At 40.4% G+C, this 54,894-nt stretch overlaps 1 protein-coding gene across 1 annotated transcript; it reads right to left on the reverse strand.

Annotated features, from left to right (window-relative positions):
* Nucleotides 1-2,964: 2,964 nt before the first annotated feature.
* Nucleotides 2,965-54,495, reverse strand: PPP1R14C (protein phosphatase 1 regulatory inhibitor subunit 14C). Its single transcript, XM_021540621.2, has 4 exons — nucleotides 54,085-54,495; nucleotides 14,819-14,902; nucleotides 13,428-13,460; nucleotides 2,965-4,280 (listed from the first exon to the last, which is right to left on the reverse strand). The coding sequence occupies exons 1-4, from the start codon at nucleotides 54,367-54,369 to the stop codon at nucleotides 4,206-4,208; spliced, it is 477 nt and encodes a 158-aa protein (XP_021396296.1). The 5' UTR covers nucleotides 54,370-54,495; the 3' UTR covers nucleotides 2,965-4,205.
* Nucleotides 54,496-54,894: the final 399 nt, after the last annotated feature.

Here is a 54,894-nt window from a genome sequence, read left to right on the forward strand (position 1 = left end):
GAATTTGGTCATTACTTCCAGAAAAAAAAACCCCACAAAACAAATAAAACCCCATCAGCTCTAGGTTTGATTATTACAAATAGCAATTTTAAAACTTCAGAAACACTCTATTTACTCACTGATGACGGAATCTGCCAGTGGCAAAAATAAAATTTACTGCACTAAGCACTTACTACATTTTTTCTTCTTCACTTTCTCTCTAGCTTTCAACAGCAACTTTAATTACATTTACAATTCCTAATTGCTTACTTCCATAAATAAATAAAAGTAGTACCATGAAATCCAAGTAAAAAGTACTTGAGTTATATATAAAATGTGTAGTTAGTATTAGTGATCTGATTTGATCACTACATAAGCATGTCGTTACATCACCATAACGCATAGAAATAATTTTCCTATTAGTTTCCTGTGCTTCAACAAAAATCTAGAACCAATCAAAAAATAAAACAAAAAACCCAAAACAGAACCAAAAACAATCATAGAAAAAAAAATAACACCAAAAAAACAAAACCCCATGAAGCAGAAGCCTAGAATTTTAAGGCCTTTGATTATCTTGAGTGAAACTGAATTACTGATCCAATGACAACTTATCTAGAAAAGCATCCAATTTCAGTTTGGAGAAACTAATAGATGTCAATCTCACCTATTCCCACAGCAGCAAGCTCAAAGGGCTCATCACCATCAGGATGCTCTATTTTCTTCAACACTTCAAGTTTCAGTCCTTTATCTTCCAGGTATTTCTCTTCTTCATGCTTTTCCCCCATACATGAAAGCATTGACATCTCTCATTTTTTTCCATACAGAAATATATGCAGTAACACAAAGCTCTTCTGTTTTCCTAACAAGAAATTTTCTTATTGATGTTTTTTCCTGGATTTCCTGACATCCAATTTCTTTTCTGGCTTCCTCCCTAAATCTCAACACCTTTTGAAAAGTATTGCATGTAGTTACTCAGTACCTGTATACAATCTGTGCATGATGTTAGCAAAGACAAATCTTATGCAGCTAAGAAGCAATTTTTATTTTTGTTACACCACTTCACCAGAGTTTTAAGTTCAGCTGTTTGTACTGAATAAGACCTGCATCTGCTTCTAGCTTCCACTATAATAAGTTTTCTGTTGACGTGGCTGGCAATAATTTTTTTTTGCCCTGAAGCTGCATGTTTACCTTAAGACTGTCTTGAATCTGAAAAACCATTTAGAAACAAATTTCACATACGCTATTTTACCTATCAGCAGAAAGTACTAAAAATTCTAAGACTCTGTGTCAAAGAGTTTCAAGTGCACAAACAGGGCAGATATTTTGCTCCTGCTCTTCTTGGCCATATTCTATGAGAATAGAGAAACTCTCCCCACACATTCTGCATGAATGGCAACTTCAGGAGTAAACCCCGTTGTTGGGGGGAAGGAACAAAAATAAGGCTGGCAGGCAAATGGCTCATGTCCTTTCTTCTGTGCCACAGGAATACACCGCCCTGCCACTGCAGCCTCCTGAAGCACACTACGTATGGTTACACAAGCACTTTGCTTTTCTTTCTAAGCCAACTGTCAGGTCCTGCTGTAAAACACGCAAAAGCTAATTATGTCATGAAGAAGATCCCAGAAACACATGCTCTTGCAGGCAAGTTTTTAACACTGCAAAGGCACTTCAATTCCAAAACAAAATCTCAGGTTCACTACATATTTATAAGAAGGAACTTCAGTTTTTTTCATTAGCCCCTTAAAAAGCCCAGAGGAAGCTCTCATTGCAGCATCTTGGCCCTTCTCACGAAAGCTGTTCAGCCAAGACAGTGAAGAGACTGGGCTGTAAGATTTAATTTCAAGTTGTTTCAGTAACAGTGTGCTATTTATATGCTCCTTGAATATTGCCCTGAGCCAAGAACACCCACACAGTACAAAGACATAAAGCACAATTAAATCTTTAGTGAATGGGCCAATTTCCCCCTCACCAACACCAAGGCCAAGAGTAGCTCCATTAAGTAAAAATTAGCAAGAATGAGACCCCGAAAGTGCCCAGGAAAATCAGGCCAGCTGCAAACAAAAGCTATATAGAGCTTGGTTTTTTGCTCACTGACACTTCTAAGACAGCAAAACCTGTGGTGCTGGAGGAAACTCTTCTCAGAGTGACTTAGCCCCATCTCCATGAGGCAACCTATTGGTTTTAGAAGGGGTTCACTGCTACTTTGCACAGCTACTTCAGTGCAAGATGAAAAGGATAAAAGACACAAATATGTCATGAGTACAGTTAGGTGGGCAGCCTTTAGTAAAAAAAAAAACATTTAAAAAAAATTTGTGGATACTATTTTTTTGCCATAGGTAATGAGAGAACTGGTACAGTTGCCATTAATTGACATCTGATTTGGCACACCATTAGGAAAAAAGTGATATTTGAAACTGTCAATGAGGTCACAAAATGCATCTGTGAATGTGAAAATTATTAGAATCCTTATTGTTCAAACTGTGGGCTGTTTCAGACTTCATCTCAAAACCCTGAACATGAGAATTGCCAGCGAGTCCAAACCAGAGATAAAGTGCAACTTCAGCAAGATAAAAGATTTAAAGTGCTGCAGGTGAGTCTTTTCTCAGGGGTGCTGCCACACCTTCACCAGGAAACCGAGAGCCACCCAGTGTAAGCCTTCCCCTACAGTCCATCTCTGGTGGACAAAAATAATCTGAATTTATCAGCATTTATCTGCAAGAATTTCTAAGCTTTTTTCCCCCACCCCTTTTTAAATTCCCTAGGGCACAGGGAAGGAAGGCCTCATCTGGAGGAGACTTTCAAAAGTGAAGCTGTGCCCCAGTTCATGTGAGGGATACTGGGCAAGGGCTTATGATATTGAGTACATTAAAAGCCAGTTAGGGTCTATACAGCTGAGTTCCCATGTACTTACCACCTTACAGGCTTCTCTTTTTGACAAGCAATTCCATTTACAAACCTACTCAGCAACAGTACTCTTGTAAAGTGTACATGTAACAAGTCACAAGTTGTACCATTTATTTGAGTAAATATCTGGTAAATAAAATCATCAGTAAACATTACAAAATTAAATACATTAAAAAAGCTTGCCAGTATACATAAAATTCACAAACATGTACTTTTTTTGAAAAATAAAATATGTTCAGAGCACCCTTGATATAAAATGCCTGACTAATGTCACCTACCAGTAAATGGTAGCTTATCAAACATTCTAGTTAGGACATTTTCCAGAAGGGAGCAGGGATCTCTGCTCTTGCTCTTACAAGTAAGAGAGCCCAAGTTAAGAAGTCTCCCACTTCTCAGGGCAGAGCCATAAACAAAGGCTGTATTACTCCTTGCTTACCTTAATAGGAGAGGAATCTGCATTTGATTAAGACCATGTCATTAAATGAAATACAGTACTTGCAATTCATTTTGGTATCACTGCCTTTCCTCCAGCATGAACCAGCTTTTAAATGGTCACGAACATTTCTCTAGATATCACTGCAGGCCCAAATTCAGTATAGGTTAGCACAGCTCCAAGACACCATGATGTGGAGAGGAAGTGATCCTGGCAAAGCATCAAAGTCAATCAAATAACTTTTAAGTCTACAAATTAAGCCCTTAAAATTCCCAATTTTCATATGCTGTGAGACAAAGAGATAAGATGAGATTCTTCACTGGGCTGCTTTAAGGGTATTTAGAAAAATGGCAGCATTCATTTTAGTAATCTAAATTGGTACCTTTTGATAGCAATTTTTCAATAACCACCATTTAAATAATTTACAAATTTCTCCTTCTATCCATGTGAAACAGTATTCACAACCCACTTTAAAATTTATGTACAGACAAGCACAAGAAACTTGACATCCATGAGTTAAATGTACAACCAACTTAAGAAACGTTATCCAACTAGTTGCAAGGAGAAGTCTCCTAGCTCTGTAAATTTACAAGATCTTCTGGTTCACCACATAGGCTCGCTGCCCCTCATCTCTAACTCTTGGATTCTTCACTTGCTTCAGTAATCCTCAGGTGAAAGTTGAGCAGCATCCAAATTGTTGATATTTTTGATAAAAAATAATTGACACTTAAAAAAGAACCCTTAAAACACACAAAAAAAATTCCTTGAGTCAAAACTGAATAAAATCAAAAAAGTTGTGGAGAAAGACAATTATTTTAATAAAGGTCTTGTATTCAAAGTCCCATTTCCCTTGCCATGTCTCTTACAGAGTGCTATTACTTTGAGTTATTTATATACTCTTCTTTTGAGGGGGACTTAGTTTCCTCATTCCTCTTATCCGAGTTAGCAGCTCTTTGATAAATTCCTAGGAAAAAAAAAAAGAGAATATTAGTAATTTGAATGATCCCATAATACTATAATCAAGTTTGTTTTTTGTTTTTGTTTTGTTTTTTTTTTGTTTTTTTGTTGTTTTTTTTTTTTTTATGTGAATGATACATTTTTATTTAAGCTTTTACTACTAAGCTGGAATTTCCCTGACCTGATCGCCAGGAACCTTATACACATCCTTCCCATCCAGCAGAAGTGTGAACAATGAGCTTTTCCTTGTGACTGTGCTGGCTCAGTTATAACCCATCTTTCAGGCTTTTACTGCACAGGTCCTTATACCAACTACTGGATGAAGCAAAAACTAGGGCTGGATACAATGCAAACAGTCAAAGCAGACTTCCACAGTTTAAGTCTCCACAGAAATCAGCATTCTTGCCAAAAGAGGTGTTTCTCCTGCCACTCTCCATGCTGGAACCAGTATTTTGGTTGGCTGCATACTGAGCTGTACAAGAAAGCTGATCTGGCTAAAAGACTCAGCTGTTTTTCCTCTTGCCCTGCTACTTTCCATGCTGGCTCAGCTCTCTGACCAGGCCCACCACTCAGCCCACACTAATGCTTGGGCAAGTCCAAGGAAGGAACAAGGAGCCAGAGGTAGCACCACTGGTTTATCATGGGTTAAGCTGGTTGCAGAACTGAGTGAATGACACTATTTCGAAAACAAACAAACACACACAAACTAATCCTCCTCAAAAAAAAAACCCCAAAAAAACCAAAAACAAAACCCCAAGAAACCCAGAAAACAATAAATCAATTCATGGACCAACCCTTTATTCTGTGATATTAACAGTGATATTTTCCCCATTTCAGCAGATTTCCTCTTTTTTAAACTATATGAGAGCAGAAGCTTATAGATTTGCATCTCTGAAACACTTTTAGTATACAATTTCTTGCAGTTGCATTAAAAGATAAATGACTTCTTTAATGTCACATTGGGAAAATAATGTTTATCCATAGTACTGTGTATACGCCTATGAAATGGTTCTTATGAAATCAGCTAGCTGCAAACATGGAATGTAATTATTCAGTTAGATTGATGTGAAAGGCCAGGTTGGACAGGGCTTTGAGCCTCGCAGATGTTGTCCTGGCCCTTGACAGTCAAACTAGATGATCTTTAAGGTCCCTTCTGACCCAAAACATTCTATGATTCTATGAACCAACTAAAAACATGATTTCCTGGATGAATGCTTGAAGTTAAAAATTCCAGTGAACAAAGTCACTATTTAAATGACAACACAATACCTTTCAAAAAAAGTCAGGCTGAAACACGTATTGCAAGGTGCTACACTTTGAGTAAGGAAAGTCTATGTAAATGTGTATTTTAACCTGAGAAATATGTCAGGATTTTCTGGTGGAACCATCGTCCCAGCAAATCAATTTCCTTTCCTGACAGATTATGCACCTCTATAGTGAACTGCATATACTGTTGCACCATGGTTATTGTTGCATCCATACTACCTGTGGCTGCAAAGAACAGCAGCAAAGGCAGAGCAGCTACACAACAGTGGGGTTTGAACTTGAACTAGGTGAAGGCCACTTCAGGAATACATCTATGCATATCAGTATTATGCTTCTCATCTGGACAGAGAGCCTCATAAGATGATCAGAAAAACAGGTGTCTTAAGACCCCCAGATCCTCTCCCTCCATCCTCTTGAAGTTGTCTTACTTGACAAAGGCACAAACCACTGCAACAATTTCACTTTAAACTTGTCACAGTCCAGTACTTCTCCACCAAAAAATCAGAGGAGGAAGACATGCTTACTCTAAAAATTCATATCTTTCAACAAACTTTGCATTAATTCTGTGTTATCATATCATCACTGTAAGGATCTGATAGATAATGCAAAATTATATGACATGGTGCTGCTTGAAACACAAACACACTTTAGGATTTTTTACTATCAAATTTATATAAAGCCCTACAGTACAATCATTAGAGAAATAAAGCCATCTTAGGATTTTTACTTGGGATTAGTATCATTTGTATTGCCTCTCAGCAAATCTTTCCATTTAAAAAACTAACAAACTATAATCCCACCAGATTAAGACAATTTTGGAGAAGAATGGGCTGAAGTGCAGTTATTTTAGAAAAACTTTTTAAATTGTTCAAGCCACAAATACTCTACAAGAAGACACTGCATCTGGAAACTCCAGCAGTTTCACAGAAGTAAGAGCCTTATGGGAAGGGACATCTGTAGAGTGGACAGGAACAGCTATGGTACTCTGTAGTCATTAGGGATATCCCACCCTGCCATTCCTCTGCCCATTCTCCCACAGCTCAGTAGAGTCTGGAGCAAGTTTCCCTTAGATATGAAATGTAGCCAAGGGTCAGTTACTTTTTAATATGACATTATAGCAAAAGAGAGGAATTAATCCCCTTAATTTAGAGGAGTTATCAAAAACACCATCTTTTGTTTGCTTGAAGTTTTCAGGCAAGTTTAACACTACCTGGAAACTTCCTAATGCTGCCAAAATAAACAAAATTATAGGGTTAACCTCCTAAAGGAGATCTGAAGCAACTGTAACTATTAAGGCAGAGAAGGAATTAATGTGAAGAAGTACATATAATAATTTTAAAGGCTTTATCCCCAAGGAACTTTTTTATTTCTTGAAATAAGGGTCTGTGGTGCCCAACAAGAGCATGTGGCAGACCTTTTGCATAATGCAGTAGTGCTGTTGTGCACTTCCTGTAGACACCCAAACCACAGCACTGGTTCAGCAAATTTCTGATTTAAGTATCACTTTGCATCTGACACTCACATGGCGCTGGCTGTCATCAACACAGTTGTGCTCTGGTGCGTGTGCCTTTCTTGCTTTGCTTTTCCTTCCCCATGAAGGAAAATTAACATTCTAGAAAAGATGTATACTTTCCCTCACACAGGCAGGAAAAGTGACCTCACAGTATTTCAGTAAACCTTCACTTTATAACTAAGCAACTCAGGTTTATGTCACCAATAACCATTTTGTTTTCTTAAGCCATTGCTCAAAAATTTCAGCGTTGCTCCTTGTGGGCATTTGAGTCAAGACTTAATATCCACATCTATCTCTACCTTGTACACAAAAATCATTTTACACAGAGCATTTTACTGAATTCCCCCTTAACAAGATACGCTGAAATTTAGCATCAGACGTTTGAAAGCTGATCATATACAAATCTATATTAAAAACACTTCTGTAATACAGGTTGAATAATCTACCTATACCCACTAATTTAATTCATGGAGTTAAAAAACAAGAATAATTCAGCTAAGGATTCAAGAACTTGTTCATTATTCCTTGAAGAGTTATAGCCACGAATACACAGGCTACATGCACTTCTAATACAATAAAAATCTCACACCAGCACTTTGCCTTGGTAAATAAAATAAAAAATAAAGTTTTTAGAAAGTGAAAAAATGCATGCAAACTTAGTTAAAACTCTTTTTTACAGATTTTCTGCAAGAAGGCACCCTTATTACAAATATTGAGGATCTTGTTAATTTGTAATACTAAATCTTTGTTTCTAGAAGACATCTTTCTAATTCTAAAGGCAAATTTTAATGAGAGACAGACTAAATCCACAGTTCATTTGAACTCATCAATATTCAGCCTTTGGCAAAAAAAAAAAAAAATAAAGGCAAAAAACAAAGGTGAAATGATAATTCAGGAAAGGGGAGGAAATCACCTCTCTGCTTTGGTGATGTGACTCATTGTTTTAATGAGGTCATTTGACAGACAATGAATTCCAGGCTTCCTATTCAAGTCTTCCAATTAATCTGGAGACTAATTAGACTGCCTCTCCAGATTTCTTTTCCTCAAACAGTACATATGTAGTAGGACTAGTTTTTAAACTAAAATTTAGAGTTTCTAGTCTTCCTGCTTCACTAGAGCGTGAAATGAATCCTAAGTCAGCTTTCCTTCACAGCTTTACTTCCCTATAGCCAGGTCAAAAACCAAGATTTCCTTAACTGTTTGCCCAAGGCCATTTCTTGGAGATGGCTTTATTAGTTGGATGTAAAGACTAAAGTCAGCCTAGAGAGTGATCCCCAGCTACCTGGGAAGAACCTAAATAATAACCCAGCTTACTGCCAAACACCTTCTCAACACCTGCTGAAGCCAGTTGTACAGAGAGAAGGGAACCGCTTTGGGAGAGCAGGACCAGGAGATGCCTTCTATAAGCAAGAACCAGTGCAGCATCTCTGTAGCCTCCCTGAATGATGCCCTCAACATGCCCTCCCCAATGAGGCCCCAGCACCATCAGTGTCCAGAGCATGAAATTTTTGTAGCAATTCAGCTTCTTGGTGAGCTCTGTATAAAGCAATAGCTCCATACCACAAAGCTACAGTAAAGACTTGCAGCCCAATTATTCTTCAATTCAGCAGCATGTAAACAAGCACAGTTTATACGTGTCAAATCACCACTTGCTCTTCCCTTCTGATATTGCTGTGGGTATTTAGAAGTTTGTATTCATGAGTACTTGGAGAAATGAAAACATGCAAGCTTAATTCCCTCCAATGCTATAGTACAAAATAGGGCAGATCTCAGCAGGCACATAAATAGTTTTAGTTCACTGAATTCAGTGGTCAAATGGATAAGCAAGAAATCATGTTTTACTTGAAATTCATCTGCCTGCATTGCTTTTAAACAAGCATGTTTTCTAACCTTTTTTTCTCAGCAAATCTCCTATTTAATTTCAAGTAGTATGGACACAAAATACATTTGCTGTGTCTTAATAATTTACCACCCATCAGCTGCCCTGGCTTGCCCAGATGTAAGGCAGCACACTGCATGGAGGCTTTAGTACACATCTGCAGTGACTATTGCTTCTTGTGGGTATCCCTACATATTGCTGCTTTGCAATTACATAGAAAAAACAAATAGGAACATTAACTGGAAATAACTCATAACATATTAGGACCAAAATAAACATAAGGTCCTTAAAAAGTTATGGGTTCTGTTTCAGAAGCATTGACCTTTCTATTAATACCTGTATACTAACAACATACATTATGTCAATTATTAAAACATACATTATGTCAATACATATACAAAACAGCTTTTATCTTTAAAAACTACAGTGCCTAGACAACTCTAAAAGTTGCATGACAAGCCTGTCATTGCTCCAACTAGGAATTAAACTTGGAGAAACATGCAGTTAAGCAAATGCATCTCTACCTTTTTCAAGTGTTAGAAGCTGCTGAAATAGTCCAACCACTGAAGTAATTGAGTAGTCAGTAACTTAAATCTCTGCTCAAGTTACCCAGAAAATATGCACAATTCAACATAGTTTGTTTGCAAACCATATTAAAAATTATTACTAGAAGTTTCCAGCAATGCAACTTCCTTTAATGATGCAACTTCATCTCCTTTTCCCCATATTTTGCACTAAGTGAAGAATTATAATAACAAAATAGATTTAATCCTGCCTGAATGAGAGTGATCTCCAGCCCATTCATCTGAAGCTTTGTATATTTCTATAGGAAAATAAAGAAGTAAATAAACTGCAAATCTAATTTATTCAGTTCTCTTCAAAAACTCATTATCTGCAGACCTTGTGTTGCTCAGCTGCATCTTTTGGAGCCAGTGAGCATAAAAATTACCCACTCATTGGATTTTTCTCCCATGGCAGTTTAAGAGTTTCTTTGCCTTTTTTCCTGTTATCACTTTGATTGTCCCACTAATTCACATCAGCCACAAATATTACAAATTTTCTCCAGTGCCCAGTCTAAATAAGTGGCCTTGCTGTTACCAATAGCAGAGATAACAGCAATACAGATTTAGTCAGCCTTTTTCAAAATACAAGTCTTGAAAAAAGCCTCATGGATTTCACAATCACAACTGTCTTCCTATCCTAAATAAGACTATTGTGGAAGTATCTAAACATCATCATCAAGATTGCAGATTATATTTAAATCTGTTATATTCACTGAGAACATTAAGATTCTCCACCATTGGATGATGACAGAGAACGTCAGACAGAGCTGAGACAGCAACTCAACAAAGGCCAGAGTGGGATTTTCCACAAGCGACGTGTGAGACTGCATGAAGAACTGACTGCTCTGGCACATAGATGATGCAGGAAGAGGATGCTGCTCCCTGCTCCTCTTCAATCACAAAAGTTCAGATCCAAAATTTAATTATGGCACTGATTTAGCAGATACTAAATCCTTTGTGTACATAATAACTCTTTACATAAAGGTCCCACATTAAGCATATTTTCATACAAATTAAAACAGCCATAACTGCTACCTAAGAAAAGCTTTTCATATTTTAAAGCGCATTCAACACTCTAGCTGTATTTCCATTAGAAGAAAGGTTTTGTAACAGTTCCTCATTAGTTACTGTCAGCTACTGTATTTAGCCAAATTATTAAAGAGGTTTGGAACTCTTTCCATGTTTTAAGAGACCTTAGTTATAGTTATCTTACTTAGTTATAGATAACTCAGTTACCTGAGTTATAGATAACTCAGCTTCCTGATGAAAAATCAATCCAGGATACATAAAAACATTCCTCAGTGTCTGCTTAACCTTTAACCTAAATGGAAGATACTGAGCAAAACTGACTTCACATATACATTTGCAGGTTTAGAGGGTTTTTTTCACAGCTGAGTAAGAGCTTTGAGTTATTAAGCTTCTTGCCTGTACTATTTTTCTTTGTTGTGAATAGCAGGGACATCATATTACATAACCTTTCCCCCAGTTAGGGATTACTACCTTTTGCAAAAAAACTCTTGGTGATAAAACCCCTAGTGCACTTGACAGACTGTATTTCATTTGTCAAGAGAAATTCCATTTGCTCATATCCATTCTCCACAAATTCTCTAAACATCCTTTCACAAGCCAACTACCTCAATAGTTTTGAATGGTCTGCAAATATAAAAATATTGGAGATTTTCTAGACAAAGTGTTGATCCTTATATAGCACATTTAAGTCAACTAAAAGGCTCTTTTGTCCATACAAGTGGCCTAAGCTAGCAGTCATGCAGTATTACTGGGCTCACCATGCCATAGACGAAGATAAGTAAAACACATCCTGGGATGTGAATCATTTTGGAAACTATCCTCACAGAATCAATTAAGGTAGAAAAGGCCTCTGAGATTGAGTCCAAACTACTAACAAACACCACTTTGTCAACTAGATCATGGCAGAAAGCACCTTTCCTTGAACACCTCCACAGTAGTGACACCACTATCACTTTGGCAGCCCATTCCAATACCTACCAACACTTTTTTTGAAGAATTTCTTCCTAATGTCTAACCTAAACTCCCTTTCCATAGCTTGAGGATATGTCCTCTTCTCCTATCACTAGCTCCTGTGAGAAGAGGCCAACACCACCTGTCTACATCCTCCTTTCAGCTAGTTGTAGAGAGTGAGCGGATTTAGTACCCTCTCAGCTTGGCTATCTCTAAAGATTGTCAAGGAGGATGACAATTCTCACAGATAAGGGAGCTACCTCCATCCCATCCACAAAGGATTGAAGACATGGGTCACCAGTTCAGTATTAAAATCTCACCTTGATCCAGGTGCCTTGAGGGCAGACAACAATGTGTCCAGGATGCTGTTTCCTGCAAACTGCCACACCAACTTAATTTACCAGTATGACACAAATCTTTCCTGTAGTTCTACAACCAAGGTTTCCAGTGGAACACTCACTGACATCTGTCATGTACCCTTATTAGCTCTCTGAAATTTGTCCTTGCATTGTGTCAATCTTCACAGCTAAAAAAAAATCATTCATATAGCATGTTTAATGAAGAAGGAAAAAAAGTATTGGATCTCTGCCTTCTTCCTCTGCCTTCAGATAACACAGAGATAAGAGGTCAGCACATGACTGTCTCTTGAACCCTTGGCAAACTCTTCCTCCCACCAAGTCATGACTCCAGCTTTCTCTTACCATGCCAGGCTCCACATGCCATATCCATCTTCACACCTATCTTAAGAAGATGCACCAAGGTTCAATGGCACTTGCTTAGAGAAGGCTGGAGAAGGCTGACAAGGTCATTTCTAGTGTAGCATTACTACAGTGAGACAGCTGAAGACTTGGTATTATGGCATCTCCATAATGGAAGAGGTTTGTTACCTGCTGCAAGGCAACCAAGATACAACATACAACAAACTCTACAGGTGTTATTAGTTGAGTCTTTCTGGGTTAATTCCCCACTGTCAAAATATTTGTACCAGCAACTATAATAGCAATTCTGAAGAATCTTCCCAATTTAGCATGGAAATGAATAAAAAATGGAAAAGCCTTGAAGAAAATAGCTCATAGACCTATTCAACTGTACCAGCAGTTATTCCTGATAGTCTATCCTTAAGCCCCACCAGTTTATGTGGCTACAGCTGCAGATATTACAGAAGAACCAACCTATTTGCAACCTTATTTCAAAACCAAACACCTGGCTTCTAGTCATGCACAGCTGAAACATCTCTGACAAGAGGAATTCTGTAAGCCAACCCCTCTATTAAATATTGTGCAGCAGCCACTTCTGGGAAACAACTGACTCTATAAATGGAACTAACAAAGTGACCTATGACATAGACTTTTGATTTTTACAATGAATTGAAGGGTTTTTTTTCCAATATTTACTGTTCCTAGTAAGTACACTTTACTGTATGAAAAGCAGGCTATATTGGCACTGGACACATTAATAGATACACAAGCTGAAAGCTGAGTAACTAAATCCTGCTAGAACAGGTTAACTCACAATTTTATTCAAGTCCATTCACACATATAATTAGCTGAGCTGCATATCTGCATAAACATTCTCAGAATAAATTGTACTGTCCTAGATAAAATTAAATGATTTCACAGTGAAGAGTGTAGTCCAACATGCAAATATTTTAGCCATCTGATGATAACTATATTTAGATTTCATGTATCAAGTCAGTATAGTCAGTAAGGACATTACAGCAAACAATATTGATAGTTCAGCTGGAATGACCAGCAGTTCCTTCACAGGGTACCATCTCATTCCTATTGTAGCTAAGTGACAGGCACAAACATTTTTAGGATATAAAGGTCCAAGTCTATCAGCTACAATTAATATTCATCTAATTACTTAATCATAAGAATTAAAAGAAAGTTACTTTGCTTGAACATAACTACAGTTTCCCCAGGTAAATAGCATTTTAAAAAAGTCTTTTACCTCTGTTGGTTTGTAGCAATCTACAAGAGTTTCCTAGAAGCAAAATATGAAAGTGTCAGTATCCATACAGAGTAATAGTGAACATAAACAAGTCATGGTATGAATCATCCCCTGGCCAGGGAGGGGAGAAAGAAGCAAGAACAGGAATCACTGAATAAAGATATTGCTGAAAACCTAAAGCTATACAAGTCACCTTTGCTCCCTATGTGGATCAGAATGATTTGTACCAGGAGAGAAATAATGGCTTCTTTCTCCAGGTAAGAAGTTACAAAATCCCTGTCTTCAAGAAAAACTGAGAAGAGGAGGCGAATCCAAGAACATTTCTCCCAGGAACAGACATTTGAAAGGCAGCTTTCTGTGAGGACATGAGAGTCTTTGCAATGCAGAAATGGAGACCTTATTCCTAGCAGGGCAATCCTAGCAGGGGGCTGCTAGTTGATTGCCCAGCTAGTTTAGGCAGAAGCAGCAAAGCTATTTATGAATGCTGACTAAACAGCCTGGGGCCATGCCCCACGTCTCTGTGGCTGGCCAGCGGGCACCAGGAAAAGGGTGCTAACAGGCACTAAAATGAGATGTGCTGCAGTGAAGCACCACATTAGTCAACTCCCAGGGGCAAGCTGAGGGCAAGCCACGACTCTAGAACAACTTTTCTTTTCCTAGTGCATCTGAAAAGATTATAAATGGAGACATTTGCTGTTGGTTTTATATATTGATTTAGAGAGAGATTTATATTAAGGCAATAATATTTATTTTCCTTTCTACCTCATCCTTCCATTCATCAACTCCTACCTTACACAAGATTCAAAAGTTTAGAGAGCTGGTTTAAATTGTTTAATTTTGGCAGATAGTTTTTGAATTTCCCAGCTAATTTCTGTTTCTGAGCATCTTACCTTTCTTTGAACTTTTTGATGGGTTCCAATTTCTTTCTAGTATAGGCAGAAATAACTGCCAATAGTCTAAGCACAAGGGAAGATTTCTGGTCTGTATACACATTTCTACTGCTGAAGTGAATCACAGAAAGTATCTAGTCATCATAACTGATTCTCAGTTATATAGCTTTTCTCATATGCTGTTCTTCATTTTCCTATGTTTTCTGTTCTTTATTTTATATACTTGTAAAATTAGAATAAGGCTAATTTGGCTTAGCATATTTCCCTCTATTCTGGGTTCTTTGAACTTTTATTTACTAGTGTTATCGCCTACCTTCTAAAATTTTTTTATCTAAAATGATTGTGATTAACTTTGAACAGTCTGGTAGACTATGCTAGACTGGATCTAGGAATCTCTCCATTCTAATTCTACATTTACAGTGGATTCAATCAAACACAAGATATTGATCCAGATGCATTACTTCAGCCACCCTCTGATTTAAAATTATAAAATAATATTACCTGTAATTTGAGAGCTCTCTCCTCTTCATTGGCTGCATCAAGAAGGTCATCAATGTCAATTTCTACCTCTGGCATTTCTTCTTCCTGAAATGCAGAAATACCCACTTAGTCCATAGAGCTATCTTTTAACTGCTTTCCAAAAGCAGCCTAGTGATAGCACACAAACCCATCTTCCTGGAGCCAGCCAAGGAAATCAATAGGGGATGGTGGCTTGATTCCTTGCTCCCAGGACAGCATCAAGCCAGGCCCCAGCCCCACAGAAGTGACAGCTCATAAGAAATCTTTGCTCTCAGCCAGGACCTGTTACTAACTCATGGCCAGCAGGACAAGTCATGCTACTCTCACAATACTGGGCAAGACGATGAAGAAGAAAAAGTAGAAGGAAGAGCAAGTTTATAACAACTGCAGCAGCCACAAAAATGTTTTGAAAGCATTTTTGATTGGACTGCTTTTCTTGGTAACACTGTAGAAGATCTCCCTTGCATAAAGCTGGCTTACAAGCATGACATACATGACCCATCAGAACTCAGATTTCAGTACCTGCAGTGAAGCACAAAGTCTAAGAAATAGAGTACTTTAGAGATTTTTTCTTAAACCTCCTCCACCCACACACTTCTCTCTCTTTGCATCACCAACACATCAGATGCCTTGTTCCCTGAGTCAGAGCAGCAGTCCATACATTTTGAAGGACCTCTGAGCTCTAGAATCTCAATGAGAATTCATCATCCACAGATAGCACCACATATTGCATTTTCAGTTATGAAAAAAATATTCTGCTGGCCATTTTATACATTTCTCATAAAAATTGTTATGCAGTTCCCTGCTGCACATATGAAACTCTGGTCTCAGCCACCAAGTCCAGCCTTGACAGCAGCCTCAGTGCCATGGCACACAGCTCCTCTGTTGCCTCTCTTCCACCTGAGCCAACACATGGGCACTACAAGACTCTCCTCTCCTACAAGTACCCTGCCATCAATTGACTCGCTGATGTGGCATCACTTTGGCACCTACCTACTGAAAACAGGGACCTGAAGGCCTCCAAAGGGGAGGATGGATTTAAGAGTCAGGATGAAGCAAAAAGATCACAGCAGCAGCTGCTGCCTTCTTGTACCCCACCAACACTTCTCAAGATCCTTTAAAGAAGCATTTTAACAAAAATGCACTGATTCTAGCAAGTTGCAGAAGTTTCAACAATTGTGAAATAATTTAACAGCTCCAATAGCAACTGCCCCAGGTAATACCAAAATTATTCTTCTACTGGGTAAAAGATAGCCCAAACATTAGCAATGAAGATAAGTTAGTTCAAGTTACCCTAAGTGAAGTTAAGTACCAAAGTAGCAAACAAGTTGTATCAAACTCCGGCTAAAATGCCAACTGTTCAACATCTTTTTGAGTCTGAGGAGGAAGGACAGAATTTGGATGATTAAGTCCTCCATTCCCCATGTCTGAAGGAAAGTGTGCAGGGACACTGTAGTGCAGTCATGCAGGCAGTTATACCCAATGAACAAAAATACATAAGGCACACCCTTTGCCCAATCAACCCAGTCAAAGGAAGGGTGGACATTTGCTGAGATGAAGTAAAGATACCAATTACTGTAACACAATCTGGCAATATGGGAGTTTCTAACCAATGCAACAAATTCACTAGCAGTTTAAACAAGACGAAGATAAGTCTTCCATGGGCTATATACTCAGTAAAAGCCATCAGAATTGGAAAGGATAAAGAATAATCCATAACAGTGGTACAGTTACTTAGTAGTTTATAATCCCAACTCTATGCTAATTCGCATATCACACCAAGAACCAGAAATTCCCCACATGGTTAGTAAACCTCCTGAACATTTTATCTAAGCAGCTCAGCCTTAATACTGTTAAGACAGGGTGCCTGGAGTTACTGCTAATATTGTAAACTTATCAAACTACACATCCACTGAACTGTGTAAATTGCAATTGTGCACATGTTTGTATTCAGAAGTGCTGTTCAGCACATTGAATATTTTGTCAGATACACATTTTGAACTCTGTCCCTTGGAGTGCTATTCTAGCAAACTGAAACAACATTGAAAAGCAGCAGTGAGGGAAAATAGCCTAGAAGGTATATAATGCTTTTTTGTGATCATACTTAATTGAAGTTGAGTGCTCTGAAAGGTTAGTTTTACTCTGAATTGTACCAGTTAAATGGAAGAAATCCTTGCTTCTTCCTTCTTCTTCAAATCAACTTTCTCCTACATCTTCAAGGTTCACAGTGCCATCAATTTAGAGGGCAACTGTGCCCGCAGTTCACTGAAATTTCAGTATAAGAGGTAACAGAGCTCCTGTACATCACAAAAAGTGATAACATTAAATTAATTACAAATGTTTCTGAAACAAAGAACTATAATTGGCAATAACAATGGCATTCAATTTAGTTACATCTTCTGTAAAATATCATGTGTATCTTCTTCACAGCAGATTTGAATGCTGATACATAACATAAAGGGGAAGGGAGAAGCCCAAAAAGGTAACTCTTGTTTTTATTTTTGGTTGAATGAATAAACAATCAAAACAGCTTTTCTTCATCTGAACTACTGCACCTGCACGATCTGAAGAGTTTTATGTAAGGCAAGAAAAACATGCCCTTATGTCAGGAGCCTGACCACTCCATAACAGCTGTAATGACAGAGGGAGGAAAGACAAAGCCATAACTTCTGTTTGACAGATTTTATTAGTGAGATTAGTCTGGTTTCTCCAATTACAATTCAGCAGCTAGATACAGACTGGGCTGGGCCAAGCCTGAAAGGGTCTGTGCATAGCCAAAGGATGGTATTTTAAGGGTCTTGTTACTGTCATGAGGCTGTGCAAAAAAACAAACACTGTCACCAGTTCTGTTTCAGTAAGAGGGAGATGAAGTGATGCATATAGCAGATGCAGGGGGGGATGGGGGGGGGCAAGAAACCATTACCGGCATCTGACAGGGAACAGCCTCCAGAAAAGCTAAAATAGGGGTGTGGGGGTTCTGGGTGCAAACATCAATCAACTGAAACTCTTGGGGGAGAGGAGGATGGACACTATCAAGCACCCTCTACAGTCTGCATTGATAATGTAGGCAGGACATGAGCTGATTTGTGCTTAATCATTCAGAAGTCAGAAAATATCAAAGACGGCTTCCATGATATTGAATAAAACTTCAATTCAACCTTGCATTGAAAGACAACCCCATTACTCTTTCGATTGCATGAATTCTTTGCAGGCTACTGGCAAAAGACCTTGGGCACAGACACACATTAAGTAGTAAATAGCTGTAGCAGTTTAAGACATTACAGGCTCTCCAGCTGGCAGTGGTGAATGAAACACACAGGTGAACAACCATTAGTGAGACCAGAAAAAGGTCTTCAAAACCAGCTCCCACAACAGCTTAAGTCAAAGGGCTGGATTTTGCAGGAGCATCTTGAAGAACACTGGCACACTCCAGTCTGCTGACCCTGAGGGCAGCACCTCCAATACAGCAAAAGCTCCAGTACAGCAAAAGCAGGTCTGACATAATTCCAAGTATCTACTAATTAAATATTTATTGGAGGCTTTAAAATTTAAAGGATAATGGTTGCCCTATGGATAACTTCCCACTATAAATCCAACTGGTAAATTAACCTATTATCCCACACCTTCAAATGTCATTCACTGTGCATAATCACATTTGCGATGCTGGGAAATAATTAAATAAGCTTGCTTGATTTTTACTTTGTATTTTAAATCTGAGAAAGAAAGGAGAAGTTAAACACAGCAAGAAAAGTTAAAATCATCATTTGTATTGTGAGTTTGGAAACAGCAGGAAAGGATAACAAGAGAAAAATGAAGGAAAAGGAAAGAAAGATGACCTTACAATTCAGACATATGAAAGTTTCAGATTGTATAAATCAGGACTTTTTCTCGGAGTCCTGGAAGATTGCCAGTAAGTGATCAAAATCAAACTAGAATATAGGACCAGTTTTTCTGGAAATATCCATTTAATATATGAAAATATTTAATTGTTTTAGAACAGCTCTAAACCAGTTCATCTGCAGACATGGATGACACTGCAAGACGGGTGCAAGTCTCAGAATGATAAACAAAAAACCCCATAAATTACCAGGATTAGAAATCATTGGTTGCATATATAACCTAGTGGGTTTGTGAATGGATTGCATTTAGTCCAGGTAAATGGAATATGACCAAATAGTAATTCTTAGAAAACACAGAAGAAAAACTAATGTGTTTCTTGTTTCAAAGCATTCAGTTGTTTTGGGGGGACTTATGCATGAGGGGAAAAGTGGATAAAAGTTAAAACAAAAAAAAAAATAGTTTAAGTGGTCAAAAATTATTAATCCAGAATTAAAGAAAGCTCTTCTTTGTTTAAAGCCAATCCTAGTTAAGTGCAGAGTCAAAATACACAGCTAAAATAAAGTTATTTGCAAGACAAAAAGACTGCTCTGTCTATTGATTGATATGAGGAAAAGAAGATTAGGAAAGGATGCTGAAGACAGCAAGAAGGTACTCAAAAGTGCCAGTGTTCATGAAATTTGCGGTAAGAACAAGAATCCTCAGTGGTAAAACCCAATTACTAAATGACAGCATGTTTTCTCCAATCCTAAAATATTAAGAGCAGTAATGCCATAGCAGACATATGATCTAATGTTAGACAAGAGAAAAAAAAATTAGCTCTCATTTTTTTGGTTCAGGTAAGGCAGTTCATGCAACACTGAATATTAGTTTGTACTGCTGATAATCAGTGAGCACATTTAGGATGCTGCACCCAATACAATACAATCTTTTGCATGCAGTTACATATTATTTTCTCCCCCATCAGGCACTTACCTCATTATCAACCACTCACTGGTGAAATCTCAAAGGCAATACACAGCAAGGCCTCACACTTCTGAGCACATGCCATTCAGTCCTGGCTCCAGCTAAGAGGTAGAAAAACCCGTGTTGTACCCAATCTGTTCTAACCAGAGCAGCAGCCTCTTCTACCAACAGCAAGTCTGTCTTCCTCTCACTCTTGTTTATTGAATAAAAGTGCAGAGACATTCAAGGCAAAGTTACCAGATTTCTTCACATATTTTGAGTCAATAATCCTATTGTTTTTGAATAATCATAATTTATCTGTGGCAGTGTGGTTCTTTAACAGAAACCTTCTCTGTGCTGAGCCTGTCCTCACGTCTGACATTGTGTGGATCCAGTTAAACACACAAAAAAGGAGAGCCACAAAGTGCACATCTGTCAACAGAATGGCTTATGCAAGCTGCCCAGTATCTCACTGGTGCACCAAATGCATGTACATCGACATAACATGGTATGAAAGGTTGGATGAAAGTCAAGGACATGGTGTTTTATCTATATGGTCCAGATCTGACATACCCTCACCCAGGCGCTAGCAGTCCATAGCCTTGTGCACACACCACTAGAGGGAGGTAACAGTTTGCAAACACAAGGGCCCCTGAAGTTGCTGGTAAAGCACAGAAAGGTCTTCTGAGCCCTACATACAGCTCTTGGTCTGGAGAACAAGTCTAACTTTTATTACAGTACACATTGCCCTCTGCTCCTGTTGTTAAAAACGTGTTCCTCAGTTTTTACTTTAACATCTTGTTTCCTGCAAAATCCTATCTCTTCTCCTATAAAGATAGGATTGGGTATTTGCTTCTACATCCATCCTTTGGACCCCTTCTCTGCAAGTGAGGGCCAGATAAGGCACTGCTGGAAGCAGAAAAAGGAGCAATTCGGCTCCCAGGCGCCGTGATGAGGGCTCCCTGCCAAGATGAAACTACAAGAGCCCAGCCCCTTCTAGTTACCCACAGAGCAAGCTTGTTCACATATGCCAATCTTTGAGCTTATTGCCAAACTTTAACAAGTTCAGGCACATGACAAGAACAAGTGTAAGAGAAGGGGAGTTGCCTGATTAAACTGAGAACACTTTCATAAACTGGCCACAGGCATCTCCGACGCACAGCAAATCTGGTCCCTCCAAAATTTCCAAGATCACACATACCAGAGTTTTAACTTAGCTGTTGAAAGTCCTCAAGCAATGTGGAAAACCACTTTTTTTTTTTTCTTCCTTATTTTAATCTCAACATCAGAAATAACTGAAATCTTACCTAAAAAGCTTTTCAAGATATTCCAGCTGAGGCAGGCACATACTGTGAACCTCCTCAACTCAGATTATTTCAATTTGGACGACTTGAACATTTTAAGTGTGTTTGCCAGTTGTTAAATCAAGAGTAATGCCAAGAACAATGCTTACAGAGCTCTGCATGGAGGACTACAAACCTTGCTGTGAAGCAGAAGGGGAGCTTACTTAGGAATTTGCAGTCTAGCAATATAGAGGATGAAACAAAGCTGCAGAATAGGTGAGAAAGATGGACAGACAAACACACAGTAATAATGTTTACACAGGCAGGCACTGCTGGACCACAGCTTGCTCAGTGTGCACAAACTGCATGGTCCAGAAAACATAGCTGCATTAGGGCAGCTTTCAGACCAAGAGAACAAACCCTGTTGGCAGAGCATTTATATTCAAGTGCCATAGTTTATTAACACAGCAATTAGATTTCCAGACCAAAGCTTACCCACAACCACCTGGCTCAGAGAAGAAAGAAACTGCTTGTAAAAGTCCCATCTGCATCTGCCAACTTACCCTATGTTTGTTAGTAGATAAGTGGGAAAGAGCCTCAAGCTTATATTGGGAAGTACACATAATACTACAAGGAAATCTTGACTAGGAAATCTGTTGGAAATTCATGTCTGAACCCACAAGGAGCACTCTCAAGCTTCAAGATCTAAAACATAACCTAAGTGCATCCCAGATCCAGGTCAGTATTCATGTTAGGTGTGTGTTGCTCCCAGCCAGAAACACACTATAAGAAAAAGCATAGGATTATATGTTAAAAGGATACCACCATACTCCTGGGATAATTGAAAAAGCATGCCTATCCCACAGCCTAGTCAGCCTTCCCTGAAAGAGCACTGTTAGGAATTCTTGGCCTCCTCCATAACCATCATCATCATCTTTTCCTGTCATACTGTTAGGAGACCAGTTTAAGCAGTATGTTCCTTACAGAAAAAAGAGGGACATAGTTCTGGTTTAATCAGTCTACAATATGGCAAATTTAGAGATTTAGAGTCAAACAACAGGGACATGCTGCCTCTGTGAAATATGTTACTTGACATGACTTGTCAATCAGTACTTTTCCAAGTTGCCTAGAAAGAGTAAGTCATGATGGTCACAGATTTGTTTGAGTTTGGGTAATGAGAAGGAGGAAGGAATTCAGATCAGAGTGATCTCAAGCAAGACAAACCCTATATAAGGATATCACCCTAAGCAAACTGGAACACTAATCCTGTATGTTAATGTTACTTAACAATAGTCAAGAACAGCTCAATCTTCCTTACTTAGAAAAAATTACAAATAAAAAACATGGTGTAAGATATTTGAAAATTTCTGGGAATCCCTTATATAAAGGATAAAGGCATCTTAATGTCCATGTATATGCCAGCAGTTAGGTACAGCTGCAACTTCAGACTTCAAGTGGAAGTGAAAAATAAATTAACATAGCAATGGATATACAGTACACACAAAAAACTTACACTGTTGCTGTGAACATCATTAAAGCAATTAACAACTAAGATTTTTAATAATCAGGGGAGGCTCATCCACTCAAGCCAAATTCTTCCATCTCATTACCCAAGCGGGCTCTTTCTCTTGCCTCAGTCACTGTAAGCCATTGTTTGTCTCAAGCTGGCACTATCATAGATCAGCCTCTCCTCTTGGCTCTCAAGTGATAGTAGAGCAGAGGAAACAGACAGATGCTATTCCAATTACAAGTTCCATTCAAAGAGTCAGCAAATGCCCTCCAAAATTTTACTGTAAAATTGTACACAAGTACACAAAAATGGAAACAGCACAATCCTGGCACTTAGGTGATACAAAAGGAAACAAGTCTCTTGTGCCCTTATTCCAGGTGGGGTCCCTCTATCAGCAAGGAGAGATCAGGGTTTTGGGCAGAGATATGAACATCAATCCCTCAATGCAATTCCTGTGAAAGCTCTCTTTATGGGCAAGCCTTTGTGAAAGAGGACAGGGAAAGGACATCCACATCCAGAGTACAAGTCTCCCCACCCAGCCTCCATGAATATCTTTACCCTCCCCCAGAACACAAGCCTTCCTGCACTGACATTCAACACAGAGTCAGCTGCTGTCTTTGCAGATGCCACTGCAGTTTTGCCTTTCCTTCAATTAGAAGGTTAGAGGGCAGAAAGATGATGGCAACACACCATGATTCCCACCAGACTCCTTTCAGTTACAGGCACTAAATTTAAGTCAGCGGTTAGGTCCTAAATCATAACATGGTTAGTATAACATTTTAACCTGTATAGGGAGTGAGATTTAAAATAAGACAGCCAACTGTGTCAAAAAGTCAGCTGAAGGAGGGGTAGGAGAAGTTAAGCTAAAGCACGGTGAGACAGGTACAAGCACTGCCAAAATCCTTACTCAAGTTACTCAGGGAAGGAGAGGCAGGGCCAGTTTCTGAGAACAACTCAATATATAGAAGCTATGCAACTCTGGGTTTTCCAAATTAGAACAGTGTAAAATCTGGACCACTCCCCTGCTACTGTGTTCCACTGCATCACAGACAGATGCTACCCATCATACCTAAACTGCCTCAGTGCCACACAGTTATGCAAACACAAAGCTTCAAATAAAACATGGTACCACTTCCCAAACAACAATAGAGCAAGTAGTTGAAAAACAATTGATATATCAGCTTGAAGGTAGAGCTTTATAATATTAGCAGCTTTCAACAGATCAAGCATCATAATTTCTGCAAGCTGTTTCAATGTAGATTCAGGCCTACGTACACCCAGAAATGGTGGCAGTGGGATTTTGAGGCAGAGATCAGGGGCTCTCTTTAATCAGTACAGGCAAACTAGACATTAAAATTCACTATACATTTCTGCACCAATGTGACCACTACTGTCAGAATTGCCTTTGTGTTTATACAGAGCATATGAAAATGGTAACATGGTGACCTCAGTCAAATACTCTAGAGTACCTCTGCAGGAGACGAAATCTTAGTTCCTCTCTTTCCACAGTTCTCCAACCTGCTTGCTAGTAGGGCCACAAAGCTGCTATTGAAAGAATAATGTGTTAGGGGAAAAACTAAGTTTTATTGCACTTTGAACTCTACCAACTCAGCTGAGGCCACGCTTGCCTAGCAGACACACTGCCTACTGTTGGCCACCAGCACACCCATTAAGTTTTCTTGCTGGAAGGAAGGCTTTCTGTGCCCTTTCAGAAGGCCATGCCTCTATTTAGATGCCTGGGCTGCCTGCCACATTTCACTGGCTGCATTCTCCCATCAGCAGCAGGGAGGTAACTCATACAGTGTTGGATGCAGCCTGCAACTCCATGAACAGCATTGGAGGCTTATGCAGGTGCCTTGGCCAAGAAAGATAAATAACAGATCCTCTTACTTTAAGTAACAGTTCCTTTTGCTTTTCTTTTCCCCACTTCTGTTCAAGATTTTTTCCCTCTCAGTTTTTTTTAAATTTATTTATTCATTATTATATGGAGGCTAAGGAAGTAATTTGCAAAGAATCAACAGGAGTAATTTTTCCTCTAATTAACTGCTAAATGGAATTTTGTAAAGGTAAAACAAATACATACACACACACACTACTTACAGTTCTTTTTATCAAAACAGTTTCTTGGTATCCTGTGTTTTAACAAGTTTCAAAAGAGCCTATTAAGACTGAATATACTTATCCTGGGCCCTGGACTGGCTATTTTTAGTTTGGCATTTATCTATTGCTTGAATGGGTGACTGAAACACTAGTCAGGGGTCACACACTTGCAGTGCCAACTCTGGTCTGGCCATACACAGTAGTTCTTGTATGAGCAGCTGTTTAGGAATCACTTGCTCAGAGCCCCTGCCATAAAGCATCCAACACTGTAACCAAAATTGGCTCTGACTTGGAATGGAGCAGCTTATAGGGATCCCTACCTGGCCAAAAAACACAGTTTGGCAAGAGCTGCTTGGTGCATGGCCCCATTATTAATTTAAATACTTCCATCAGTTTATTTGGGAAATGGAAGTTAAGAATCAGATACTTATTTACTCATCTTTTTCCATGTATTTGACAATTTCAGCAAAAATTGTGACAGCTCTTAAAAATCAGATGGTTTTGATTGTGACACTGATGCAATTGCCAGTACAAAAGAAACATGGCCACTTCTCTTTAATATGCAGAATACCTCTCTTTGCTTTCCTCTCCTGGTTGGGAAATTCTTGTCTAGTATCCAAGGAAGAGTCATCATGATGCCAATGCAGATGCTTCTATTAAGTTAAAAAAAAACAGCTTTGCCCAACATTTCTCTGCAGACAAAATAGGCCAAGCCAGTAAAAAAACACACAAAGAAAGCTCCATTTCATTAGCACTTCACAATTTAATAAACATCTCATCTGAAGATTTTGTATCACTGCAAGACAGAGAAAACAAGTAAGTGCTGAAAGGTGAAGCTGAATGTGTTAAGTTCAGACTATATTCTATGTCATTGTAATGTTGTATTAATTCCTTTCAAAATAGTGATTTTCAATGGAATCATTCAGATCTCTTTCTTGCACAAGTGTTATCTTCCCAGCTGGTTTGTTAACTGGGATTTCCATCATGCAGAACAGCCCTTCCTTCACACATTTCACAACCTGACATCTGTGCTTATGGGTTCTGTGTCATTTTTATCTTGTTTTAGTCAATATCTAATTGCCAGCAAGTTTTGAACCACTCACTTTCTTTCCAAAATCCTTTTATTGTATCCAAATGTAGCATGCTTGAAAGGAATTTAAGTTTTAGTTACCATTTTAGAGTACCTCCATTTAAAAACTCTCAAGAGTCTGTCAAAATGCCTTGCCATTCATTTGGTTTCAAGTATACACATTCACACTTTACTGAGAGTCTCCAAAAATGGGTTGTAAGGAGACACTCTATTTCCACATCAAGAGCACGTCCTTGCTACCAGCACACAAATGCAAGAGAAGAAATCTAAAGCCCAAGTAAAACAAAAGCTTTCAGCAAACCCTTCTGACTCCCAGCTCCTCCCACATTCTTGCACCCATTTCACTATAAAGCCCCCTATGGGCACATTTACTTACCCCAAGAGAAGCTAACCTTTACACACTGCCAAAGAATTGATCTCTAAACAGCCAGCAAACCTTATAAATTGTGTTGCCATCTTGAAAATGCAGACTGAGCAAATGTCCCTTGGCAGAGCCTGCAGATGATCTGCAACAACTCTTTTAAGAATAGGTATCATCCTAATGGCCTTCCAAGAAAGCTTGTGCCACCAGGAATTCCCATTTCAGCTCCCTTAATCCCTAAGCAGTACACTTTTTCAACCGAACTGTCACTTTGCTGAGGTCAGCCTAAAATTTGTTCTCTTCTCCTACTTCACTTCAAGATTTATCTTTCCTAAGCAGATGTCAAACATATGTGAAAATATTTGCATCCATTTTTCAGAGAGACGCAAACATGCAACGTCAGGGATTGTCAGCAATCTCTAATCATATGCATTTTTGGAGATTGTCACAGGCTGAAGAAAAAGTGTGTTTTTCTTCCATATGGCATTCCAAAAGAAGTAAGTTATGATTATATGCATATATTAATTTTTTTAAGAAATAAAAGCTTTGTACTTCCATAACCATAGCCTGAGAAGTAATTTAAGGCATACAGAAGGAGAAACGTACAATGTAAGGCAAGATATTTGTTGTTTTGGCTTTGTATAAAAGTAGAAAACCGAAGTAATTCCTCAAGCTTCTAAGTTACTTACAGTTTTACTTTTTAAATGCTAAAGAGCCTATCATCTTCCACAACATACTCTCTTGCCAGCAGTAAACATGTGACAGACCTTTTCATATTGGATAATGAAAAATTGCAGTGGGATACATTATCATGATAGTGTTAACAAGCCCAAAACAGAATGGGGCCAAAGTACTGAGGTGTCCCTCTGCTCCTCAGATACACAAACAGGCAATATTTTCCAGCACAACCATAAAAATTCCAGATGCTCATGCAACAGCTGCTAGTCCTCACATATCACTGTAGCAGAAAGATGATGTAGGCAAACAAATAAAGTCCAGGGCTGATGAAGGCCCTTAAAATAGATGACTTTGCAGACTGGCAATAGCAAAAACAGAGAAATTGCAATTGGGCTGAAGAGAGAGCACTCCCAACACGCTGCTGAAGGGTGAGAACTTATTCCCCCCTATTTTCCCCGCCCTTTCTTCTTAGCAGTACCACTCCCATGTATGTGCTAAAGAAAACAACTGCTTAAACTGTTTCCTATGACTGAACTACAGCTCCTGGAAAATACTGCTTTTTGAAAGCTGTATCAAGCCTAGCCCTTCATTCTCAGGTTTGGAACCCTAGAAGAACTATAACCCTCACATGACCAAGTTAACAAAAGAGTCAAAGATTACTCTTAAGTATCTTAATTAACACATAGGGAAAAAAAAAAAAAGATATGTGAGGAGGAGAAAAAGATTTTAAGAGGAATATAATTTTCTCAAGTGCCAGCATTTTTTTAAATGCCGGAAGGCGCCACTTTCAATTATCAGGAATACCAAAGATTCCCAGAAAGGAGAGAACTCACATACATACTCAAGATCTCATTTCTTAAATATTTTCCTGGTTCTGTAGGGCAACACACACACCAAGACTACCTGGGTGTAGTCTTGCAACTCCTGGAAGTCCCAAACACAATCAGAGCAATGTTTCTGGTTAGCACTGAGTTTCCAGAGGCCAAAACACAGGTGTGTTATCAGCTGTGGCTGCAGCCAGCTAGACACAGCTTTTCAGACAGAACCCAAATGATTACAGCAATCTTTCAGTTTTCTCCTGAATTCTTTCCATAATATGCAAAGACTTTCCAGCAGCTTAGGGATATTAAAAATAGAGCTAAACAGTAGCTTCATTGAGACTGATGTTGCACTGAATTGTAATACTATTTCATGTTACAGCATCCAAGAGCATACTACATACACAGCACTAACACTTCAGGACCATGTTAAGAGACCAGAAATATACAACTACATCCACATATGCATGAACAGTTACCCATCGTTACAGAAAATTATCAGAAGAGAATGTACGTAAATTTCTGCAATGAAAGTGTAGCTAGCAATGCCTTGAAGAAGCATGGCTTGCCATAGCACAGCAGAACATATTAACAAGCCATCTGTTCATTATAACAAGCTCAACAGGATTCATCTTCTAGATGCAGAGATGCTACCTACAGCATGTCCCTTGATCAAACAGACAGTTGTTGGATATTGCCAAAGTCTTATCACATCCCTTTCAGAGAGCATGTTACACATCTCTGCCACCAGCACAGTCTGGATTAAAAATCTGCCTTCCCAGGGGGCTGTGCCTTTGAGCAGAATTAGTCACAGTAACAAGCAGCCCACAGTCAGGTTCCTCCAGCTAGGTACATGCAGAAGAACCAGTGCTATTTGCTTAAAGATCTCAACTTCTCCTCTCACCTTGGAGAAAGATGCATTGTATTTCCAGGAACACAAACACTGAAGAACAGGAAATCTGTTCACAGAGGAGTTACTGGCTCTCTAAAAAGAGACAAGAATGGTATTTCTCCCTAGCCTTATGCAAGCAAGATGACTGGTCTTTCAGTCTCCTCCCCCCCCACCCCCCATTGCTATGTTTCTCCCTTCAAACAGAAAAATTATGAAACAGCTGCTGCTTTGCCAGCTTTGTGAGAGGCAAAGAACAGCAGTCAGAAGTAGCAGCAGGGGAACAAGACTGTAATATACTCCGGATCCCATCTGTTGAGAGTGGGTTAACAGAAGACAGAGGACAAGGAGACAAACAGGAACTCCAACATACAGTAAAACATCTCCCTCCTCACCAACTATCCTATGGCCTTTTGCTCAATACCCAGAAGCAAGAGAAAGGACAAAACTCTTCAAGTTAAATGTACAACATCAATCAAATTAGTACCTCGATAGTGTTCACAAGAAAGTTGTTTAATTAATACACTGTCCTGCCAGAATTTTGGCTTAGCTGCTACTCTGCCATGTGGCAAACTAGACAAAGCAGATGGTCAATAAGCTCTGTTAAACTGTCAGGGCCAGCTATTATGAAGATACACAAAACAGCTCTCCGCTAGTTCCAAAATTTTTAAGCTAAATCTCAGCAACCTCAGCTCAGTATCACCTCCTAGAAGAGCTGGCATCAAAAGAGTCAAGGTTAAACTAGTAGCTTTCCCAAGGCTCCGATCTTGAAATTCAGTGCATGCCAGACACCATGCTAAGAGATGTTCAAGCTCATTAATAGCCACACAAAAAATGTGAAAACAGCCAGTATCATCTTCTCTACACCAAAAAACCTTGTGGCTTGCATATTAAAAAATTTAAAAAATAAAAAATGCGTGGCAAGTAAATCAGGAGAGTTCGGATTGAAATTGAATATTAACTCTTCAGCCTTTGAACTCCAAACAGGACAACCAACACGGCATAACTTTTATTAAAAGAAGTGCTTAACAAGTCAAATTTCAAAATACATTCTTCTCTTCACTAAAAATATTGTTGTCATATAAACTCTGAAACAATCTCAGACATTTTACCTCACATGTACCTCCAGACAGTACTTTGATCCTCACAACAAAGACAGATGCTCCAAACAAATAGCCAAACAGAGCTGAAGCCTGGTTCAGCAAAGAGCACGAGCTTTGCCACATTAGATGATGTCTTACTGGTAGTATGTACAGCTACATCTTGTTTTGTTCTGCTAAAATCCATCTGTTTGCACTACCAGTAGCCTCTGCTTACTCATCGTGTAGGGGCCTTGTTCTGAGCCATCTCCAGGGCTAAATGTTTTAACATTTTTTTAAAATTCCATCCTGTTTTGCTCACAGGGTCAAAAGGAACCCATATTATGCCTATGTGTACTGCTCCCTGGCCAGACAGTGGCTAGAAAAAACGCATATCCTGCTTTGGCACTACATCTAGCTACAGGAGCTAAAATTTGTTTAGGATTAAAAAGTTTTGAGCCCAAATCTCTGAAAATCCCTATGAGGAGAGGTTAAAAGCTTAAACATGTCTTTCAGGCCTCACAACACATGAAAGTGCATCAGAAAAATACTGTGATTGGAAGTTTAAATGCAGTTTTTTACTTAACAGACAAACTGGGAACTTTACTATACAGTCTTGAGATGATGTCCAGTAAGCTGATTCCTCTGTCTCTTCAAGCTCATAAAAGGCTAGTGTCCTTCTAGAAAGCCATCTTTGTGTTCACAAACAAAGTATTACTTGTTAAGCCACCCAGAATCTTTTCAGGGTCCAAAATGGTGCTCATCTTTAATATCCTATATTGAGGCCAGCCACCTCAGATGAGAGCTGGAGACTACCACCAGCTTTTGGATGGATTTAACACCATCTCACTTGGGTGCACTGCAATCACCATCACTGGACATTCTTCAGGCAGTACTAAATCTCATTTGCATTTGCGATTAGTGCCTATCACAGTAGGGTTCTAATAATGGTACAAAAGGACTTGTAACAACAGCCAAAGCATTTTAAATACGTTTTTTGGCATCATTCAAAGGCTGCTGGCAAGAGCAACTAAGAGTAAAGAGAAGGCCAACTTTGTTTTTCTAAACTGCCTCATGATTTCTGTAATATGGCCTCAAAATTTCTAGTTCTTGAACTCAGCCAATACAATATATTTACAGCAAGGAGCCAAAATAGCTTGAGCAAGCCATCAGGTGAGACTAACATGTGTTTTGTCCTTCTGGACAATACTAGCTAGTTTCTAACCTCTGGCACACTCAAGGAACCATTTAAGGAACTTACCTGGATTCACACTTCACTTGCTCATTCCTGAGTCTCACTTTCCTTTAACTGTCTTGCTTCTTGGAAACACTTTGAGATTAGTTATCTTCCTACATTCTTCACCTTCCCTGCTATCAAACACATACATTCATCACATAACAACTAAAACTCATATATACAAAGCCATTTAACATGTAAAGAGTCATGCCTAACTCAGGAGCAGACATCTTCCAGAATGAGAACTTCATCTGGTCAAAATAATTTTTGCTGGGCAATATTTTAAAGCTAAGCTATAAGTTTTTTGTTTTGTTTTGTTTTGTTTTAAACCAAGGCCTATGGCTCACAAGTTGGAATTTCTCTCATCTGGCTTTCTATGTCTACCATAGAAATAGTATCATGCCCCATTCCTAGAGTATTCAAGGTTAGGCTGGATGGCACTTTGAGCAACTCAGTCTAATGTCTAATGGATGGTGCCCCTGCCCACAGCAGGGGGGTTAGAACTGGATGGTCTCCAATGTCCCTTCCAACCCATTCAATGATCCTATGATTGCTCAATCATCGATCTGCAGCAAACAAAAAGAGACTGGTAAGGGAGCATCAAGCACTACAGCACAGAGGACTGTCTCCCAGCAGACGAATCTTAGCAATGGTGTACACCTCTCATATAACTACATGGAAGACCTACATCCTCCTGTTACAGGAGTACCTGAAGTTCATTGCTGCTATTTATGATTCTGAAGGCAATATACAGCATCATCGTAGTCCAGAAAATCTGGACACAGTGCTTTCCTTCAGACCTTGATAAAGTTCACCCATGTACCATGATAAAGGTTGGGTCAGGACATAGGACTAAGGACAGTCTGTCTTAAAGGCTGTCTGATTATGTTGCTCATAATGCATGAGCAGAAGACACATATTGCAAATCACAACTAATGTAATTAAATTTTTCCATCTGTTACACTGTATTTTAAGACTAATTCTTTTACTACCACATCAAAAGTTCTGAAGATGGGTACTACCAGCTGGTTACCTTGAGCAACTGAAAAATGTTCATTTCAGTGACCAAAAAAACCACACACAAAAAACCCCAAACAAACATAAAACCAAATTACAACCCTAACCTTTCTCAAGTCAAACATTCAACTTGGACAGATTTTAATTAATTTACTCAATATAGTGTAGTAATCTTTTCTGTTGAAAATTATTTTCTACTTCTAGATACCAAGGAAAGGAAGTAATACAATATGAGCTTCCTTTCTACTCCAGTTCTTAAACATAGTTCAGCTTTTTATCACTGGTACATCTCAGACAAAGAGCTAACTTTGCATTCTTTTCACATTACTCCACCTTTGAAGTAAAATATAGGATTGGAAATGCGGGAGAAGAAAACGTCAAGCAGTTAAACACCGCAACTTAAGATAAAATGGTAGATGTAAAGGAGAGCAGTGTTCTCACTGCCACTGTACTTAGCATATACTCTGAAACCCCAAGTTTCAAGTGCCAGTGAAGTGCATATAAGAAACATAGCATCATTACCATACAGGGCATAGCTGAGGAACTAATTCCAAGGAAACCAAAATAAAGTCCTTCTGTAGAGCTCCTTCTTAATTTGGCCCATATCTACAAAACACCTGCAATATAAACCAAATACCTGCAACAGCCTATTTCCATTCTAGGGACAAAATGTTAGCCATAAGCAATCACATGCCTTCTGCAAACGTTGAGCCTGACCTTACAGTCAGGTTACAGAACTGCTGCCATCAAAAGGAATTCAGAAGCACTCCTATGCATTCTTAAAGTACCATTTGTGTGCTAGTCTATATATGATACAGAATAGCCAGTTCAAAAGAACTTTGAATTTGAAGTATAATACTCTGTTAAACGAACAGTAAAGTTATTTTTAACTGACTATTTTTTTTTTAAGTATACAAAATCTTAAGATTTGAAGCCCTTGCAGAGATCAGGCTGGACACAAACATGTTAATGAGGAAGACTCCTATAACGTTTGCTCCTCCAGATTCTCACAGGGTTTTCTATCTCCACCTACAGATTTTCTCAAATGAGAGATATTTCAGGAACACCAGAAACGATAATCAAGTCTCCAGACATGAAACTGCATGAACACACACAGAGAATCAGGTGGAAGGAAGGTAGTAAGATCAAAGTCAGGCACTCCCTTTCCCTCCCTGGGAAAAAAAAGATAAGAGAGGAAGCTCCATGCTGCTACTGTCTCATGTTTCTGTTGTTTTCCACTTTAAAGGATTTCAGTTGTCAAAGGAGTTTTCAGTGCAGACTACATCCAATGCATCCCAAAAGAGCTGACTTCCACAAGATTTCTTGTGGACAAAAGCTGCTACTCCAAGCGATCCAGGATCACGAGGGTTTGGGGAAGTGAGGTGGTGTGTTTTCAGGTGGATCATTTTGTTCTGTTTGTGGATTGCTCTTTTTACACAGTGGCACACCAAAGAGCGAGGAAATGGCACATCAACAGAGGAGATCCAGGGGACAGACGACTGGTAGCTTGACAATGTTTCACATCAGTGTGGAACTTGTTGCTAGCAGGTCATTTTCTTTAATGAAACATACACTTTAGAGTGAATAGTCTTCCATAAACAAAACAAAACAAAAACCAACCAAACAAACAAATATAAATCTGCCATGATTAGTCTGTCAGTATCCAACAAAGGAGCTACTCAAAAGAAGGCTGTGTATCACATCTGTGTTCCTCCTGTCTGTTCTTAAACAGAGCAGAAATAATGACATGGATTGGGAAGCACCAGTGTTAAGGAAGTGTGGGTTTCCTGTAATTCATGTCTTGATTTCCAGGTGCCCAAATGAAGCCTTTTCCTTTTCAAGAATACAACAGAAGCTATAACAACTTACCTGTGAGAATTCACTGCTAACTTTGCTTTCTTTGCTTTAGTGAAGATATTCAGACAGTAAGTTTTGTGAAAATAAGCAGTTTAATCCTACAGGTATCATTTTGTTACAATATCATGATCTCTCCGGCCAATTTCAAGCTAGAGTGATGAGAGCATGGCAGAAGACACACAGAGACATATTTTTCTGCCAAACATTTCTAATGTGTCATTTTATCTTAATAATGGAAATAAATAAACTTAATTCCTTTAAAATGCAGCCAACCTTGATCTAGTTACAGTCCAAACTCATACAGGCCAGAGAAGCAGCATTCAGAATTTGTATTTGAATGAGTTCAGCAAGCTGTCCTGAGCTTAGAAATAGTGTTTATGTCCATTAAAAAAAAAAAAAAAAGTACACCTACTCAGCTTTTAAATACCTTGTAGCACCATTTCAGAAGACTTTCTGCAATGGAGGAACTGTTTAAAACTGGTAGTGGTAAATCTGTGTTCAGGTAGCTCTAAACTCTCTTTTCCCTCCTCTCAAATCAAAAGCCTGAGCTGTAGAGGGCTCCCATGCATAGTCATGGTTGCATGTAATCACTCTGTCCAACCTACATTACCAGATTCCTTTAAAACTCTTTTCAGGCATTCTAAAACATGCTAGCATACCACATTAGCCACAAGCTGCAAGGGATGCACATTTCTTTAATATTTTCTCATATCAATGAACAAGGAAACAAAACAAATAAAGAGTAAGCATAATCAAAATGACAGGTGGATTCTGAAAATCACTTCAGGCTACAACTAATAATAGAATACCCAGTTTCAAATGATAAAGTTTGGATGAGCTGACTGACACCCTCAAATTCTAAAGAAACACCAGTTCTTTTCCAAGAGCTGGTCAGGATGAGTGAGCATGTGAAAATACAGGAGGAGAATGAGAGTTTTCTCATGCAGTAATTGGCCTGAATTCAAGCTCCTGGATAGACTTTTTGTTCCTATTAAGCAGAGCTGGGCTGCACACATATGCAGCCTCCACAGGCAAGCTTTGCTTCAGAAAACCAAATCAAAGCATTTGAAACTTAGCTCAGAGAAGGCAGTGGCTGGCACAGGGACCTACCAGTCAGCACAAAGTGGTATCATCAGCTCCTTCCCACTGACCTTCACTTGGGGCCAGTCCTCTTAATCATTCAAATGGCCAATGCAAACAGAGTTAAAAGTTCACCTCACCACTTTCAGAATGTCTCCACAATGAGCACGTCTAAACATGAGAAATTCTTCCAGTGCAGCAAACACTTTCCACCCCAGCATGCCCCTGTTTTCTGAACTTCACTGTCAAAGTGACAACTTGGGAAATGTCTGACTCCTCTGGTAGAGAGCTTAGAAAGCTTGGCCATTTATGACGTCCCTATCTGCTGGTTCAAAGACAACATACAGGATTGAAGGAGTGAGAACTGTTTTCTGAAGATAAAGAAGAAAATAAAGGTTGAGATGTTTTAAAGAAGCTACATTTGGACACTGTTTGAGGACCCCACTTTCTCATTACTGCCCAAAGCTGCCAAATATCTACTTTTAATCCTTCTCAAATCCTTCCAAACCCAGATGGTTTGGAAGACAGAAGATGGAACAACCCCCTCAAATGCATCTTCACAGCTTGTAGAAGATATGTGTAAAAGACACTGTACCCATATTCCTCCCACCTTAGATAAAGCACAAATGGTTCAGTTCTGCACGCACAGTGCCAAGCACAGAAGTCAGGACACTAATAAATCCTACATTCATAATAAACAGTGCCGCCTTCCATAACAAGAGTTCACAGTGTAAAATCCACTGAATATGGAATGAGCGTAGCAATCCTTGCCTGGTCATTTCAGCACAGCAAAATACAGGGAACCAGGTAGGATTGTGTGACCAGAAAAGAGGCCAACACAAGCTTTCTAGCTGGCCTATGGAATAGAGTTAAAAGAAGGTAGCAGAATCCACTGCCAATCACTGAAATCAAACATACTCAATATCCCTGTGTTTAAAATCCCCATTACCTTCAGCTGCAAGAAGGAGATCACTGTGCTAAGAGTACTTCTATATTTATTCCACTTTAAAAATGCTGAAGATGCTTCATATAAAGCCTTTGGCATCTACCACGGAATAAAGACAAGCCAAGGCATAGGATACTTTGTAAAACAAAAATATTCAAAACCAGAGTACACAAATTTACACCAGCATTTTCCAAAGGGATTAAACAATTATGCAGTTAATTAGAAAAATTAGGACATCAGTTTCACCTTGTTTCTACACAAACCAGAACTCATTTCCTACTGTGGTTTCTGCTGCAGATCTGGGTAACTACTTATGAAAATACACTAAGGAATGCAGGTTAATTTTTAAGTTCCCTCATGATGTTGTTTTTAACAAACAGAAAGTACACACAAAGAAAAAATAACTACTTGTTATAACTGAAAATCCATTTATGCACTCAAATAGGGAATATTCACATGAAGCCCTGAAACACTTCAGATAGAGCCAAATGAGAAATAATTGCTGGTTGAGCTTCCAATCAACAAGATTCCAAATGTACAGAGAAACAAGCTGCAGTTAAAAATTACCAGTCTCTCAGTAAAAGCAGCTTGGTGGCTTATGTTATCTATACATTCAATCTTGCTTAGGTGAGAAGAACCCTGGGCCAAATTTTTACATCAAAATATCTTCATATTGCCCTACTAGCTAAGGCAACAGTACCTGTCTTAACATTTTTATTCATGGGAAATTATTCTGGCCTTCTTGTAACATTTTGTTTTATAGCAAGACAGCTTTGGCCTTTACTCATGCACTGCTCCAAATAAGCTCTCACTCACATAAGTAGTCAGTCCACTTTGTATTCAGTGCTCCCTTCCCAGTCACCCTGGCCAATTTGGAGCTATAGGCAAAACCCTCACTGCTGCTTTCTTGTGGGCTAGTTCTCTTCCACCTTTTGATTATTATAGCCTTTTGATTTCAGCCCTAAAGCAAATTCAGTTATTTGATGCTTTCCCACAATATCTTCTTCCCTTCTCCCTCAAAACATGCCCCAAGAACAGACAAGTTCTCACAAATCCCTGGGAAACAGAAGATTTAATGCAGAAAAAACTCCATGGGAATAAGACACCAGCAGTCCGAGCAACAGGCACAAGGGACTGAAGTGGCCAAGTACACAGTGATCCCGGCTGCTTATGAGTGCACTGGATCCAGGAGCCCAGGTCAGTGCACTCTGCATCTGGCTGTTTTACATGCAAGGCTGTCTTGCACCCAAAAGAAACATGCCAACTGAACACCAAATTCATTTGTACACTACAAGCTTGCTATCCTGCAGAAGTTCACAATTCACAAGGAAGTTTGCTTCTGAAGAGAATGAGGAGCTCCACTCCTCGGAAACAGGAATTGCAAACAGTAAATGGAGGTGGTCCTACCGTTAAGGACAGCTTAAAGAGATGAACCATTCCAACGACCTTCCAGTAGTATCTTACCATCAAGCATGTGTGTCATAAAGTGATTGTTTCCATCTCTGACATGAAGGAAATGCTTAGCTAGCCCTTAGTGCTGAAGCTTTGTTCATTAACCTTTGAGCACTCCAGACTGTGCTTCAGAATTAAAGCAATGTAAATATTTATCTGGGAAACAGGAATAATAAAATTCTCTAAGAGTCAAATGAAAACTAATCTCAGTTTTAAAGATCTGTCTTCCAGTTGCTTGATTGTCCTCAATCACACAGCCTCAGTGCTACATTAACATGTTTCTTCCTTTTAAATTGCATATGATTTTTTTTCTTGTGTTTAGTCTTGGCAGCTAAATGGATCATTAGGATTGGAAATGTACATCTCTTTGGATATGAATAGGATGAAGCAGGGTAAGTTTGTGTTTTCAAAGCTGCCATTTGCGTGCTGATAGTTTTCTTTAAGGCACCATTAACACAGCAGAAGTCAAGACCAGCTTACACTGCTGCAAAGAAACTATTATCAAGCAAATTTAATCCTTTTTTTTCTTACCAACAGGAGTCTTTGCAGAAATCTTTGCAGGTCAAGTAGTACTCTAAATGTTATGAAGATACAACCAGAAAAGTAATCAGCTCCTGTACTTCCTTGAATCTTGTGTTACCTACCACTGCACTTGCATGAGAGTGATGGGACGAGAATAAATGGCCAGCTTTTGGAGGAACAGTGGATTAGATATAGTACTTATGCCCTTACCTTCTTTTCTCCTCTTAACACTTCCAGCCAGCCCCCAGTCCCTGACAGGACTGCAGGGCCTCCAAGCAGCCTTGGTGGACTCTGGGCTTAGCCTGCCCCTCTTCTCTCTTCCTGTCTCCTGCTCTACCTTTTACAGATACTTCAGCAACACATTCTCTAGCAAGCAAAATCTTCCAGCATATCAAAATGTTCTGATGTGAGGAAATTAAAATAAAAAACGTGGTTTCTGAAGTCGACATTTAAATGAGTTTTGTGGCTGAACAAAGGCACTTCAAAAAACAAGTCTTTACATAAAAACTAAATTAGTGGTGCAACACACACCTTCTCATCAGGGTCCATATGGCCACTTTGGTTATGATAACAAAGCTGGGTCTGCACTGACCTCTTCAAATGCTCAGTCATGACACTCATGTTAACATAACCCACAGCCCTGCACTACAGTCTGCAATCCAGACCTGGAGCTCTCCCTTCCAGGACAAACTTCCTCTATTTGCCCCAAACAACTTTAAGAAACACCCAGGCTCAACAGGCTCTGCCCACAGGCAAGCCCGATCAGGAAGCCAAACTGAGAGCCTGGGCCACAGGGCTGTCCCCATGTCAGCTCCTGGAGCCACAACCCCTGCCCCAGCCACATCCCAGCTGCCGCAGCCCTGCCCAGCTGAGCCGGACCCACATCCCACATCCCTTGGCTCAGCCACAGGGAGACAGCCAGGGCTGGGGCTGCCCCAGTGCCCTTGGCTGCCTGCTCCTGGCTGGGGGCGGGACAGGCCCTGGCTGCCATTCCCTGCCCCAGGCAATGCCCATGGAACAGTGTGGCGGGTGGGTGACCTGCAGCAAGGCCCAGGGCAGCATGCTGCTGTGAGCCCCACACAGCACTGCCACACCACTGCATAAACCAGCACCGAACAGCAGATCTTCCACCAAATGCCATTTGTGCTGTCGTTTTCGACAGGCATTCCCAGCTGAGCTCACACAGGGAACGCTTCCTGCCCAGCCCCGGGGAGCCAGAACCCAGGCTGCCACTGCTGCTGACCCTGGGCCAGTCCCAAGCAGTGTCCCTCAGGGCTAAGCACTGGGATTAGTCCTGTTCAGTATCTTTACTGATGATCTGGATGAGGGGATGGAGTGCACCTTCAGTCAGTTTGCAGATGACATTAAGCTGGGAAGGAATGTTGATCTGCTGGAGGGTAGGAAGGCTCTGCGGAGGGATCTGGGCATGCGGGATTGTTGGGCTGAGGCTCAACAAGGCCAAGGACTGGGTTCTGCACTTGGCTCACAACAGTCCCATCAGCGCTGCAGACTTGTGGAAGAGTGGCTGGAAAGCTGCTGATTAAAAGAGGACCTGGGGGTGCTGGTCAACAGCGGCTGAACCCGAGCCAGCATGTGCTCAGGTGGCCAAAAAGACCAAAGGAATCCTGGCCTGTAGCACAAATAGTGTGGCCAGCAGGACAAGGGAGTGATCATGGCCTTGTACTGAGCTCTGGCAAGGCCACACTTCAAATCCTATGTTCAGTTTTGGGCCTCCCACTACAAGACATTGAGGGGCTGCAGTATATCCAGAGAAGGGCAACAGAACTGGTGAAGGGTCTGGAGCACAAGTCTTACAAGGAGCAGCTGAGGGAGCTGGGTTTGTTTAGCCTGGAGAAAAGGAGGCTAAGGGAGACCTTATTGCTCCCTACAAGTATCTGAAAGGAAGTGTTGGTCTCTTTTTCCAAGTAACAACTGACTGGGCAAGAGCAAACAGCCTCAAATCATGCCAGGGGAAGTTTAGATTGGATATTAGGAAGAATTTCTTCATGGAAAGGGTTGCCATTCATTGAAACAGGCTGCCCAGGGAATTGGTTGACTCACTTTACCCAGAGGTATTTAGAAGACATGTAGATGTAGCACGCAGGGACATGGTTTAATGGCAGACTTGGCAGTGCTAGGTTAATGTTAGGACTTAATGATCTTAAAGGTCTTTTCCAACCTAAGCAATTCTTTGATTCCACAAACACCCTCCTTTCCTAAGGGTGCCCAGGTTTTTTCTTCCCTCATTGCCAGACAACCTCACCAGCAACACCACTGCTCTGCAGCTGAATCTTTATCAGAAGTCAGCTCCAGCATCACTGTTGCTTTACACTGAATATTACAAGATTTGAGAGGGGAGAATTAGTGTATCAAAAGAGAGGAGACAAGAAGTCACACTCCTTTTCTTCCAGCTTCCACTCCATGTCTCATTTCCTGCAATATCTCCAACACAATGTCAGAGTAATGCCAAACAAGAATATCTTTGCATATATTAGTTCCTCTCCAGTAACACACAACCTCCACTTGCTATTATTCTTCCCCTTCTCCTTAGACTGCAGCAAGCAAAGACTCCTCATCTACAGCAGCAGAGCTCAAAGCCAACTGCTCTGCACCCAGCTACTCTGCAAGTCAGTCTTTGCTAACGCACAGATGGCTTCCCTTCTTTTGCCTTGTCTATATATGTCAATGTATTTTGTCTTCCAGGGCAAGAAACTCCCAGGCTAGGCTTTTATGCAACTTTCTTAATGTTGATTTGCTAATTGACCATTTGAAAATGAAAGCAAAAAACAAAATCCACATAAACATGGATGACTCTTAAAAGTAACAATCATATGACATGAAAAACAAGCCAGTGTGGGAGGACAGAGTCAGACATTCCCTAGCTTCACTGCTTTTATTGCTTAACACTGCATCTGTGAAAATGAAAAGGGAAGAAATATGCTTTTTCAAGGCACAGACAGCCAGTCTGTTACAATGCTTCCAAAATACATCCCTAATTCTCCTGCTCAATGCTATGGAAATAATTTCATTTATTGTTCATGTTATGCCTTTTCATACAACATTTTTTTTTAAAGTCAAAAGAATGAGAAAATAGTGGTATTCTGTAATACAAGCAGTGCCATAATGTGACAGGGTGAACAGGTCATTTCAACAATAAGGGTGGAACACTGCAATTTTCTGACACATCTGTATCAGAGGTGGAGTATTAAAATTAAGTAAGCCTTTAGCTGAGTTTCACAAGTGGAAAATCTCCTTTAATACAAATTTGCCTCATAACATGCCTTTAAGAGGTACAGAGTCCAGAACATCAATTCAAACCTTTCTATTATTTCATTTTTGCTGCAGCCAGCACCTCAGACCTTTAGACCTGGTTCCTGGTCCATAAGAATGCTCTTATGGCCATAAACAACTTACCTTATTGAACACCTATCATCCAGAACTGTCTGAGGAAGAGCCATCTACAAAGACCATTTCATCTATTGGCAATAGGCTTGGAGTGATGGGGTGACTGTACAAATATATCTAAAGACACTTGCCCAGATCTGATGCACAAGTTACAAAAAACACTGGACAAATGCTTTAGAAACATTTCAGAAAGTAATATGTCTTCAGAGTTAAATGTACAGACATCCTTACTAATTGTAGAAAACGCCAGCAGTTATTGATAGCAATCATATTACTTCTTCCTCTAATCCACCCCCAATGGACTCTCCAACACTAGCACTGCTTTAAATATTATTCAAACAAGTCTTCCTAAAATTCCAGCTCCTACTTGTCCAAAGAGCAACATCTAGAGGAAGAGAAGCAAACTTACAAAAAACTACTGCCAATCTCATTTGACCCTACAACCCCTGACTTCTGAAGTTCTCTCTTTCACAACTGTGAATATTTCTGTGAGTCTTTGCTAGAGAAAAACAGAGGAGACAAATTCAATCAGGGACCTGAGGGCACAGGAAGAAAGCAAGCCAGAAGAAAAATTATTTATATTTATCAAACCGGGACAATCAAGTCAGCAGAATTCGGCCAAAGATACATACACCTACACAACTGGATCTGAAGTACATGCTAGTGGAAGAAATAACCTGGAAAAACATGGAAATGAGGCAGACAGCCCACTATATACTTTATATGCGCATACTGCCATCTCTACCTTAGTTCTACCTCTCCAGGAACAACTTTCCACTTTCTTCTCCACTATCTTCCCACCTGGACCTGATAACCCAGCACTTCCCATTCAGAGGCAGTGGATATCCTTCTACTGCCTATTGCAGAGAAGCAAGCTCTAGAGGAGAGAGGTGTGCTTGTTCTCTACTAGTAAAAGGCATGGTGTTTATGACAGCTATGACTTGCTAGGACAAGGGTTTTTAAAAAAAGTTACTCCAACTTCTCAAGCACTTACATTTCAGAGCAGTTCTCAAGGCAGGAGATGTGTCCATGTGGTATGCATCCTAAGAAGATAAATTACCCTAAAACCACGGGCAGTGAACACAGGGTTATAGCCAGCAGGTGGGGATGTGGGCAAGACACAGGCAGAGCAGTTCTCCGGGTTTCATGCCATTGCTACTAAACGATGAAAAACAAACATCACACGAAATACAAGAACAAATGCCACAAGTTTCTGAATTTTGAGAACCCTCCACCTCATTGTGCCCGTAACTTCAATAATTAGTCAATCCCCTGCTACAATGGCTGCAGCTCTATCATCTTTAGCACAACACAGAAAAAAAATTCATTGGCAAGATGATGTAATTATGGGGAAGATTTTATGATACCAAATTATCTGTTTCTTGAAGAAGGAACTGCCAGTCATAGTAGAGCCTACCAGGTATTCCATTTGTCCAAATCTGTTTGTTAATTAAAAAAAAAAAAAATCACTGCTCATTATGCAAAGAACCTCACTCACACTCTGCAACTTCGGTGTCACTAGTAAGCATAGAGAAGAAACCCAGTCACAGACTTCATTTAATCTTCTTCAGTACCAATGCCGCTATTTTGCTGTTTTCGTAACTGAACTGTCAAAACAACTTATCCAAATATATCCAGAACATGCTGGTTAAGGAATTGTTGTCTAATTTGTGCATCTCTACAGAAGTCTAAAGGAATCACTAGAGTGTGAAATTGCTAAATGAAGAAGAGGCATTGATCACAGACTATACTGAGCAGAGGAAGAGAAGCATTCAACACCTCCTAACCATACCCATAACATAGATTCAATCTCAACAAGATATTTGTTGAAAATCAAGTGCTGTCTCTAGAACAAATGCTTTGTGTTCTCAAAACAAAAATAGGATGTGCTAAGTCTATGCCTGGATGTGTCTTATGTTAAACAAAACACTCCAAAGCAGCTAGAAAGGACACATCATGCTTTTTGTTATCATCCACTTTCACATCACCAGAAATACATGTGGTACACCAAATCACTGTTACCTAGTCACTCTTGAAAGGCACAGAGCTTAAGCTACCAGGCTTAAATGTTGCTATCTTGATGACTGTGCAAGTGGAATGACTTTCCACATAGTAGTCACAGGACATACCTACCTTCTGCGATTCACAAGAGCAGGTCACTCTCCATCTCCAAGAAACAACAGGCACAGCTGACTGCTTCCCTGCAATTTGTACATAATTCTACCTACAGCAAGAATGAAATAACGACTAGAACCATGCTCCACTAGGTCAAATTTGACAGATTGATTACTTTTTTTCTAAGAGAGAAGATGAAAAAAAACCTAAGGAATATACATTCCATGAAAAAATTTTGATCAAACAGGATCAACACCAGGTCCTTTGCAGTCTGGGAATTTAGGCTAAACAGCAGTGCAATTAAGTAGGTTTGCCTCTTGGGGCACTTCAAGGATTAATTACTCCATCAGATTGTTTGAAAGAACACAAGGAAAGAGCACGTGATATAATGAGGCCTCTAAATGGCTCTCCTCATCTCAGTTTCAGCAGCCCTGCAAAAACAATCTGTTAGTCTCCAGTATTGATTTTCTTTACACTGAGAAGCTGCGTGTAAATTGACTTCTGCAATAAAAGTCATACAGTATGGGTACATCAAGCATCTGACACACTCAGTCTTCTCACCACATTTTTGTCTTACCAGCCAATTAAAGTGTTACTGGTTGGTTGGAACAGGAGACAGTTTTCAATCATTATTATTTCTTTAGCCAGAAGTATTGGGTCCTTTAAGATTTAACATGAGAAACAAGAAGTCTGTTTTCTGGCAGGGGTGGGGGGATGTTTTATTCAGTGGTATCAAAACAAGTGCACTCACATCCTGCAATGTAATCTTTTTAAAGAAATTTAGTATGCAAGAGATACAGAGAGTTTCTCTTGGTTTATAACAAGTCATTCCTCCAAGTGGTGCCTGGGCATAGGAGTGTGCTCTGCACAGTGACTACTCTCCCTCCCCCCAGATACTCATTTGGAGTAGCAGGCAGGCCAGGGACTGGTAGTCAATGCATTTTGGCTCTGGTCCACTGGTGTCAAGAAATATCAGCAGGAGTTCTAACATGCTTTAAAGCAGACACTCCTCTTCCCTGGGGGCGAGACACCACTTGGCTACATGGGCAAGTCCCTGAACTGCAAAACATGGAAAAGTGCCTAAGGGATCTTTAAAATGAATTCACAAACAACTCCAGATCCAGGAGGTGGCATAACCTGCTGTGACTATCCCACCAAGGATGACAAAAAGAGAAGGGAGCTAAACACTATATAGGACCCCTGTTTGATTCCAATGCTGCTTCTCACTGTCAGATTCCCAGAAAAGTATTTTAGCACATAGTCCTGCTTCCTTCCGCTTACTACATTAAATGCACTACAAACTACTAACCAAGAGTAAGAGCTAACAATTCTAATACTAAATGTAGTCATTACATATTTTAAGGTGAAATCTGATAAGAATCTTAAAAAAAAGAAGGTGAAAAAGTGTTCAGAGACCTACTGGGGGGGGAAAAAATGGCAGAGATGTTGTTTAGGTGTTGATTTTTACAGAACTAGTCCTGGAAGCCTCTGTTGCCCCCAGCCTGAGACAAGACAGTCTTCAGATTATACAGTGAAAGACCGATACTTTGCTTCCTCATATAGATGAATTCTCTGGTTATCACAATTACTTCATGACACTAAACCAAATCCTCTGCCTAAGAGTTTGGATATAATAAAAAAAAAGTAGTTGGCTAGCTATAAGCAAGTTAATTCAATCTTTAGCTAAGCAAACTAGGCAGTACTGCAGCAACAGCTGAAGCAAGAGCTGGAATGTTTGTGGCTGCCAGTGAGCTAGTTATCACCAGCACTCCTTCCCCTAACCAATTTTTGCACTCAAAAAGGATTCAATTTTCAATATCAACATAATTCAAATTCTAGGGAGCTCTGTAATGTTTTAAGAAAGAAGACTAAGCACTTTTACCTCAACACACCTAAAACAAGAGTACAAAATTTGACTGTAAACCTAAAATGGCATGATTGCTACCAGAATAACAAAAACGAAAAGACACAATAGCTTATTCCAGAACATCTGGAATTCTTTTCTGACAAAAAAAAAATGCACAATGTGCTTCAGGTACTACTTTTTAAAATGTAAAGTAACCAACTGTAAAGACTCAGGACATTCTTTATGTTTAAAGTGTGTCAAAATATTATATACCAGTCACCTAAAGTATTACTAATCACTTGTATCATGCTAGAGTTAATTTAGATATCTACTTAAAAAAAGTTGCAATTCAAGTGCTAAAATAAGGATCTTAAGCCACTAACATTTTTTCTAAGGAGTGCTAAATGAATTCCATTAAATATTACTAAGCATATTTCTCCCAGAGTCTGCAGACATACTCAAAAGACTGATTTTGTTATAAGGTAGTAAGTAACCTACAGGAGAATCACTGTTTTAATACTTCTGCCCCTTAGCTGTGGTCATCACTTGAGTCTGATGATGCCCAGAGTAAGAACAGGCAGTAAAGCACATTTACAATCTGTTTAAACTTCACCCCAGAGTGAAAGTCCAAGCAAGCTCATTCTAAGCAAGTATTGGTCTTTCATTTATGTCTTTCTATATTTTATGGAAGGAATGGGAAAGATTCTAGCGCCTAAAGGATTTAAAAGTAATATTTAAATACATAAAACAATGTGGAAAGAAACATCATATAACCAAGTTACTCCATTAAAAAATTATACCAAATGCAAAGAGCTTATCTGCACATAAGAAGGCAGACCATGTGACCTAGGAGATCCTTCCCGGTTCTGTGTCCTGGAAAGTAATCCTATTAAGACAGTCTGGTAAGAGGATTTTCATTAGGATTGTGCCATCATTTGCACTTATGAAGTCAAACACAGAGGACTGAAGTGCGTGCGATCCTCTTGTTGGCAGCATATTTGGAATGATGAACTCTTCTGAATCACCACTAGAAGTGTCACCTCTAGACTAGCACCACTACACACACTAGCCATTCACTTACTTACCATTAGGTCTCCTAATTAATATCTTCTATGCTACCTTTGCTTTACAGGCTGAACAGTATTGCACTGAATTAATAATCTACAAGTGTTCCAATAATTAAAGACCTATAGTAACATGTTATGATTTTTTCTCTATATTCAGATCCACTAGATCTATGCTACTGATAAATAATCACATGGATTGAAAATATACAAGATGCCTTCTGGGGCTGCAATCTGTGTGTTCCCTGAAAATAATTTAAGATGCCATGCTGAACTGGTTCCTAGAATACACATCATGCTTCCAGGGTGGGAGGGAGTGGTGGGGAGGGGAGGTAACAGTTCTGCTAATGAAATGTGATCCTCAGAATTAAATACTTATCACTTCAAAGAAGATTTGATTTGTTTCAGTGTGTACCTCTGCCCAAGCAATTCCTTGTTCCAAGTAGATCTTTAACAGGCTAAATTTATTCTATCCTTTGAAATAAAGTTGTACTGCTGCTGTAGGGGCTGCATACAATTAAGATTTTATACCCCTTCTCCAGCATTAATAAGTTCTAGAAATCTTGACTTCCATAATACCATATGTCACATGGAAGAACAGCAAAAGAAGCTGCTAATGTTTTACAACAGGCAGCCAAAAGTTGCAGTGACAAAGATGGATGGCCACATCTAACCTACTCAATTTGTGCTGTCAAATAGAAGTTTCTGGAGTTAGATGTAAGGCAGGGAAAAATGAGATCTTGGCTTTTGAATACTGCAGGCAAGACACAAGACTGGAAGAATGTATTGATATTGCTGTTGCCTCTTTATCACCTGTAGTGACAAGAGACAAGGGAACCATAACTCAGACTGAATCAGGTTAGAGATGGAATAGCTTTTTTTTTCCCCCCCATTGGTATCTCCTGCACTTTCAGAATATTATGTAAAGTATGGACACATTATGTACCATAGGACACTCTACAAACCACATATGTTTTTTTTTAGTTGGGTTTTAAGTACCATTAAAGTGTTTTTAAAGAGGCTGATAACCTGTTCTAAAGGGAGAATTATGAGGATGCCACCAGGGGCTCAGACAGTCTTTGCAAGGTATGAACCACAAGAGAATGAGTTTAGGATGGTCATGAGAGTCAACTATCACACAACTTGTTCTAGTTGAAGTAAGACTTAATTTCACATATTTTTATTTACATACAAGACCTACCTAGAATCATTCCCTATGCCTTATAAGAGAAGTAAAACATTCCATGAAATAGGTATTTTCCTCATTTAAATAGGGTTATTGTTATTTTTGTTTCTGGCATTTGCTTAGACAGCACAGGTTAGATCAACTAATGCAAAGCACAGAAAATAAGGAGAGACTGTCATACCACAGGGTTACAAGGAACCAACCGTGCTCAAGTCAGCCCAGCACCTTCAACAGAGCACAATATAACCTGCTCTCAGTTATATGGGGGATGGATCATCCCTGTTGTAGCTTAATTGTGCTACAAGTACAGACACATCCAAGCTACACTCAAGTCCAAAAGCAAAATAATGAATTTTTTGTTATAAACCTGAATGGTTAAAAGGGGTAGATTAATGACCAGATGCCCTTCTTCCCCTGTAAATTCACTGCATGATTTGTAGCAGAGTTTACCTTTTTTTTTTTTTTTAATCCATAGTTTTTCCATTGTATCCACATTCTCCCACCCACCCCCTCCTCTCCTTTGTTACCCTGGCTAATCAAGTACTGGCTCTATGTAAAACAATTTGCCTGAAGGCACACGAGTCTTTGTAGCCACAAAGATTGGAAGCTACTGTTAAAAAGAAGCACAATTATAAAATCTTAAGTGATGTAAGCAATCAATTATTTATTCACCTTGTTATAAAACAACCACACCTACTGCTTCAGCAAAGAGACCAGTTGAATCTTGAACAAAGAGGAAAAGGATAAAAAAATTGCTATGGAATAGCTGCTGAAAGATAATCTGTGCTGTGGAGCTTTAAATTGGAAGTCAAGAATATTGCTGCTGATTCAGATAAAACAATGAACCATGACCAGTGCAGAAATGACATCAAGACTAAACAAAGATCAAATAGTAAAAAAAAAAAATCATTTTATTGGAATCATAGAAAGGTTTGGGTTGGAAGGGATCTTAATGCTCATCTAGTTCCAACCCCCCTACCATGGCATGGGGACATCTTCCACTAGGCCAGCCACATCCAACTTCAACACTTCAAGGGATGCAAAGTCCACAACTTCTCTAGGCAACCTGTACTAATGCCTTACCACCATCACAGTGAAGAATTTCTTCCTAATACCTCACCTAAGCCTGTCCTCTGTCAATTTAAGGCCATTCATCCTTGTCCTCTCACTACATGTCCCTCTCAAACTGTCTTGCAGGCGCTCTCTAAGTCTCCCTGAAGCCTTCTCCAGGCTGAACAATCCCAACTCTTGGCCTTCACATGAGAGGTGCTGCAGCCCCTGATCATCTTTGTGGCCCTCCTCTGGACTCACTCCAACAGGTACATGTCCTTCTTATGCTTGGGGCCCCAGAGGTGGATGCAGTACTCCAAGTGGGGTCTCACAAGAGTGAAGTAAATGCTGAAGAACCATCTCCCTTGACCTGATGGCCATGCTGCTTTTAATGTGGCCCAGGATGAAATTGGCTTTCAGGGCTGCAGGTGTACATTGCCAACTCATGTTGAGGTTCTTGTCAACTAACATCCCCAAGTTTTCTGCTCAGAGTTGCTTTCAATCCATTTTCCACCCTATTTGTATTTGTGGTTAGGACTGCCTTGACCTGTGTGCAGAACCTTGCACTTGACTTGATAAACTTCTCTCCTTGAATTCCTTTGCACTGTTGTACACATTTTGCATGCAATAAAAAGGCAAGTTCAGTAGCTGAACAGTGGTACTTGTTTCCTACTAGAGTAGGGTCTTTAGAACTTAAGGCAAGATCTTAAGAAGTTCATTTAGAAACAAAAGGCTCTGATTTTATCACAACCAGGTGCTTGCTACCCTCAAAGATCCTTAAGCCCACTCCTCCAAAAAGAACAGCATGCATTTTGCAAGGTTTGTTTTAAAACAACATGCATTTCTTAGGCTTCCCATTTTCTGTTCTTGGCATTCAAATACCTTTCTGTGACTGCTAGATGGTAGAATAAGCCTTTGCTACACCTGTCTTGCCTCTGTCCTTTATAGCAACTCTTCAACTGACAGAAGCATGTTACACAGTATCCCCGCCCTCAAGAGGACGCCAAAGTTTGTGCTGTACAACATGGAGATCTGTCCAAAATAAATAATCCAAAGAAATTTCTAAGTACCTTGGTGGACCTACAAATTCTTTACTCCAATGCATCTGAACTGCAACACTCAAGCTCTTAAAGAAATCCTTTATTATGCCTCCTACTAACTTGCATCATTTTAAAGGAGTGACACTCTCTCTAGTTCTCAGCTCGTTCTCAGCCTCTTTCCACTTCTAATCCATTTAGAAAGAAATCCACATGCAATTACCATTTCTGAGATCTTTGTCCAAGTTAGAAGTCTATTCAAAGAGTGAGACTGTAGGCAAAAGTTTGTTTCTGTAGTGTTTGATTCAGTGGATTTTCTTACCAAATGCCTTTCTGAGAAATGAATAATGAATTTCAAACATTATCTCATTAGAGCCTGAGGCATAAGTAGTACCTGCTCATACCATCAGGTCCACATCACCACATGGCAGCCTTAGCAGCATGCTGACCAGGCTGTTTTGGAAAAGACAGTGTGTGGAGGGAAATGCTAGCATATCCCAGCAGCCTCAGGAAGACAAAGAGGGTGCTCTGCATCACTGAGCAACCGGGCAAAGACAAAGGGAGTTCTTGATCCCTGCAGGACTGAGTTAAATTGCTCCTTTCCCTCCCATACTCCACAGCCAACATGCAATCCCCTCCCTATTTCAGTGCTTCATGCCACTCTCATCATTGCAGTATCTGTACCAGAAGTTGGAAGAAAATCTTACACATAACAATTCTCAGTCTGGTGTGGATTTGTACTCTTAAAATACATGCCTGAAGGGTCTTTATGGGCAGCTCTTCCAAATGCATTTTATTGTACAGTGAATTTTTAAACACGATCTCAGGGTATTTCCATTCCTGGAATGGAAAAATAATAAGCTTAGACATAACACTCTGGCACTTCCAGACCAACATCATATGCCCTGCCAAGCACTGACTTCCATACATCACTAGACATACTCTAATAAAGTATTTGATTACTCAGCTAAGCTCAGTAATATCTCAGAAGGCAAGTCTTGTATTCAGCTTTTAGAGTGTGAAGTCTAGGGGCTCAGTCATTTGGTTTGCACATGTAAATCTCTACATTTAAAAATATTCAGCAACAAATCCATAGCACAAGCAAAACCTTTCTTCATTTTTGTGCAAAAATCTGTGTGCCATTTATAGCAAATGCTATCATTCTGGATAGACAGGACTCCAGAGCACAGAAATTCACCTGCAAAATTGAATGGTTTCTGGGGACAAATCCAGTGGTCTCTTTTTTTCATATACAAAGACGTACAAGTTTGGCAGGTGCACACAACATAGATTATACATCTGGAAAACTGGTCTGTCACCACTTTCATGCTGAACTACAAGTTGCACACCATCAAGGAATGAATAGTGATGATGCAAGTTGTTCTGTGCAGTATTATTTTGCAATTCTTAACCAATAATGGACTTAACCCAAAACACAAAGCATCTGTGGAGAAACTATTTTTAGTACCAAGATACCTAATAAGGGTCAACACTAAAGCCAGTTCAAGTCCTGCAATTAAGGCATTGCATTTTCAATATACTAACCTGCAACTATAACCTCAGTTTCAGCATTCACAGAAACCAGAATAAACAGGTTAGAAAACTTTTTTTTTCTTTTTTTTTAATGAATCAGTCCCAGAAGCAGACAACCAGACTGATACTCACCTGAAGCACCTGACCCGAGTACATTAGCCTGGCAGGTTCTGGTGCCAAACAAATCCTGCTCAAGTCTCTCTGGTCCTGTTAAAGTTTTCTACCTTGATAACCTTTACCATTCAGGTAAAGGGTCTTTTATCCCTAGAGTCTTCATCATGTGGAAGTAACCTTTCTAAACCTAATCTCTGTGTCATATAACTGAGGTCTGCATTAAAATAGTTTCAAATAGCTCCTTCTAAGTCACACCTTCAACACCATTATATTACTTGGCATCCAATTTTTAAAACTAAAAATGTACCAATAAGACAAGATCCACTAGAAAAAGAACACAAACAAACCTGTCTCATTATTTCCCAGCCTCATCTCCTAAACTTTGTCGCCATGCCAAGACAGGCTTATAGCTGGCTTAACTTGCAAGTACTTGAGAGACTATGAGTACATGTTTAGTTTTGAATAAAGGGAATCTTTCTGCAAGTATCCACTTACTGATGAATCTCAGCACAATAGCAAACATTATTTAAATGGAAAACAGTGAGTAGGCACTACATTTATGCAGTCCAAAAAAGAGACATGCCAGTCTTCTTACAGACTTTCAGTACACCACATTGCAAGCACCCTCTACTTATTTCTGCTCTTCCCAGAAATGAAGTGCACTGCTCCTTAGAAATAGAGCTCTGAATCAGAATAGCAATGAAACTATTACACTGGTTAGCTCTTCCAAGATTAAAAATTCAATGGCTACTTCTGATAACCTGGAAGATTTTAGATCATTACAGAACTTAAATGTCATTGCATTGGGAAGTTATTATAGTTCTTCCACAGAAGTTGAAGTAAGCAATTCCCAACCCCCTCCCAACTTGCCCTCAGACAGGGTTATTAACTGTCTGCATAGGTGATTAAATTTCAGCCTGAGAGCTACATCTCTAAGCCTAGAAGTAATTCAAGCAGATTCAAGCAGAGCATCTTGCATTAAATTGCTATTGTCTTTAATCACTACAGACATCATACATCTTCAACTTCATTCTGATAGCATATTAATAGCTTGACCTTTTCACTACCATCATCTGTGCTGACTCTGGATAGAGTCGACGTATAATAGCAAAGAAGAGCAGAAGATGACTTTAAACATTTTGCCCTTGGCCTTCAAATCTAAAACCATTTTTTTCTATTAAACCACTTTTTCCCCTAAAAGTCACCTCAGAAAACAAATAATCTAACAAGTTATTTTTATTCAGCTATATATGGTGTCCACCTTAATGCAGACCTTCTGAAGCATACATCCTTCTACTTTAGCTGGAAGGAACAACTATAATAAGGAAAAGAATGAATGATTTTCTTCTAACAAGCCTGTGATTTGAATACTGTGAAGAGCAGCAGCAATTCCATTGGGTTTTGCTTTGGTCCTATATACCAGAACCTTTCTTATGAACAGAACAAGCTCACCTGAATGTGAGAAGCACACAGCCCAAATAGGGCTGGTGCTTTTGAAAAGCAAGAGTCAAACCAGAGGACAGATCCAGCAGGCCAGACACTAACTACATTATCAGCTTGCACAGGCACAGAATCATCAGCTCACACAAACAAATATAAACACTTCCGGCCTCAGAAAAACCCTCACAGCCTACAGGCTATGTGGCCAAACAAGTCATGAGACTGGAGAGACAAGTCACACGAAGATGAAGACTAAGAACTGCTTATTTTTATTATTTTTAACTGGAGTATCTATCTGTATCTTCCCTTCCCACAACTCATGGATGTGAACAGTTAAGGAGGTTTAACTTGATACATGCATATTTTTATGTGTCATTCTAACAAATTTGCCAATAAATCACTTTTGAGATTAAAGGCGTTTCTTTAAACATTTGTATTATGTGTGTGCTATATATTCCATCCAGGTTATTTATATATTCACATCCACCCAAGACATCCACACCTCAAGGACTGTCAAGCTCTTGTCTTTCTAGCTCCAGCATCCTCAGGAGTGAGATGCTGGCTCCTGGACATGCTAGCTGCAAAATTCACATCTGGCTTCAACAAATCTCACTTTCACTTCAGAAGTCTCTAACAAAAGTGGATAGACTACTGATGGGAAAAGTATGTGTGAACCTCAGTTTAGCCTCAACATTTTGGTAAGACTAAATACTCGAGGTGGAAGGAGATATGATCCATTGGGGATTAGGTCTACATTTTTAATGAAGCTTGACAACACAAAGTACTGGTACTTCCTTTATTTACAACATCGTTATCTCCAAAAGGAAGACAACAGTTGCCATTTCTTTGAACAGTCTTGAAACATCCTCCTGCTAATCTGTCCTCTACAAAAGAGAATTCATCCTGACAACATTCGCTCTTTGCCCAGAGTAGCAGTAAAACAGATTTGATACATACAAATCACGTACGTACAAGCCCCCAGCGTTTTCGATTCTCGTCCTAATGACGCCCGAATTGCTCACTGAGATTTCTCAGCCAGTATCTACCCCGCTCTGGTAGGTCGGGATAACGCTAAACCACGATCCAGAGGGGGCCGTACCCGCACCGGAGTCTTTCCTCTACACCAGCCGCCCCCGCGCAGCCCCCGCGCAGGTCCCGCTCCCTCCTGCGGCTCGCCCTGTGCCCAGCACACCGCTCCGCTCCCCGACCCGCCGAGCTCCCGGCGCTGGGCCGGCTCGCCTCTAACGGAGGCTGACGCCCGCCCAGCCCGTGGAAGGCGCCTCGGAGCGCCGGTCCGCCCTGCCCTGGAAGGCTGCGGGGACAGCGGCTCCCGGGCACCACAGCCGCGGGCGAACCTCCTGCCATTCCCGAACCAGCCGCAGCCGCCGGGGCCCCCCCGGAGGAGAAGGACCCCTCCGTGCCCGGCCGTGCGGCAGCCACCGCCCGTCCCCAAAGGGCGGTCCCCTCCTATTCACCTCAGGAGGGCACGGGGAACACCCTTTCTAGAGGACATGGGGGATCTTTCACCATTCCCTGGGCCGAGGCACCACTGAGGCGCGGGGCAGCGGCAGGGTGGAGGCGGTGGACCGGGAATGTCATTTGGAGGTGGCTGTGACAGCGCTCCTCTGCCCACCGCCGAAATGCGACTCGGGCCAGGAGGAGGATGCCGGGGGCGAAGGACACAGCGGCGGGCGAGGGGACTGAGGCGACAGCAACCGCGCCGGGGACCCCGCGACCCCGCGACCCCGGCCCCGCACCTCGCAGCCGTAGAGCTGCCCCAGCTGCTCCACGATCCACTCCTCCAGCACCAGCCGCTTCCGCAGCTCCTTCCGATCGTATTTCACCGTCACTTTCCCCTGCTGGTGGCGCCGCTGCTGGACCTGCACCACGGCCGCCGCTGCCGACACCGAGTCCTCCCGGGAGGAGCTGCCGGAGGAGCCGCCGCTCCCGCCGCCGCCACGGGGGCTCTGGAAGAAAACGCGGTTCCCGCCGCCTCCGCCCGCTGCTGCCGCCGCCTCGCTGCCCCCGGTCGCCACCGACATGCTCCGCTCCGCCGCGGCTCCCGCCGAGCCGAAAGGCGCCCGCCGCCGCTACCGCCGGGCCGCAGCAGCCGCCGCTCACGCGTGTGCTCCGCTCCCCCGCACCTGCCGCTTAAAGCCTCGCATGGCTCGGCGGCGCAGCGGCCCCGCCGCCGGGGGTGGGCCCGGACCGGCTGGGGCGGGGACAGAGGAGGGGCTGTGCGGCTCGGCACGGCTCGGCACGGCACGGCACGGCTCGGGTTGGCGTAGCGCGGCACGCTCGGAGCGGCTCGGCTCGGCTCGGCACGGCGTGCCCGGCGTCAGCAGCTGGGAGCGGAGCGCGGAGTACCCCGAGAGTGCCGCGGGGCTGCCCCGGTACCGGCGAGCGTGGGCGGCCGCTCCTCCCCGTCGGCGGAACGGCTGCGCCCACGGCAGGGCGCTCCCGGGGAGCGTTCGCTCGCTGGGTGGTTTATGACTTTTTTTTTTCTATAAGGAAATGCAGTATTGCTCCGTCACGCACACGACGTTTATATACATTGCCTACCTGCA

The sequence above is a fragment of the Lonchura striata genome, chromosome 3 (assembly GCF_046129695.1).
Source record: "Lonchura striata isolate bLonStr1 chromosome 3, bLonStr1.mat, whole genome shotgun sequence".
Classification (NCBI taxonomy): domain Eukaryota; kingdom Metazoa; phylum Chordata; class Aves; order Passeriformes; family Estrildidae; genus Lonchura; species Lonchura striata.

Bases quoted from the DNA above. Each gene is read 5' to 3' on its own strand.
- PPP1R14C (XM_021540621.2), bottom strand. From the start codon at position 54,369: ATGTCGGTGGCGACCGGGGGCAGCGAGGCGGCGGCAGCAGCGGGCGGA. The intron at 13,461-14,818 runs GTAATATTATTT...TTTTGCTTCTAG, and splicing joins AGAGAGCTCTCAAATTACAG to GAAACTCTTGTAGATTGCTA. The intron at 4,281-13,427 runs GTAAAAGACTTT...TTTTTTTCCTAG, and splicing joins ATTGCTACAAACCAACAGAG to GAATTTATCAAAGAGCTGCT.